The sequence below is a fragment of the Toxotes jaculatrix genome, chromosome 14, assembly GCF_017976425.1.
Source record: "Toxotes jaculatrix isolate fToxJac2 chromosome 14, fToxJac2.pri, whole genome shotgun sequence".
NCBI lineage: Eukaryota > Metazoa > Chordata > Actinopteri > Toxotidae > Toxotes > Toxotes jaculatrix.
In genome coordinates this window covers 11,320,329-11,392,417 of record NC_054407.1, presented here as the reverse complement: position 1 = coordinate 11,392,417, position 72,089 = coordinate 11,320,329, and the positions used below count along the sequence as shown (strand labels likewise).

At 38.4% G+C, this 72,089-nt stretch overlaps 3 protein-coding genes across 3 annotated transcripts; 1 reads left to right on the top strand and 2 right to left on the bottom strand.

The window, feature by feature from the left end:
- Window positions 1-24,638: 24,638 nt before the first annotated feature.
- LOC121193538 (protein unc-13 homolog A-like) lies at window positions 24,639-56,464 on the bottom strand. The gene is made up of 42 exons (XM_041055890.1): window positions 56,370-56,464; window positions 52,208-52,237; window positions 51,841-51,940; window positions 49,915-50,032; window positions 49,617-49,740; window positions 48,890-48,960; window positions 48,593-48,647; window positions 48,103-48,132; window positions 46,181-46,394; window positions 43,363-44,463; window positions 43,102-43,204; window positions 41,713-41,756; window positions 40,994-41,072; window positions 40,798-40,803; window positions 40,624-40,698; window positions 40,293-40,512; window positions 39,336-39,563; window positions 39,122-39,263; window positions 38,778-38,947; window positions 38,489-38,604; window positions 37,550-37,713; window positions 37,162-37,315; window positions 36,799-36,867; window positions 36,415-36,504; window positions 35,923-36,057; window positions 35,703-35,830; window positions 34,900-34,985; window positions 34,646-34,772; window positions 34,447-34,543; window positions 33,370-33,513; window positions 33,144-33,221; window positions 32,563-32,640; window positions 32,391-32,479; window positions 32,148-32,291; window positions 31,745-31,868; window positions 30,992-31,048; window positions 30,790-30,870; window positions 29,792-29,939; window positions 29,276-29,332; window positions 28,428-28,514; window positions 28,156-28,312; window positions 24,639-28,025 (listed from the first exon to the last, which is right to left on the bottom strand). Exons 1-42 carry the CDS (start codon window positions 56,389-56,391, stop codon window positions 27,737-27,739), a joined length of 5,631 nt encoding a protein of 1,876 aa, XP_040911824.1. The 5' UTR covers window positions 56,392-56,464; the 3' UTR covers window positions 24,639-27,736.
- A 1,313-nt stretch (window positions 56,465-57,777) lies between these two features.
- LOC121193604 (BTB/POZ domain-containing protein 2) lies at window positions 57,778-62,780 on the top strand. Its single transcript, XM_041055996.1, has 9 exons — window positions 57,778-58,340; window positions 58,450-58,569; window positions 58,770-58,926; window positions 59,252-59,357; window positions 59,472-59,669; window positions 59,804-59,996; window positions 61,171-61,258; window positions 61,365-61,511; window positions 61,688-62,780. The coding sequence occupies exons 1-9, from the start codon at window positions 57,784-57,786 to the stop codon at window positions 61,847-61,849; spliced, it is 1,728 nt and encodes a 575-aa protein (XP_040911930.1). The 5' UTR covers window positions 57,778-57,783; the 3' UTR covers window positions 61,850-62,780.
- A 947-nt stretch (window positions 62,781-63,727) lies between these two features.
- Window positions 63,728-71,488, bottom strand: LOC121192604 (elongation factor 2). Its single transcript, XM_041054345.1, has 14 exons — window positions 71,306-71,488; window positions 69,658-69,872; window positions 68,543-68,724; window positions 68,237-68,448; window positions 67,946-68,124; window positions 67,541-67,646; window positions 67,037-67,289; window positions 66,716-66,911; window positions 66,447-66,570; window positions 66,070-66,312; window positions 65,621-65,974; window positions 65,310-65,492; window positions 64,911-65,043; window positions 63,728-64,407 (listed from the first exon to the last, which is right to left on the bottom strand). The coding sequence occupies exons 1-14, from the start codon at window positions 71,306-71,308 to the stop codon at window positions 64,214-64,216; spliced, it is 2,577 nt and encodes an 858-aa protein (XP_040910279.1). The 5' UTR covers window positions 71,309-71,488; the 3' UTR covers window positions 63,728-64,213.
- Window positions 71,489-72,089: the final 601 nt, after the last annotated feature.

Sequence of the window (72,089 nt, the reverse complement as noted above, 5' to 3'; positions counted from 1 at the left end):
TATACTATGACGTTTTTTATGACATTTTGAGGTCAAAAAAAATTTTGACTTTTTTTGCCCGATTTTGACGCCATACTATACTATGACGTTTTTTATGACATTTTGAGGTCAAAAAATTTTTTGACTTTTTTTGTCCGATTTTGACGCCTTACTATACTATGACGTTTTTTATGACATTTTGAGGTCCAAAAAAATTTTGACTTTTTTTGTCCGATTTTGACGCCTTACTATACTATGACGTTTTTTATGACATTTTGAGGTCCAAAAAAATTTTGACTTTTTTTGTCCGATTTTGACGCCTTACTATACTATGACGTTTTTTATGACATTTTGAGGTCAAAAAAATTTTGACTTTTTTTGCCCGATTTTGACGCCATACTATACTATGACGTTTTTTATGACATTTTGAGGTCAAACATTTTTTTGACTTTTTTTGTCCGATTTTGACGCCTAACTATACTATGACGTTTTTATGACATTTTGAGGTCAAAAAAAATTTTGACTTTTTTTGTCCGATTTTGACGCCTTACTATACTATGACGTTTTTTATGACATTTTGAGGTCAAAAAAAATTTTGACTAATTTTGGCCGAAAAAAACGCCATACTATACTATGACGTTTTTTATGACATTTTGAGGTCCAAAAAAATTTTGACTTTTTTTGGCCGAAAAAAACGCCATACTATACTATGACGTTTTTATGACATTTTGAGGTCAAAATTTTTTTTTACTTTTTTTGTCCGATTTTGACGCCTTACTATACTATGACGTTTTTTATGACATTTTGAGGTCAAAAATTTTTTTGACTTTTTTTGGCCGAAAAAAACGCCATACTATACTATGATGTTTTTTATGACATTTTGAGGTCCAAAAAAATTTTGACTAATTTTGGCCGAAAAAAACGCCATACTATACTATGACGTTTTTTATGACATTTTGAGGTCCAAAAAAATTTTGACTTTTTTTGGCCGAAAAAAACGCCATACTATACTATGACGTTTTTTATGACATTTTGAGGTCCAAAAAAATTTTGACTTTTTTTGGCCGAAAAAAACGCCATACTATACTATGACGTTTTTTATGACATTTTGAGGTCAAAAAATTTTTTGACTTTTTTTGTCCGATTTTGACGCCTTACATACTATGATGTTTTTTATGACATTTTGAGGTCCAAAAAAATTTTGACTAATTTTGGCCAAAAAAAACGCCATACTATACTATGACGTTTTTTATGACATTTTGAGGTCCAAAAAAATTTTGACTTTTTTTGGCCGAAAAAAACGCCATACTATACTATGACGTTTTTTATGACATTTTGAGGTCAAAAAAAATTTTGACTTTTTTTGGCCGAAAAAAACGCCATACTATACTATGACGTTTTTTATGACATTTTGAGGTCCAAAAAAATTTTGACTAATTTTGGCCGAAAAAAACGCCATACTATACTATGACGTTTTTTATGACATTTTGAGGTCCAAAAAAATTTTGACTTTTTTTGGCCGAAAAAAACGCCATACTATACTATGACGTTTTTTATGACATTTTGAGGTCCAAAAAAATTTGGACTTTTTTTGGCCGAAAAAAACGCCATACTATACTATGACGTTTTTTATGACATTTTGAGGTCAAAATTTTTTTTGAGTTTTTTTGTCCGATTTTGACACCTTACTATACTATGACGTTTTTTATGACATTTTGACGCCTTACTATACTATGACGTTCTTTATGACATTTTGAGGTCAAAAAAGTTTTGACTTTTTTAGTCCTATTTTGATGCCTTACTATACCATGACATTTTTTATGACATTTTGACGTCTTACTATACTATGACGTTTTTTATGACATTTTGAGGTCAAAAAAATTTTTGACTTTTTTTGTCCGATTTTGACCCCTTACTATACTATGACGTTTTTTATGACATTTTGAGGTCCAAAAAAATTTTGACTTTTTTTGGCCGAAAAAAACGCCATACTATACTATGACGTTTTTTATGACATTTTGAGGTCAAAAAATTTTTTTGACTTTTTTTGTCCGATTTTGACGCCTTACTATACTATGACGTTTTTTATGACATTTTGAGGTCCAAAAAAATTTTGACTTTTTTTGTCGAAAAAAACGCCATACTATACTATGACGTTTTTTATGACATTTTGAGGTCAAAAATTTTTTTGACTTTTTTTGGTCGATTTTGACGCCTTACTATACTATGACGTTTTTTATGACATTTTGAGGTCAAAAAAAATTTTGACTAATTTTGGCCGAAAAAAACGCCATACTATACTATGACGTTTTTTATGACATTTTGAGGTCAAAAAAATGTTTGACTTTTTTTGTCCGATTTTGACGCCTTACTATACTATGACGTTTTTTATGACATTTTGAGGTCAAAAAAGTTTTGACTTTTTTAGTCCGATTTTGATGCCTTACTATACTATGACATTTTTTATGACATTTTGATGTCTTACTATACTATGACGTTTTTTATGACATTTTGAGGTCCAAAAAAATTTTGACTTTTTTTGGCCGAAAAAAACACCATATTATACTATGACGTTTTTTATGACATTTTGAGGTCAAAAAATTTTTTGACTTTTTTTGGCCGAAAAAAACGCCATACTATACTATGACGTTTTTATGACATTTTGAGGTCAAAAAAATTTTTGACTTCTTTTGTCCGATTTTGACGCCTTACTTTACTATGACGTTTTTTATGACATTTTGAGGTCAGAAAAAATTTTGACTTTTTTTGGCCGAAAAAAACGCCATACTATACTATGACGTTTTTTATGACATTTTGAGGTCCAAAATAATTTTGACTTTTTTTGTCCGATTTTGACGCCTTACTATACTATGACGTTTTTTATGACATTTTGAGGTCAAAAAAATTTTGACTAATTTTGTCCGAAAAAAACGCCATACTATACTATGACGTTTTTTATGACATTTTGAGGTCCAAAAAAATTTTGACTTTTTTTGGCCGAAAAAAACGCCATACTATACTATGACGTTTTTTATGACATTTTGAGGTCAAAAAAAATTTTGACTTTTTTTGCCCGATTTTGACGCCATACTATACTATGACGTTTTTTATGACATTTTGAGGTCAAAAAAATTTTTGACTTTTTTTGCCTGATTTTGACGCCATACTATACTATGACGTTTTTTATGACATTTTGAGGTCAAAAAAATTTTGACTTTTTTTGGCCGAAAAAAACGCCATACTATACTATGACGTTTTTTATGACATTTTGAGGTCAAAAAAATTTTGACTTTTTTTACCTAAAAAAACGCCATATTATACTATGACGTTTTTTATGACATTTTGAGGTCAAAAATTTTTTTGACTTTTTTTGGCCGAAAAAAACGCCATACTATTATGACGTTTTTTATGACATTTTGAGGTCAAAAATTTTTTTGACTTTTTTTGTCCGATTTTGACGCCTTACTATACTATGACATTTTTTATGACATTTTGATGTCTTACTATACTATGACGTTTTTTATGACATTTTGAGGTCAGAAAAAATTTTGACTTTTTTTGGCCGAAAAAAACGCCATACTATACTATGACGTTTTTTATGACATTTTGAGGTCCAAAAAAAATTTTGACTTTTTTTGTCCGATTTTGACGCCTTACTATACTATGACGTTTTTTATGACATTTTGAGGTCAAAAAAAATTTTGACTTTTTTTTGCCCGATTTTGACGCCTTACTATACTATGACGTTTTTTATGACATTTTGAGGTCAGAAAAATTTTTGACTTTTTTTGTCCGATTTTGACGCCATACTATACTATGACGTTTTTTATGACATTTTGAGGTCCAAAAAAATTTTGACTTTTTTTGGCCGAAAAAAACGCCATACTATACTATGACGTTTTTTATGACATTTTGAGGTCAAAAAAATTTTTGACTTTTTTTGCCCGATTTTGACGCCTTACTATACTATGACGTTTTTTATGACATTTTGAGGTCAGAAAAAATTTTGACTTTTTTTGGCCGAAAAAAACGCCATACTATACTATGACGTTTTTTATGACATTTTGAGGTCAAAAAAATTTTTGACTTTTTTTGGCCGAAAAAAACGCCATACTATACTATGACGTTTTTTATGACATTTTGAGGTCCAAAAAAATTTAGACGTTTTTTGGCCGAAAAAAACGCCATACTATACTATGACGTTTTTTATGACATTTTGAGGTCAAAAAAAATTTTGACTTTTTTTGTCCGATTTTGACGCCTTACTATACTATGACGTTTTTTATGACATTTTGAGGTCAGAAAAAATTTTGACTTTTTTTGGCCGAAAAACACGCCATACTATACTATGACGTTTTTTATGACATTTTGAGGTCAAAAAAATTTTTGACTTTTTTTGGCCGAAAAAAACGCCATACTATACTATGACGTTTTTTATGACATTTTGAGGTCCAAAAAAATTTTGACTTTTTTTGGCCGAAAAAAACGCCATACTATACTATGACGTTTTTTATGACATTTTGAGGTCAAAAAAATTTTTGACTTTTTTTGGCCGAAAAAAACGCCATACTATACTATGACGTTTTTTATGACATTTTGAGGTCAAAAAAAATTTTGACTTTTTTTGCCCGATTTTGACGCCATACTATACTATGACGTTTTTTATGACATTTTGAGGTCAAAAAATTTTTTGACTTTTTTTGTCCGATTTTGACGCCTTACTATACTATGACGTTTTTTATGACATTTTGAGGTCCAAAAAAATTTTGACTTTTTTTGTCCGATTTTGACGCCTTACTATACTATGACGTTTTTTATGACATTTTGAGGTCCAAAAAAATTTTGACTTTTTTTGTCCGATTTTGACGCCTTACTATACTATGACGTTTTTTATGACATTTTGAGGTCAAAAAAATTTTGACTTTTTTTGCCCGATTTTGACGCCATACTATACTATGACGTTTTTTATGACATTTTGAGGTCAAACATTTTTTTGACTTTTTTTGTCCGATTTTGACGCCTAACTATACTATGACGTTTTTATGACATTTTGAGGTCAAAAAAATTTTTGACTTTTTTTGTCCGATTTTGACGCCTTACTATACTATGACGTTTTTTATGACATTTTGAGGTCAAAAAAAATTTTGACTAATTTTGGCCGAAAAAAACGCCATACTATACTATGACGTTTTTTATGACATTTTGAGGTCCAAAAAAATTTTGACTTTTTTTGGCCGAAAAAAACGCCATACTATACTATGACGTTTTTATGACATTTTGAGGTCAAAATTTTTTTTTACTTTTTTTGTCCGATTTTGACGCCTTACTATACTATGACGTTTTTTATGACATTTTGAGGTCAAAAATTTTTTTGACTTTTTTTGGCCGAAAAAAACGCCATACTATACTATGATGTTTTTTATGACATTTTGAGGTCCAAAAAAATTTTGACTAATTTTGGCCGAAAAAAACGCCATACTATACTATGACGTTTTTTATGACATTTTGAGGTCCAAAAAAATTTTGACTTTTTTTGGCCGAAAAAAACGCCATACTATACTATGACGTTTTTTATGACATTTTGAGGTCCAAAAAAATTTTGACTTTTTTTGGCCGAAAAAAACGCCATACTATACTATGACGTTTTTTATGACATTTTGAGGTCAAAAAATTTTTTGACTTTTTTTGTCCGATTTTGACGCCTTACATACTATGATGTTTTTTATGACATTTTGAGGTCAAAAAAATTTTGACTAATTTTGTCCGAAAAAAACGCCATACTATACTATGACGTTTTTTATGACATTTTGAGGTCCAAAAAAATTTTTGACTTTTTTTGGCCGAAAAAAACGCCATACTATACTATGACGTTTTTTATGACATTTTGAGGTCAAAAAAATTTTTGACTTTTTTTGGCCGAAAAAAACGCCATACTATACTATGACGTTTTTTATGACATTTTGAGGTCAAAAAAAATTTTGACTTTTTTTGCCCGATTTTGACGCCATACTATACTATGACGTTTTTTATGACATTTTGAGGTCAAAAAAATTTTTGACTTTTTTTGCCTGATTTTGACGCCATACTATACTATGACGTTTTTTATGACATTTTGAGGTCAAAAAAATTTTGACTTTTTTTGGCCGAAAAAAACGCCATACTATACTATGACGTTTTTTATGACATTTTGAGGTCAAAAAAATTTTGACTTTTTTTACCTAAAAAAACGCCATATTATACTATGACGTTTTTTATGACATTTTGAGGTCAAAAATTTTTTTGACTTTTTTTGGCCGAAAAAAACGCCATACTATTATGACGTTTTTTATGACATTTTGAGGTCAAAAATTTTTTTGACTTTTTTTGTCCGATTTTGACGCCTTACTATACTATGACATTTTTTATGACATTTTGATGTCTTACTATACTATGACGTTTTTTATGACATTTTGAGGTCAGAAAAAATTTTGACTTTTTTTGGCCGAAAAAAACGCCATACTATACTATGACGTTTTTTATGACATTTTGAGGTCCAAAAAAATTTTGACTTTTTTTGGCCGAAAAAAACGCCATACTATACTATGACGTTTTTTATGACATTTTGAGGTCAAACAAAATTTTGACTTTTTTTGCCCGATTTTGACGCCTTACTATACTATGACGTTTTTTATGACATTTTGAGGTCAAAAAAATGTTGACGTTTTTTGGCCGAAAAAAACGCCATACTATACTATGACGTTTTTTTTGACATTTTGAGGTCCAAAAAAATTTTGACTTTTTTTGTCCGATTTTGACGCCTTACTATACTATGACGTTTTTTATGACATTTTGAGGTCAAAAAATTTTTTGACTTTTTTTGCCCGATTTTGACGCCATACTATACTATGACGTTTTTTTATGACATTTTGAGGTCCAAAAACATTTTGACTTTTTTTGGCCGATTTTGACGCCATACTATACTATGACGTTTTTTATGACATTTTGAGGTCAAAAAAATTTTGACTTTTTTTGGCCGAAAAAAAACGCCATACTATACTATGACGTTTTTTATGACATTTTGAGGTCAAAAAAAATTTTGACATTTTTTGCCCGATTTTGACGCCATTCTATACTATGACGTTTTTTATGACATTTTGAGGTCAAAAATTTTTTGACTTTTTTTGTCCGATTTTGACGCCATACTATACTATGACATTTTTTATGACATTTTGAGGTCCAAAAAAATTTTGACTTTTTTTGTCCGATTTTGACGCCTTACTATACTATGACGTTTTTTAATGACATTTTGAGGTCAAAATTTTTTTTGACTTTTTTTGTCCGATTTTGACGCCTTACTATACTATGACGTTTTTTATGACATTTTGAGGTCAGAAAAAATTTTGACTTTTTTTGGCCGAAAAAAACGCCATACTATACTATGACGTTTTTTATGACATTTTGAGGTCCAAAAAAATTTTGACTTTTTTTGGCCGAAAAAAACGCCATACTATACTATGACGTTTTTTATGACATTTTGAGGTCCAAAAAAATTTTGACTTTTTTTGTCCGATTTTGACGCCTTACTATACTATGACGTTTTTTATGACATTTTGAGGTCCAAAAAAATTTTGACTTTTTTTGGCCGAAAAAAACGCCATACTATACTATGACGTTTTTTATGACATTTTGAGGTAAAAAAAAATTTTGACTTTTTTTGCCCGATTTTGACGCCATACTATACTATGACGTTTTTTATGACATTTTGAGGTCAAAAAAATTTTTGACTTTTTTTGTCCGATTTTGACGCCTTACTATACTATGACGTTTTTTATGACATTTTGAGGTCAAAATTTTTTTTGACTTTTTTTGTCCGATTTTGACGCCATACTATACTATGACGTTTTTTATGACATTTTGAGGTCAGAAAAAATTTTGACTTTTTTTGTCCGATTTTGACGCCTTACTATACTATGACGTTTTTTATGACATTTTGAGGTCAAAAATTTTTTTGACTTTTTTTGGCCGAAAAAAACGCCATACTATACTATGACGTTTTTTATGACATTTTGAGGTCAAAAATTTTTTTGACTTTTTTTGTCCGATTTTGACGCCTTACTATACTATGACGTTTTTTATGACATTTTGAGGTCAAAAAAATTTTTGACTTTTTTTGTACGATTTTTAAGCCTTACTATACTATGACGTTTTTTATGACATTTTGAGGTCAAAAAAAATTTTGACTAATTTTGTCCGAAAAAAACGCCATACTATACTATGACGTTTTTTATGACATTTTGAGGTCAAAAAAATTTTGACTTTTTTTGGCCGAAAAAAACGCCATACTATACTATGACGTTTTTTATGACATTTTGAGGTCAAAAAAAATTTTGACATTTTTTGCCCGATTTTGACGCCATTCTATACTATGACGTTTTTTATGACATTTTGAGGTCAAAAATTTTTTGACTTTTTTTGTCCGATTTTGACGCCATACTATACTATGACATTTTTTATGACATTTTGAGGTCCAAAAAAATTTTGACTTTTTTTGGCCGATTTTGACGCCTTACTATACTATGACGTTTTTTAATGACATTTTGAGGTCAAAATTTTTTTTGACTTTTTTTGTCCGATTTTGACGCCTTACTATACTATGACGTTTTTTATGACATTTTGAGGTCAGAAAAAATTTTGACTTTTTTTGGCCGAAAAAAACGCCATACTATACTATGACGTTTTTTATGACATTTTGAGGTCCAAAAAAATTTTGACTTTTTTTGGCCGAAAAAAACGCCATACTATACTATGACGTTTTTTATGACATTTTGAGGTCAGAAAAAATTTTGACTTTTTTTGGCCGAAAAAAACGCCATACTATACTATGACGTTTTTTATGACATTTTGAGGTAAAAAAAAATTTTGACTTTTTTTGCCCGATTTTGACGCCATACTATACTATGACGTTTTTTATGACATTTTGAGGTCAAAAAAATTTTTGACTTTTTTTGTCCGATTTTGACGCCTTACTATACTATGACGTTTTTTATGACATTTTGAGGTCAAAATTTTTTTTGACTTTTTTTGTCCGATTTTGACGCCATACTATACTATGACGTTTTTTATGACATTTTGAGGTCAGAAAAAATTTTGACTTTTTTTGTCCGATTTTGACGCCTTACTATACTATGACGTTTTTTATGACATTTTGAGGTCAAAAATTTTTTTGACTTTTTTTGGCCGAAAAAAACGCCATACTATACTATGACGTTTTTTATGACATTTTGAGGTCAAAAATTTTTTTGACTTTTTTTGTCCGATTTTGACGCCTTACTATACTATGACGTTTTTTATGACATTTTGAGGTCAAAAAAATTTTTGACTTTTTTTGTACGATTTTTACGCCTTACTATACTATGACGTTTTTTATGACATTTTGAGGTCAAAAAAAATTTTGACTAATTTTGTCCGAAAAAAACGCCATACTATACTATGACGTTTTTTATGACATTTTGAGGTCAAAAAAATTTTGACTTTTTTTGGCCGAAAAAAACGCCATACTATACTATGACGTTTTTTATGACATTTTGAGGTCAAAAAAAATTTTGACTTTTTTTGTCCGATTTTGACGCCTTACTATACTATGACGTTTTTTATGACATTTTGAGGTCAGAAAAAATTTTGACTTTTTTTGGCCGAAAAAAACGCCATACTATACTATGACGTTTTTTATGACATTTTGAGGTAAAAAAAAATTTTGACTTTTTTTGCCCGATTTTGACGCCATACTATACTATGACGTTTTTTATGACATTTTGAGGTCAAAAAAATTTTTGACTTTTTTTGTCCGATTTTGACGCCTTACTATACTATGACGTTTTTTATGACATTTTGAGGTCAAAATTTTTTTTGACTTTTTTTGTCCGATTTTGACGCCATACTATACTATGACGTTTTTTATGACATTTTGAGGTCAGAAAAAATTTTGACTTTTTTTGTCCGATTTTGACGCCTTACTATACTATGACGTTTTTTATGACATTTTGAGGTCAAAAATTTTTTTGACTTTTTTTGGCCGAAAAAAACGCCATACTATACTATGACGTTTTTTATGACATTTTGAGGTCAAAAATTTTTTTGACTTTTTTTGTCCGATTTTGACGCCTTACTATACTATGACGTTTTTTATGACATTTTGAGGTCAAAAAAATTTTTGACTTTTTTTGTACGATTTTTACGCCTTACTATACTATGACGTTTTTTATGACATTTTGAGGTCAAAAAAAATTTTGACTAATTTTGTCCGAAAAAAACGCCATACTATACTATGACGTTTTTTATGACATTTTGAGGTCAAAAAAATTTTGACTTTTTTTGGCCGAAAAAAACGCCATACTATACTATGACGTTTTTTATGACATTTTGAGGTCAAAAAAAATTTTGACATTTTTTGCCCGATTTTGACGCCATTCTATACTATGACGTTTTTTATGACATTTTGAGGTCAAAAATTTTTTGACTTTTTTTGTCCGATTTTGACGCCATACTATACTATGACATTTTTTATGACATTTTGAGGTCCAAAAAAATTTTGACTTTTTTTGGCCGATTTTGACGCCTTACTATACTATGACGTTTTTTAATGACATTTTGAGGTCAAAATTTTTTTTGACTTTTTTTGTCCGATTTTGACGCCTTACTATACTATGACGTTTTTTATGACATTTTGAGGTCAGAAAAAATTTTGACTTTTTTTGGCCGAAAAAAACGCCATACTATACTATGACGTTTTTTATGACATTTTGAGGTCCAAAAAAATTTTGACTTTTTTTGGCCGAAAAAAACGCCATACTATACTATGACGTTTTTTATGACATTTTGAGGTCCAAAAAAATTTTGACTTTTTTTGTCCGATTTTGACGCCTTACTATACTATGACGTTTTTTATGACATTTTGAGGTCAGAAAAAATTTTGACTTTTTTTGGCCGAAAAAAACGCCATACTATACTATGACGTTTTTTATGACATTTTGAGGTCAAAAATTTTTTTGACTTTTTTTGGCCGAAAAAAACGCCATACTATACTATGACGTTTTTTATGACATTTTGAGGTCAGAAAAAATTTTGACTTTTTTTGGCCGAAAAAAACGCCATACTATACTATGACGTTTTTTATGACATTTTGAGGTCAAAAAAATGTTTGACTTTTTTTGTCCGATTTTGACCCCTTACTATACTATGACGTTTTTTATGACATTTTGAGGTCCAAAAAAATTTTTGACTTTTTTTGGCCGAAAAAAACGCCATACTATACTATGACGTTTTTTATGACATTTTGAGGTCAGAAAAAATTTTGACTTTTTTTGTCCGATTTTGACGCCTTACTATACTATGACGTTTTTTATGACATTTTGAGGTCCAAAAAAATTTTGACTTTTTTTGTCCGAAAAAAACGCCATACTATACTATGACGTTTTTTATGACATTTTGAGGTCCAAAAAAATTTTGACTTTTTTTGTCCGAAAAAAACGCCATACTATACTATGACGTTTTTTATGACATTTTGAGGTCCAAAAAAATTTTGACTTTTTTTGTCCGATTTTGACGCCTTACTATACTATGACGTTTTTTATGACATTTTGAGGTCAGAAAAAATTTTGACTTTTTTTGGCCGAAAAAAACGCCATACTATACTATGACGTTTTTTATGACATTTTGAGGTCAAAAAAATTTTGACTTTTTTTTGGCCGAAAAAAACGCCATACTATACTATGACGTTTTTTATGACATTTTGAGGTCAAAAATTTTTTTGACTTTTTTTGTCCGAAAAAAACGCCATACTATACTATGACGTTTTTTATGACATTTTGAGGTCAAAAAATTTTTTGACCTTTTTTGTGCGATATTGACGCCTTACTATACTATGACGTTTTTTATGACATTTTGAGGTCAAAAAAAGTTTTGACTTTTTTTTTCCGAAAAAAACACCATACTATACTATGACGTTTTTTATGACAATTTGAGGTCAAAAAAGTCTTGACTTTTTTAGTCCGATTTTGATGCCTTACTATACTATGACATTTTTTATGACATTTTGATGTCTTACTATACTATGACGTTTTTTATGACATTTTGAGGTCAAAAAAAATTTTGACTTTTTTTGGCCGAAAAAAAACGCCATACTATACTATGACGTTTTTTATGACATTTTGAGGTCCAAAAAAATTTTGACTTTTTTTGGCCGAAAAAAACGCCATACTATACTATGACGTTTTTTATGACATTTTGAGGTCCAAAAAAATTTTGACTTTTTTTGGCCGAAAAAAACGCCATACTATACTATGACGTTTTTTATGACATTTTGACGCCTTTCTATACTATGACTTTTTTTATGACATTTTGACGCCTTACTATACTATGACGTTTTTTATGACATTTTGAGGTCAAAAAAGTTTTGACTTTTTTAGTCCGATTTTGATGCCTTACTATACCATGACATTTTTTATGACATTTTGACGTCTTACTATACTATGACGTTTTTTATGACATTTTGAGGTCAAAAAAATTTTTGACTTTTTTTGTCCGATTTTGACCCCTTACTATACTATGACGTTTTTTATGACATTTTGAGGTCCAAAAAAATTTTGACTTTTTTTGGCCGAAAAAAACGCCATACTATACTATGACGTTTTTTATGACATTTTGAGGTCAAAAAAAATTTTGACTTTTTTTGTCCGATTTTGACGCCTTACTATACTATGACGTTTTTTATGACATTTTGAGGTCAGAAAAAATTTTGACTTTTTTTGGCCGAAAAACACGCCATACTATACTATGACGTTTTTTATGACATTTTGAGGTCAAAAAAATTTTTGACTTTTTTTGGCCGAAAAAAACGCCATACTATACTATGACGTTTTTTATGACATTTTGAGGTCCAAAAAAATTTTGACTTTTTTTGGCCGAAAAAAACGCCATACTATACTATGACGTTTTTTATGACATTTTGAGGTCAAAAAAATTTTTGACTTTTTTTGGCCGAAAAAAACGCCATACTATACTATGACGTTTTTTATGACATTTTGAGGTCAAAAAAAATTTTGACTTTTTTTGCCCGATTTTGACGCCATACTATACTATGACGTTTTTTATGACATTTTGAGGTCAAACATTTTTTTGACTTTTTTTGTCCGATTTTGACGCCTAACTATACTATGACGTTTTTATGACATTTTGAGGTCAAAAAAATTTTTGACTTTTTTTGTCCGATTTTGACGCCTTACTATACTATGACGTTTTTTATGACATTTTGAGGTCAAAAAAAATTTTGACTAATTTTGGCCGAAAAAAACGCCATACTATACTATGACGTTTTTTATGACATTTTGAGGTCCAAAAAAATTTTGACTTTTTTTGGCCGAAAAAAACGCCATACTATACTATGACGTTTTTATGACATTTTGAGGTCAAAATTTTTTTTTACTTTTTTTGTCCGATTTTGACGCCTTACTATACTATGACGTTTTTTATGACATTTTGAGGTCAAAAATTTTTTTGACTTTTTTTGGCCGAAAAAAACGCCATACTATACTATGATGTTTTTTATGACATTTTGAGGTCCAAAAAAATTTTGACTAATTTTGGCCGAAAAAAAACGCCATACTATACTATGACGTTTTTTATGACATTTTGAGGTCCAAAAAAATTTTGACTTTTTTTGGCCGAAAAAAACGCCATACTATACTATGACGTTTTTTATGACATTTTGAGGTCCAAAAAAATTTTGACTTTTTTTGGCCGAAAAAAACGCCATACTATACTATGACGTTTTTTATGACATTTTGAGGTCAAAAATTTTTTTGACTTTTTTTGTCCGATTTTGACGCCTTACATACTATGATGTTTTTTATGACATTTTGAGGTCCAAAAAAATTTTGACTAATTTTGGCCGAAAAAAACGCCATACTATACTATGACGTTTTTTATGACATTTTGAGGTCCAAAAAAATTTTGACTTTTTTTGGCCGAAAAAAACGCCATACTATACTATGACGTTTTTTATGACATTTTGAGGTCAAAAAAAATTTTGACTTTTTTTGGCCGAAAAAAAACGCCATACTATACTATGACGTTTTTTATGACATTTTGAGGTCCAAAAAAATTTTGACTAATTTTGGCCGAAAAAAACGCCATACTATACTATGACGTTTTTTATGACATTTTGAGGTCCAAAAAAATTTTGACTTTTTTTGGCCGAAAAAAACGCCATACTATACTATGACGTTTTTTATGACATTTTGAGGTCCAAAAAAATTTGGACTTTTTTTGGCCGAAAAAAAACGCCATACTATACTATGACGTTTTTTATGACATTTTGAGGTCAAAATTTTTTTTGAGTTTTTTTGTCCGATTTTGACACCTTACTATACTATGACGTTTTTTATGACATTTTGACGCCTTACTATACTATGACGTTCTTTATGACATTTTGAGGTCAAAAAAGTTTTGACTTTTTTAGTCCTATTTTGATGCCTTACTATACCATGACATTTTTTATGACATTTTGACGTCTTACTATACTATGACGTTTTTTATGACATTTTGAGGTCAAAAAAATTTTTGACTTTTTTTGTCCGATTTTGACCCCTTACTATACTATGACGTTTTTTATGACATTTTGAGGTCCAAAAAAATTTTGACTTTTTTTGGCCGAAAAAAACGCCATACTATACTATGACGTTTTTTATGACATTTTGAGGTCAAAAAATTTTTTTGACTTTTTTTGTCCGATTTTGACGCCTTACTATACTATGACGTTTTTTATGACATTTTGAGGTCCAAAAAAATTTTGACTTTTTTTGTCGAAAAAAACGCCATACTATACTATGACGTTTTTTATGACATTTTGAGGTCAAAAATTTTTTTGACTTTTTTTGGTCGATTTTGACGCCTTACTATACTATGACGTTTTTTATGACATTTTGAGGTCAAAAAAAATTTTGACTAATTTTGGCCGAAAAAAACGCCATACTATACTATGACGTTTTTTATGACATTTTGAGGTCAAAAAAATGTTTGACTTTTTTTGTCCGATTTTGACGCCTTACTATACTATGACGTTTTTTATGACATTTTGAGGTCAAAAAAGTTTTGACTTTTTTAGTCCGATTTTGATGCCTTACTATACTATGACATTTTTTATGACATTTTGATGTCTTACTATACTATGACGTTTTTTATGACATTTTGAGGTCAAAAAAAATTTTGACTTTTTTTGGCCGAAAAAAACGCCATACTATACTATGACGTTTTTTATGACATTTTGAGGTCCAAAAAAATTTTGACTTTTTTTGGCCGAAAAAAACACCATATTATACTATGACGTTTTTTATGACATTTTGAGGTCAAAAAATTTTTTGACTTTTTTTGGCCGAAAAAAACGCCATACTATACTATGACGTTTTTATGACATTTTGAGGTCAAAAAAATTTTTGACTTCTTTTGTCCGATTTTGACGCCTTACTTTACTATGACGTTTTTTATGACATTTTGAGGTCAGAAAAAATTTTGACTTTTTTTGGCCGAAAAAAATGCCATACTATACTATGACGTTTTTTATGACATTTTGAGGTCCAAAATAATTTTGACTTTTTTTGTCCGATTTTGACGCCTTACTATACTATGACGTTTTTTATGACATTTTGAGGTCAAAAAAATTTTGACTTTTTTTGTCCGAAAAAAACGCCATACTATACTATGACGTTTTTTATGACATTTTGAGGTCAAAAATTTTTTTGACTTTTTTTGGCCGAAAAAAACGCCATACTATACTATGACGTTTTTTATGACATTTTGAGGTCAAAAATTTTTTTGACTTTTTTTGTCCGATTTTGACGCCTTACTATACTATGACGTTTTTTATGACATTTTGAGGTCAAAAAAATTTTTGACTTTTTTTGTACGATTTTTACGCCTTACTATACTATGACGTTTTTTATGACATTTTGAGGTCAAAAAAAATTTTGACTAATTTTGTCCGAAAAAAACGCCATACTATACTATGACGTTTTTTATGACATTTTGAGGTCCAAAAAAATTTTGACTTTTTTTGGCCGAAAAAAACGCCATACTATACTATGACGTTTTTTATGACATTTTGAGGTCAAAAAAATGTTTGACTTTTTTTGGCCGAAAAAAACGCCATACTATACTATGACGTTTTTTATGACATTTTGAGGTCAAAAAAAATTTTGACTTTTTTTGCCCGATTTTGACGCCATACTATACTATGACGTTTTTTATGACATTTTGAGGTCAAAAAAATTTTTGACTTTTTTTGCCTGATTTTGACGCCATACTATACTATGACGTTTTTTATGACATTTTGAGGTCAAAAAAATTTTTGACTTTTTTTGGCCGAAAAAAACGCCATACTATACTATGACGTTTTTTATGACATTTTGAGGTCAAAAAAAATTTTGACTTTTTTTGCCCGATTTTGACGCCATACTATACTATGACGTTTTTTATGACATTTTGAGGTCAAAAAAATTTTTGACTTTTTTTGGCCGAAAAAAACGCCATACTATACTATGACGTTTTTTATGACATTTTGAGGTCAAACAAAATTTTGACTTTTTTTGCCCGATTTTGACGCCTTACTATACTATGACGTTTTTTATGACATTTTGAGGTCAAAAAAATGTTGACGTTTTTTGGCCGAAAAAAACGCCATACTATACTATGACGTTTTTTTTGACATTTTGAGGTCCAAAAAAATTTTGACTTTTTTTGTCCGATTTTGACGCCTTACTATACTATGACGTTTTTTATGACATTTTGAGGTCAAAAAATTTTTTGACTTTTTTTGCCCGATTTTGACGCCATACTATACTATGACGTTTTTTTATGACATTTTGAGGTCCAAAAACATTTTGACTTTTTTTGGCCGATTTTGACGCCATACTATACTATGACGTTTTTTATGACATTTTGAGGTCAAAAAAATTTTGACTTTTTTTGGCCGAAAAAAAACGCCATACTATACTATGACGTTTTTTATGACATTTTGAGGTCAAAAAAAATTTTGACATTTTTTGCCCGATTTTGACGCCATTCTATACTATGACGTTTTTTATGACATTTTGAGGTCAAAAATTTTTTGACTTTTTTTGTCCGATTTTGACGCCATACTATACTATGACATTTTTTATGACATTTTGAGGTCCAAAAAAATTTTGACTTTTTTTGTCCGATTTTGACGCCTTACTATACTATGACGTTTTTTAATGACATTTTGAGGTCAAAATTTTTTTTGACTTTTTTTGTCCGATTTTGACGCCTTACTATACTATGACGTTTTTTATGACATTTTGAGGTCAGAAAAAATTTTGACTTTTTTTGGCCGAAAAAAACGCCATACTATACTATGACGTTTTTTATGACATTTTGAGGTCCAAAAAAATTTTGACTTTTTTTGGCCGAAAAAAACGCCATACTATACTATGACGTTTTTTATGACATTTTGAGGTCCAAAAAAATTTTGACTTTTTTTGTCCGATTTTGACGCCTTACTATACTATGACGTTTTTTATGACATTTTGAGGTCCAAAAAAATTTTGACTTTTTTTGGCCGATTTTGACGCCTTACTATACTATGACGTTTTTTAATGACATTTTGAGGTCAAAATTTTTTTTGACTTTTTTTGTCCGATTTTGACGCCTTACTATACTATGACGTTTTTTATGACATTTTGAGGTCAGAAAAAATTTTGACTTTTTTTGGCCGAAAAAAACGCCATACTATACTATGACGTTTTTTATGACATTTTGAGGTCCAAAAAAATTTTGACTTTTTTTGGCCGAAAAAAAACGCCATACTATACTATGACGTTTTTTATGACATTTTGAGGTCCAAAAAAATTTTGACTTTTTTTGTCCGATTTTGACGCCTTACTATACTATGACGTTTTTTATGACATTTTGAGGTCAGAAAAAATTTTGACTTTTTTTGGCCGAAAAAAACGCCATACTATACTATGACGTTTTTTATGACATTTTGAGGTAAAAAAAAATTTTGACTTTTTTTGCCCGATTTTGACGCCATACTATACTATGACGTTTTTTATGACATTTTGAGGTCAAAAAAATTTTTGACTTTTTTTGTCCGATTTTGACGCCTTACTATACTATGACGTTTTTTATGACATTTTGAGGTCAAAATTTTTTTTGACTTTTTTTGTCCGATTTTGACGCCATACTATACTATGACGTTTTTTATGACATTTTGAGGTCAGAAAAAATTTTGACTTTTTTTGTCCGATTTTGACGCCTTACTATACTATGACGTTTTTTATGACATTTTGAGGTCAAAAATTTTTTTGACTTTTTTTGGCCGAAAAAAACGCCATACTATACTATGACGTTTTTTATGACATTTTGAGGTCAAAAATTTTTTTGACTTTTTTTGTCCGATTTTGACGCCTTACTATACTATGACGTTTTTTATGACATTTTGAGGTCAAAAAAATTTTTGACTTTTTTTGTACGATTTTTACGCCTTACTATACTATGACGTTTTTTATGACATTTTGAGGTCAAAAAAAATTTTGACTAATTTTGTCCGAAAAAAACGCCATACTATACTATGACGTTTTTTATGACATTTTGAGGTCAAAAAAATTTTGACTTTTTTTGGCCGAAAAAAACGCCATACTATACTATGACGTTTTTTATGACATTTTGAGGTCAAAAAAAATTTTGACATTTTTTGCCCGATTTTGACGCCATTCTATACTATGACGTTTTTTATGACATTTTGAGGTCAAAAATTTTTTGACTTTTTTTGTCCGATTTTGACGCCATACTATACTATGACATTTTTTATGACATTTTGAGGTCCAAAAAAATTTTGACTTTTTTTGGCCGATTTTGACGCCTTACTATACTATGACGTTTTTTAATGACATTTTGAGGTCAAAATTTTTTTTGACTTTTTTTGTCCGATTTTGACGCCTTACTATACTATGACGTTTTTTATGACATTTTGAGGTCCAAAAAAATTTTGACTTTTTTTGTCCGAAAAAAACGCCATACTATACTATGACGTTTTTTATGACATTTTGAGGTCCAAAAAAATTTTGACTTTTTTTGTCCGAAAAAAACGCCATACTATACTATGACGTTTTTTATGACATTTTGAGGTCCAAAAAAATTTTGACTTTTTTTGTCCGATTTTGACGCCTTACTATACTATGACGTTTTTTATGACATTTTGAGGTCAGAAAAAATTTTGACTTTTTTTGGCCGAAAAAAACGCCATACTATACTATGACGTTTTTTATGACATTTTGAGGTCAAAAAAAATTTTGACTTTTTTTTGGCCGAAAAAAACGCCATACTATACTATGACGTTTTTTATGACATTTTGAGGTCAAAAATTTTTTTGACTTTTTTTGTCCGAAAAAAACGCCATACTATACTATGACGTTTTTTATGACATTTTGAGGTCAAAAAATTTTTTGACCTTTTTTGTGCGATATTGACGCCTTACTATACTATGACGTTTTTTATGACATTTTGAGGTCAAAAAAAGTTTTGACTTTTTTTTTCCGAAAAAAACACCATACTATACTATGACGTTTTTTATGACAATTTGAGGTCAAAAAAGTCTTGACTTTTTTAGTCCGATTTTGATGCCTTACTATACTATGACATTTTTTATGACATTTTGATGTCTTACTATACTATGACGTTTTTTATGACATTTTGAGGTCAAAAAAAATTTTGACTTTTTTTGGCCGAAAAAAACGCCATACTATACTATGACGTTTTTTATGACATTTTGAGGTCCAAAAAAATTTTGACTTTTTTTGGCCGAAAAAAACGCCATACTATACTATGACGTTTTTTATGACATTTTGAGGTCCAAAAAAATTTTGACTTTTTTTGGCCGAAAAAAACGCCATACTATACTATGACGTTTTTTATGACATTTTGACGCCTTTCTATACTATGACTTTTTTTATGACATTTTGACGCCTTACTATACTATGACGTTTTTTATGACATTTTGAGGTCAAAAAAGTTTTGACTTTTTTAGTCCGATTTTGATGCCTTACTATACCATGACATTTTTTATGACATTTTGACGTCTTACTATACTATGACGTTTTTTATGACATTTTGAGGTCAAAAAAATTTTTGACTTTTTTTGTCCGATTTTGACCCCTTACTATACTATGACGTTTTTTATGACATTTTGAGGTCCAAAAAAATTTTGACTTTTTTTGGCCGAAAAAAACGCCATACTATACTATGACGTTTTTTATGACATTTTGAGGTCAAAAATTTTTTTGACTTTTTTCGGACTTTTTTTGTCCGAAAAATACGCCATACTATACTATGACGTTTTTTATGACATTTTGAGGTCAAAAAAATGTTTGACTTTTTTTGTCCGATTTTGACGCCTTACTATACTATGACGTTTTTTATGACATTTTGAGGTCAAAAAAATTTTTGACTTTTTTTGTCCGATTTTGACCCCTTACTATACTATGACGTTTTTTATGACATTTTGAGGTCCAAAAAAATTTTGACTTTTTTTGGCCGAAAAAAACGCCATACTATACTATGACGTTTTTTATGACATTTTGAGGTCAAAAATTTTTTTGACTTTTTTCGGACTTTTTTTGTCCGAAAAATACGCCATACTATACTATGACGTTTTTTATGACATTTTGAGGTCAAAAAAATGTTTGACTTTTTTTGTCCGATTTTGACGCCTTACTATACTATGACGTTTTTTATGACATTTTGAGGTCAAAAAAATTTTTGACTTTTTTTGTCCGATTTTGACCCCTTACTATACTATGACGTTTTTTATGACATTTTGAGGTCCAAAAAAATTTTGACTTTTTTTGGCCGAAAAAAACGCCATACTATACTATGACGTTTTTTATGACATTTTGAGGTCAAAAATTTTTTTGACTTTTTTCGGACTTTTTTTGTCCGAAAAAAACGCCATACTATACTATGACGTTTTTTATGACATTTTGAGGTCAAAAAAATGTTTGACTTTTTTTGTCCGATTTTGACGCCTTACTATACTATGACGTTTTTTATGACATTTTGAGGTCAAAAAAATTTTTGACTTTTTTTGTCCGATTTTGACGCCTTACTATACTATGACGTTTTTTATGACATTTTGAGGTCAAAAAAAATTTTGACTTTTTTTGGCCGAAAAAAAACGCCATACTATACTATGACATTTTTTATGACATTTTGAGGTCCAAAATAATTTTGACTTTTTTTGGCCGAAAAAAAACGCCATACTATACTATGACGTTTTTTATGACATTTTGAGGTCAAAAAAAATTTTGACTTTTTTTGGCCGAAAAAAAAACGCCATACTATACTATGACATTTTTTATGACATTTTGAGGTCCAAAATAATTTTGACTTTTTTTGGCCGAAAAAAAACGCCATATTATACTATGACGTTTTTTATGACATTTTGAGGTCAAAAAAATTTTTGACTTTTTTTGTCCGAAAAATACGCCATACTATACTATGACGTTTTTTATGACATTTTGAGGTCAAAAAAATGTTTGACTTTTTTTGTCCGATTTTGACGCCTTACTATACTATGACGTTTTTTATGACATTTTGAGGTCAAAAAAATTTTTGACTTTTTTTGCCCGATTTTGACGCCATACTATACTATGACGTTTTTTATGACATTTTGAGGTCAAAAATTTTTTTGACTTTTTTTGGCCGAAAAAAACGCCATACTATACTATGACGTTTTTATGACATTTTGAGGTCAAAAAAAATTTTGACTAATTTTGGCCGAAAAACACGCCATACTATACTATGACTTTTTTATGACATTTTGAGGTCAAAAAAATTTTGACTTTTTTTGGCCGAAAAAAACGCCATACTATACTATGACGTTTTTTATGACATTTTGAGGTCCAAAATAATTTTGACTTTTTTTGGCTGAAAAAAACGCCATACTATACTATGACGTTTTTTATGACATTTTGAGGTCAAAAAAATTTTTGACTTTTTTTGTCCGATTTTGACGCCTTACTATACTATGACGTTTTTTATGACATTTTGAGGTCAAAAAATTTTTTGACTTTTTTTGTCCGATTTTGACGCCTTACTATACTATGACGTTTTTTATGACATTTTGAGGTCCAAAAAAATTTTGACTTTTTTTGGCCGAAAAAAACGCCATACTATACTATGACGTTTTTTATGACATTTTGAGGTCCAAAAAAATTTTGACTTTTTTTTGGCCGAAAAAAACGCCATACTATACTATGACGTTTTTTATGACATTTTGAGGTCAAAAATTTTTTTGACTTTTTTTGTCCGAAAAAAACGCCATACTATACTATGACGTTTTTTATGACATTTTGAGGTCAAAAAAAGTTTTGACTTTTTTTTTCCGAAAAAAACACCATACTATACTATGACGTTTTTTATGACATTTTGAGGTCAAAAAAATGTTTGACTTTTTTTGTCCGATTTTGACGCCTTACTATACTATGACGTTTTTTATGACATTTTGAGGTCAAAAAAGTTTTGACTTTTTTAGTCCGATTTTGATGCCTTACTATACTATGACATTTTTTATGACATTTTGATGTCTTACTATACTATGACGTTTTTTATGACATTTTGAGGTCAAAAAAAATTTTGACTTTTTCTGGCCGAAAAAAACGCCATACTATACTATGACGTTTTTTATGACATTTTGAGGTCAAAAAAAATTTTGACTTTTTTTGGCTGAAAAAAAAGGCCATACTATACTATGGCGTTTTTTATGACATTTTGACGCCTTTCTATACTATGACTTTTTTTTATGACATTTTGACGCCTTACTATACTATGACGTTCTTTATGACATTTTGAGGTCAAAAAAGTTTTGACTTTTTTAGTCCGATTTTGATGCCTTACTATACCATGACATTTTTTATGACATTTTGACGTCTTACTATACTATGACGTTTTTTATGACATTTTGAGGTCAAAAAAAATTTTGACTTTTTTTGGCCGATTTTTACGCCTTACTATACTATGAATTTTTTTATGACATTGTTTAGTCAAAATTTTTTTTTACTTTTTTTGGCATATTTTCACGCCTTACTATACTATGATGTTTTTTATGACATTTTGAGGTCTTACTAAAATATGACTTTTTTTGGCATATTTTGAAGCCTTAATATACTATGACATTTTGAGGTCTTACTAAAATATGACTTTTTTTGGCATATTTTGAAACCTTAATATACTTTGACATTTTTTGACATTTTGACGTCTTACGAAAATATGACTTTTTTTGGCATATTTTGAAGCCTTACGGCCGCATGACACTTTTGGTGACATTTTTAGGTCTTTCTAAAATATGACTTCTTTTTCATATTTTGAAGCCTTTCGGCCATATCACATGTTTTATAACATTTTGAGGTCTTACTAAAATATGACTTTTTTGGCATATTTTGAAGCTATACGGCCATATGACACTTTTCATGATATTTTGAGATCTAAAATATTCTCTTTTTTTGGCTGATTTATAAGCCTTACAGCCGTTTGGCCTCTTTTATGACATTTTGAAGCCATACTAATGTATGACTTTTTTTGGCTCATTTTAAAATAACACCATTGAAATGTCTACACAAATTCTAAACAACACTAAAGTAATTTACAAATAACAAACTGTCCATTAAACTAAATTACATGTTTGCTCTGCACAGAATCAGGATGACCTTCACACTCTCAACTCATTTATATGATCATATGATGATACACTCATAGCGCCCCCTGCTGGGAGGGGGCCATGTCTTTTCTGTTTCTGTATACTGCTGTGGAGGACTCTTGTCCTACGGCTCGCAAGGGGTGCAAGGGCCCGCCCATCGCTGCTTGCAGCTTTAATTTTTTTTGTTTTTTCAGATACCTACTCCAGAGTAATGCTTAAATGATGAGTTCACAGAAAATTGAACAATTTTTAATCCACTAAAGACCCTTATAAAGCTTCTAAAATGCAACAATTTGCAGTTTTTCTCTGTTTTACATATGTATGAATTAAATACCTGTAGGTTATCGACCACTGATCAGAGAAAACAAGCTAGTTTAGGATGTCATTTTGGATTTTGGAGAGACTTTTTCCACTGTTGGGACATTTCATCAACTAAAATAACACATAAAGGGATTTGTCAATTGACAGCAAATTGGGTGGCAACAATTTTTCAAACAAAAATGCCAATTTTCTTAACGTTCATGTTAAAGAGAAAATGTTCTACGTTCATACTGATCTGTTGTGTTTTAGACTTTCTATCCTCTATCTTGAACATATAAAACAAATGTGTGACAGCTCCCCGCCCCCTCTCCACAGGGGGGTCAGAGGTCACATAGAGAACAGACTCAGAACAGCTCAGTGCAGTGGAAGCCGGTTGTTCCAGCAGAAAGTTTGCATCAATATAATACTCCGCTGTCAACATCTGACAGACTACATCATCTGCTGAAACACTCATCGGGTTCACACTTGCTCTTTTTGTTAATGGGTGGTTGATTAGTATTTTTCTTAACTGCAAAGATACAAATCAAACTGCAGTAATGTGGTTGTCGGGTACCACAGAGAGGATAATAAAACAGCCGTTTAGATTGTGACACAAATGTCCTTTTAATAGGAAGCAGATCACAATCAGGCTGCATTCCAGTTCCACTTCATCCTCATTAAAGAACAATCAATAATGATAAGAAACAAATTAGAAACATCCTCAGTAGAAAATAATTCTCTCATGCGAGTTCTGTGTTCACACTACATTCATATTGGTTACAGAAGACGTATTCACAAGCGTTTTTGAAAAAGACACAAAAAATAAACAAAAAAACATTGATGAGTTATCATTACATAGCATTAGAAATAAAAAAAAAAGTAAAATAAAAAGTCAAGTAACATCAAAGAGACACGTGCTGGCACACTAAAGTTTCCCGTCATGCAATTTTAAGTTGATTCTATTCACAGAGTGGGCATCATTGGTCTCCACAGAGTTGTGTCGGCGTGCATGCATGCATGTGTGTCATCTAAACATGTGCCCTTTTGTGCTTGAGCAGAGATGTGTGTGTGTCTGTGTGTGTGTAGGTGTGCGTGTGGTGGTCAATGTGTAGATACATGAAGCAGGCAACCGACAAGCCCCGAACTGGACGATCACGTGTTTTTGTTTGTTTGTTTGTTTGTTTTTTCTTATTGTTGTTGCTTTTTTCAGCTACAACCTGACGTGTCGAGTTTCGTCTTGAGCCCTGGGATTACTTAGACAACAATGTAACTGCACTGTGTGTTAAATGTCACAAAGATAGCTAACTTTAAAAGGCTAGTTCACCCAAAAACAATAAATAAATATCAGTAATCTAACATGATTGAACATACAATCTGTTGATTTAAGTGAACTTTCGGAGGCCTTAAATCAAAAGGCATGAGTTGGTGTTCCCAAGCTAGTCACGGTTTTGTGGATTAAACATCCCTTTGATCGTAGAAAGAAGGCTCTGCTGAGGATTAATAACATTCAGAAGATTTGTATTTGGTAGCATACAACAGTATTCTGTAAAGACAACATGTGACAGGCCAGCAGTGATGTCTGATGTAGCTCCACGTGGCGACAGGAAAAAAAAAGAAAGAAAAACCTCCTGCAGCTTTTACTGACTGTCGCACAACATCATTAAAGTTTCACAGAGACGCTACAGGACAAACCGGACTACGACTGTGAGTGTTTGCTCACCTCTTTTTGTTGCTGTTGTTGTTGTTTTGCATCAAAGCACATGACGAGACTAATAATTGAACACCATAAATGCTTGGCGGTGACTCTGATGGCTTCTTTCTTTGGAAAAAAACAAAAAAACAAAACAAAACAAACATGAGCTCTGGTTCGTGCAAATTTGGTCCTAAAAAAGGCAAATGGCAATTAAAACACCTTCTTTCTCTCTTATCCAAATCATGCGAGAAATAGTGTACAGTTCAAAAGGGAATGGGGATTTTATGAGTCCATAAATAAAATATCTTAGTGATTTACACATTAAAAAAAAAGAATCATAAGTTTCCCATTCCTTGGATCTGGATATTGCAGTTGGTGCTCCTGTAGTTGCACTGACAGCGCATACATTTTTGGGTATGTAGGTACAATATATTGCTCACAATCTCAGAGCCCACACACACACACACACCCTCACACACCTTCACACACATGCACGCACACATCGACAAAAGACACAGCAGTGTTTAACAGAGGCTTTGCTCTTCATAAAAACCACGAGGTTCAGAGAAGGTACAAACAAACCACTATTGCCTTTTAAGAGATAGGGGGTTTAGATACGTGTGCAGGCGATCAGGAGGAGGGTGCTTCATGTGGATTTTATTTCAAGTTCCTCCACGGTGTCGCTCATGAGAGACTTTTCTGAGTCCTGGCGTGTCTGCAGTGTGGTGGTGTGTCTGTGGCTGAGCAGGTGGAGGAGGTGGGGTGAGGGGTGGGGGTGACACTTTGTGGTCAATTTGCCAACAGTAGCGCGGACAGTACGTATTAGTGCGTAAACCGACATCCCAGTCCACTGATCCTGTAGCCCTTTTCGGAGTTTATGTGCACTCTTAAGGGTGGGGTGTAGATGTGTTCGGACGCTGGGGTATTGCTCCGTTTGTGGCGATGTGAAGCAAATAAAGTTAAAACAAAATGCACATTGTGGCCACAACCTTTGCCTCTGTCAACGCATCACAGATCAGGCTCAGCTTCGTTGGTCTGCTTCCTCCAGGATCGTGAAGGTTAAGTCAGGTCTGATTTGAAAAAAACCTTTTTAAACCAGGGTTATATGCACCATGCTCACACAGGTCATGTATCGGAGGCAGCCATCTTTTCTGTGGGAGGGGAGCGGTTGCCATGGTGAATCACAGTGTCCCTGGGGTCAACATGCAGGACGTTGGTACATTACAGGACAGAGAAACAGATATGTGGCCCCCCACCTCCCACCCCTGGACACTGATCTAAGGTCAGTGTTGTGTGTTTCTTTCTGTGTGGGGCTTTTGGGGGGGTGGCATGAAGGAAGCTGATTTTACATCTGTGCCTGAACTCCCAAGTTACGCAATACGTCACACCATGGGAAGACTACGCAGAGGGAATACCGGGTTGGGGAGGGGGGGGCGGGGTAGTTGAGGGGTGAGAACGGCAGGCAGGCAGGCAAGCAGACGGAGGGACGGACGGACGGACAGAGCATAGCTAGGCGAGGACTGCTCTCCTGAAGATACAGAGAAGCAAAAGTGCAAAGTGGTCGTTCTCCAACTATTCACACGGTTCTGTTGCTGTTCTGCGTTGCATTATATCACATCTAAATGTACAGCGTATAAAAAGGTGGGATGTGTTACTGGAAAGAGCGAGGGAGGGACTGACAATTGCTTGCTAACGTGAGGCTAACCTTAAACTGAGAGGTCTGAGTTGAGTTGTTGAGATATTCAAAATTAAATCTGATTTTTTAAATCATCATTATTATTATTTATAAACATATTCCTCCATGTTTGCATTGATACCATTGCAATGGAAATGTTGCATAATGTATGCAGATATATGTACAATAGAGCTTTTTTATGTGTGTGCTTGTGTATTGCACATCTGTGTGGGTGTGTGAGTACTATGTGTGCGTAATACTGCGTCTTTCGATTTTGTCTCTGGTGTTTTTGTGCACACGTGTGTGTCGCTCTCCTCCTCCTCTTCCTCTTCTTCCTCTTCCTCCCTCAGCTGCGGCCCTCCTCAGCAGAGCGCTGGTCCGACTTGAGCTTCACAAACTCTTTGGCCACGTCGTCATTGTTGCGCTGAGAGAGGATGCGCAGCACCGTCAGGCCCGTCTCGTCCATGTGGACGCGTCTGCCCAGCGGCAGCCAGCAGGTGACGCTGTTCTTGTTGGCCATGTCCTTCACCTGCAGCACGGCCATGCCCACGGTGCGGTCCTCTCTGGCAAAGCAGTAGTCCTTCACGCACACCTGCAGCTCGTAGCTCTCTGGACCCACCTCAGTGCCCAGGGAGCTGAAACAAGACAGCAGTCATTAGTGGGTCTGGATCACCTTCTGGCGCAAAGATGTCTGAACTACATTAAATGTGGCTGAAACACGAGCCAATACGAGAACCAAATCAAGCAGCTGAAGTGGATACTCACTACTGGAAGCTCTCATTGAACTTGGGTGACCAGCTGTTGTTCTTGGACTTGGTGGCAAACTTCCTCTTCTTGTCGCTGAGGTGAGGGCCAATGATGTAGACCTCCACAAAGGGCCTGAAGCCCTGCGCCTTCCATTTCAAGTCATTAGCAGCCACCACTGGAGGACAACGGGAGGTTATAAGTTAAGCAAAGAAGAAGGGTTAAGGACACAGATGAATCACTGACAGATTCTAGAAAACGGGACAGTAATGGAGTCTGCTCTGATGTTTTACCTTTGACACTGATCTTGTGTTCTCCGTTAGGCTGGGGTAAGATATCCACGTTCATGACTACCTCGCCAACTGCATCCACTCCAGATGCTGTGAAGAAACACTCAGTAAGTGGCTGATTTGTCCACGTGTGTGTTTGTGTGTGTGTCTAAGCCCATATGTCTTTGGATGGCCAAAACTGGTGTTTTTGCGGTCTGCAATGTAGCACAGCTGAGATATACGACTTTAGGAACTGGGATGCATCAGCAGATTGTGAACTAAATTTAAACATGCAGAAACCACACACACACACATTCTCTGTGATAATCAGATGAGCAGGACTTGGCTGGGTAAAGCAGCTCTTGCGCCAGCTCTAATGCTGAGCAAATGGCAAACTGTAATGCAGTAATAGCTGGTAATTCGTTCTTGACACTCTATTGACGCCGAAGGAAAAAAGAAAAAAAGCGAGGGGGGGAACACTGAAAGAATCCAAAGTGCAACACAAGTTTCTGGAGAAAAGCTCTGTTCCATCAGCTGACACAGTCTGTCAGCCTCACCTTGATCTCCAGTCATTGCAGTTTTTTTTTTTTATATGAAAGCTTGTTTTGGACATTATTTTTCTGTGTGCGCTCTCCGTATATATCACAATCAAAAAGTTCTATGCACAAATCATATTTTTTCTTCATCGACTGATCAAAAAGAAGCTCAAAGTATAAAAGAGGAGGATGAAGAAGAAGCAGAGTCGAGGTTGTGCCGAAGGCTAACAGTGCTCACAGTGTCCGGTTGTCTTTGGTGTGTGACAGTTTGAACACACTGATGTCTGAACTGCTGTGGGCGATGTGCAGATTTTACACAACACCGCTGACACGTACCTTTCTCCGGCGGTGTGTCTTCGTTTGCCGTGTACCTGATCCCTTTCCCTCCGTGGACTGAGAGGAGACGGATGAAAGCAGCATTAAAAGATGAAATCACAAATACAACTTTTTCTAATTAAAGACTGAGGTCATGGTTACTGGTTAAAATAGATGGAAAGAACTGTGCTTGAAAGTATTTTTCATGTATTGCTGATCTTGCTGTATTGTTAACTGTATATAATTAAATATACAGTATATAAAGTCAAACTGTATTTTTGCATCTACTTTTAGTGCAACTGTAACTCACTGAAGCATTGAATGAAACATTTTCTCCCAAAACAAATCTGTAAGAAGTTATTCTATTTAATCCCATAATCCCATTTAATTCCATAAGACGTAATAACGCTAAGAATTAGCAGTGAAACTCTTTGAATGCATAGCTGTGTGAACCTGCTGTGTGACTTTGTGTAAGTGTGTTTGTGTGTGTGTGTGTGTGTGTGTGTGTGTGTGTGTCATTGCTGTTTAAAGTTGTACCCTGAGCGTTCTGCGAGAGGACAAACTTCCTGATGAGTTTGTCTGTGGCCTGCGTGTACAGAGACAAGGCGTAGCGCAGAGACTGTAGGTCTGGACTCTTTTCCAAGAATGTTTTCTTCAGGCCCACACCACCGGCATGGAAGTATTGCTGCATAACAGATACAACAATACACAGGTAAAGTAGACAGATGGGCAGAGAGACAGGCAGAGAAAAGACAAGAGAGATCCAAGCGGAAAATGTACAAGCCTGACAAAACTGCTTTGTATCGTGCAACAACATTGTCAGCTCTGCAGTTATGAAACAAATGATGGTTTGAAGCTGGCTTAGTAACTCAGACACCTCTAAATCTGCCCTAATGAACACAAAACAGGTAACAGCATGATGATGTTTTGTTCAAGGTTGTGTTGGAAAAGTGAGAAGAATATTTTGTTATTTCATACTTCTTTATACTTATACTTACTACTTACAATACTTATTAATACAAATGTGTCACCTTGAAGTAAAATAAAAATGCTCATAAAGGACTATAGTTAAAGCTGTAGATGCTTTGTAAAAGAAATACAGTTCAAACCACATTATAGAGTTATGATCATTTCCCTGATTTCCACAGTGTTTGCCCAAATTTCAGTGTCTTTTTCACCTACAGGTAATTAGAGTTAATCAGATTTTTTTGTTTATTATTATTATTGATCTTTGAATTTGAGTTTTCTGTGACTTTTGTGCCTTTTTAAAATTAAATTTCCTGTTTCAAATCATAGAACAACATCTTCACCTTGGTGGAGGTTAGTGGACTGTGATGACACCAGAAACACTCATGAAATAAAGTCCAGGATTTTATTGTTCATTTATTTGTTCACTATTTTTTTCATTGGAAAGCTCAAACTTTTTTGTTCCTTTAGTGTATCTTTGTGTTAAGTAGCCACAAACCAAATTAAAATAATATAAAAGTAAGAATCAAGAGAATTAATTTCTGTTTGTGTAACAGACCATACAATACCTTTATAGTATCCAGTGCCAGCTCTATTACTGCACACTGTTTAGGAGTCAGAGCTTTGGCCTCCTCTCGCCCCATGTGCTCCTACAGGACAGATCAAACAAAGGAATCAGTTACACCACCACAGTTATTGCTGAAACAAAATCTATATGTGAGGTACTTTTCATATTCTAGGTGTTCAGTTGCTGTCTTCTGTTTTCATCACCTTGAGCTTGGAAAGCTGGCCCAGCTCTTTAGCAGCATTGAAGATCATCTGGGTGCCCTGTCAGGGAGCAATGGACAGACAAGTGAGTACAGTATGTAAAGAGTGGTCTAGGTAAAGACATCAGCAGGTGATTTGTAAAGTGAGAGGTGAGTTGAGGAGGTTAAGTGAGGACAGGCGGCTGTAAATAGGAGAAGAGGAGTTTTGAAGAGTGAACAGGAAAAGAATAAAACTACAAATTTCATACTACGTTTTGAACCGTCATCGTTGTAGATTTGTGTGAAAACTTTGTGGAAAATATATTTTAAATAGACACAGAATAAGATGGCTTAAGTGGTTTGATGTACTATCAGTTATTATTGAAGGGACTCATGGGTAGGTTACATTGCCTCCGGTGCACCGTGCAGTTGTTTAAATAAAGTTTTGATGCAACTGATATCCAAATGAATTGTAAAAAAAAAAAAAAAAAATAAGTGAAAAGGGGCTACAGAGGGTGGTGTTAAGGCTCCTAATATAAAATAGAGGGTTTCTTCATGCTCACAGAGGCTGCACACACACGCACACACACGCGCGCACGCACACACACACATACTTACAATAACCTAAGAAAGGGAGGACAGTAGAGAGAACGGGGTAATGGCAGGATAGATGAGTTAATGTACAGTCACAATGGAACACAGCAATGAAAAGCATTGAAATTCAGAAGGAGAGAAGGGAAAAACATAGGAGTCAGTGCCACTTTTTTTTATTACATACCGTCTGGTCAGTAAGTGTTGGAAGAACAATTGTTTTTTCCATTGTGTTCATCACTAGTTTCCACAGCTCCTTCAGCACTCTCTTCAGGACTGTCTTCTCACAGATCTTAGCAAACAGCGACAGGCTGAAACATAGAAACACACAATCTCTCAGCTGTAGATAAAAAGGCAACACTAAAACATATAGTTTTGTCTGAATGTTTTTGATACCAACACCAGAATGATACTTATTTTGCCATAAGAAAACAGTATAAAATCAGCACATTTTTCCTTATTTTCTGATTTAGATCAAGAAAATATCTGTTAAAAGAAAGAGTAACCAAGACTAAGAATCTGTCCAAACATTCGATGCCAACTGTTGAGACACATTTCTGTCGACTCTTGAACAGTGCTGATGCTCTTACTTGCTGTCCAGGAAGTCCATAATGGGTTGCAAGACATTGTCTGCCTCCTGAACCACGCTGCCATTGGCTGGTACGGTCTGACCTTTTACTTGAGCTAGGATGTCCCCCATCTGTCTCACGTTGTCCTCGATCTGGGGCTGGAAACTGCCAACACCATGCACAAAAAACATGACAAACGTCAGCTGGAGAAGCTGATTGCAGCATCTTGTAGATCCAGGCAGGAATAAAAATCGACACACTCACCTGACTGCAAAGATGCGGCTCAGGTCATCCATGACGCTGTTGAGTTTGTTTTGCAGCTCCTTCAGGAAGTCACTAGCCTCCACATTGAGCTGGAAGAGAACAACTGGGATTAATACAAGGGTCATATCATGTTAGAACAACCACACCAGTAACAGAGTGTGTGGAAACTTACGTCTTTGCCTCCCATGGCCTCAAACATTTTCTCCAACTGAACTCTGAGCTGCTGGATGTTATTGATGATGATACATGGCTGAGAGGAGAAAGAGGAAAATCATTACTCAAACACACACACACACACACACAGGTTTTTATTGTAATCAATCAAGGTTAACTCTTTTTTATTGCTTCTTTGGCGAAAACACTCTTGGTGATGCAAGGCGGGAGAAACAGGAGTTTTCAGTAATTACTGCTCCTCCGGGGGCTCCTGGTCTCTCGAGGAGCGCAGCCCACTTTTCCACAAGCCTACACCACATTCAGCTAATTACACAGCTCTAATTCACTTTGAAACACTGCAACCTGGGCATGAATGTTATACTGAAGAGCAGGTTTATTGTGCAGAAATTAATCAACCTGACCACTTACACCAAACTGAGTACCATCTTTAAACAAAGCCTTGATGGGGCTCAAATGAAACTATTAAATCAGTCGCTGCTCTTTTTCTGCTGACACAGATTTCCACCTTATACTTTGCCGTGCCAAACTTTCCTGTCTACTACATAGTGTCTTCCACTCTGAAATGTCTCAAATACGTACTACTTTCTCCTTCTTGACATGATTCGGAAAGTCCTTTGCAATGATGTCAGCATAAGACAACAGGACATTGCCAATGGTCTGAAAGAGAAAAATAAAACGAATGTTATGAGAGCATAAATACAGTGAGAACATACACTACAATATACAATTATATATATATATATATAAATATATAGAGAAGAAGTGACAGGGCAGGTAAGTGTGAACATTAGGAGGTAGAAGTCACCTTGGCGAATCTCTTCATGTAGTTCCCAACGATCTGAGGGTCAGGACACTCCAGTTTGCGGATGATTTCAAAGCTTTGATTGAGCTGAGAGAACACGTCCACCACTGAGCAGGAGAACAAAGCGTGCTCTGACGTGACCTGGAACTGTAGAACGGGAAGAAAGAACGGGTGAGGGGTATGAGAAGCCGTTGTGCTTGTGATTGCAATCAAACGATCTGTGAAGTGATTCCTTTGAAAGCCTTTGGATGAGAGTGATGGAGGCGATCAGAGTGTTATGATGAGGAGCAGGGCCCTCATTAACAGGCCGGCCATTAGCCCAGAAGTGAATAGTGTTATGGTGTACGACCGGGTCTGGGGACCACTGTTTCGCTGACACAGGAAAGCAGAAGCTGCCTCGGGCGACGGTAATTGGACCCAGAGGATCTCTGACATATGAACAGGGAGAATCTTCAGCTGCTTTGTATCGACCTTATTGCTGTGTGGGTATGTAGGCGTGAGCGAAACTGAGAGCGTGAGTCGCTGCGTGGTATGTGTGTGAGTGAGTGTACATCGACTTGCGCTGTAGCATCTGCTTCTTTCTGCAGTGAAGTTTTTTTTTCCATTTGCCTTTGGTATTGAGTCATTATTGATTGCCTCGAGGCCTTCAACCTGCTCTTCTCTGCCTGGAATGTGCTGAGTCAGGAGAGATGATGTGAAATGCCTGAATTTGCATGAGAAATGCATGAATACTTTTTTTTTGAGGGGGAAAAGCTGCAGGTAGGAGGTCAAATTTAAGCTTTCATATTGTATTTTATTGCTGTCTCGGCAGTATCAGATTAATTCTAGTCAAACTTTAGTTTCACATGACCGCCTGTTTCTTTCTTCTTTTTTTTCCAAGGCTCTTTGCTCCACATTTTTTTTGGCACGCTTTGTTGAAGAAAGCTGAGACTATTAAAGAAATTGTTTGACATTTTGGGAGCTATACATATACTTTTTCCTGCTGAAGCAGACCAGCAGCTGACTGTGGTTTCTTTTGTGACAGCACCTGCTAGCAGGCTAGAGTTTTATATGCAGAAAGATGCAGATAAAAGTAGTTACCCCATCTTTTTTGTCCCTCTCCAGGGCTCCGTGGAGAAAATCTCTGGACACTTCTTCATTTTCATCTAACCACATGATGACAAATGGCTCAAACCAGCTGCAGAAGAAAAAAAAAACATGAGAAAGGGCAACATGAGTCTTTGTGCCAGGATGGCAAATGTAGCAGGAAAAGTATGAATGCTATACAGAAAATACTCACGCTGGATATTCAGGTACGTGCTTCTGGAAAGTGGGCAGCTCCTTGCAGTACTCATTATAGAGCCACTTCACCTTGAAGTGCAAGTTCATATAATCTGCGCTTTTACACAGGCGATGCTTCTCATGCTCTGAATATCAAAGAGAAAGAATGAGGAAAGTCCCACTTCACTGCTATTTCTCAATAAAGAATTTGCACATAAAAAAACCATCTCTTGAAAACAACACACATACACAAACACACAGAAAAAAACTTACCCTCCATGGCATATTTCATATCTTGTGCAAACATATTCCACATGACCTCGGCACTGATCTTGCCCACATTCAGTTCTTGGGGAAACCTATAAGAGGCAGTACTCGGGCTTAAATCCTGCTCCATTAATAGTACTCCATTATTTAACAAGATAACCCATCATTTTATGTAATGCCATCAGTGTTTGCTCTGTATATTTTTAGCCACCACAGAAAGAAAAATGCATCTGAGAAAATATGAAATTAGCGAAATGTTATTATCCTCATTATCTCCCAAAGCAAAGCCAATGACTTCAGTTAATTTAATACGTATGAATATGAATTTAACAGTTTTCAAAAGTGTCTCAGGATCCATTATCCAAACTACCCCCACCCACCAATGCTGCTGTTTTACAGTAATAACTGTCTGCGTACACTTAGGCTAAGGGTTTACTGTCAGAGCACACTGCAAGTACAAACATACACAGAAATATAAAACAGGAAGATAATGTTGTCAATACTGTACAGTTTTTTACCATCTGGTGTTCTTAGATATTGTAAGGTCATCTTTATTTTCCATTTCAGAACTGACAGGACACACCTTGTGACTTCAAAACAAACAAAAGGCTGTTTGTTTGACTGTTTGGCCTGTTTCTGTTTCTCTTAACTCTCTGACACTCCCCTCCTCATTCTTTAGTGCTTTATATTCTGTTCTTTAAATAAATCACACACACAGCTGTTGCCTTATAAAGCCCTTGAAAGTCTCCAGCACTGCCCCTACATGATACATTTGAGCAAGTAGAGTGACGATATAAGCAGAGACTCACTGATTAAGGCAAGGAGTGTAGGAGTTTTTGTCCTCCTCTATAATGGAGACGATGAGGGTGATGAGTTTGGACCAGAAATCCAGGTTCTTGATGCTGGGACCCTGCTCATCTGGAGGGACTGCCTTTGACTGCAGACAGAAAGAGGTTACAGATTCATATCTTTATCCATCGAGAATTTCTGCAGCACTGCAGTACTTTTGCTTCACACATGCAGACTTACAGGGTCTGTTTGATATTCCCTGTTGTAGAGGTCGTGGCAGTTGTTGAAAATATACTCGTAGGTGGAGTTGAGACAGGCTTTCACACAGTCCTTCACCACCTGGCTTGCCCTGGGGGGACTCTGCAGCTCCTGGACCTGAACACAAATGTTGCATAACATGTGGTTGAATCGAAAACACCACAAAGTGTCTTGTCAGACACACAGGGTCTCAGCAGGGGGTTATCTCAGTGGGAATCTAACCATAAACTCACTGAGCTGCACAAACACCCTGACAAATTAACACCCTGACACACACAAACACACACACAGTTTCATGATAATACCTTCAGTTTGCATAGGGTAATGTTAAACTGATTCTCAGTTTGTGCCTCAGGCTTCTTTCCAGAAAGTGCTGGAAAACTGTACTGTGTTTATTTTGGAGTTAAGTGGCTGATGTGAAAAGAAAAGAAAAGAAAAGAAAAGAAAATATCTATTTCTTGTATTCATTCTTACTTTCATCCTGAAGAATGTGATGCTTGTCAAGAGATCAACAGTAGACTTGAGATCTTGAAGTCTTTCAGGACTGCTGGCAGGGAAGTTATTCTGGAAGCACATTCACAAACCCACACAGAGATGATTAGAAACTGCTCAAGAAGTTTGCCCAAGTTTAAAACTTTACTCTTTTTTTCAGGTAGTAAGACAAAGAAAATAAAATATAGGCAGTGACATTTTCACCTCAGTCCCATGCTGTGTGTACACACGTACACACAGAAATAGCATAAAAAGATGTGGCCAACAAGAGATAGCTTTCTAACAGCAATCAAGAGTCTATAGTGATAAGTCTAGTAGAAACAAAATTCTTTCGAATTTATTCTAATTGACAGAAGCAGTCAGTACCCGGTACATGGACAGGTCGATCCTCAGGGAGTTGTGCAGCTGATCCAGCAGTTTGACAAACCTCTCCTTCTAAACAGGAAAAGATACAAAAACAGAACAAACACTCAGAAACACAGCTGACAGACTATTTGTCACCATCTGACTATACAAATCTAAGGCTGGGTCTCTCATCTGATTGGACATTTGGAGAAGGAGGCAGGGCCACGTGAAAGTGAGGGACCAGGAGCTAGTCAATTCTAAAAGGTTTTTAAGAGTGATATCTTCTGAGTGTCTTCTATCATAGCATTTTTCATTTTCAGTCATGTCTATGGAGACAGGACAAAATATGACTCAAGTATTTATAAAATATTATCTGGGACTCACGCCAAAGTTTGATGCAGCAAATCTGTCAGAGGCAGAAACATTGTTGGAGGACTGGGTGGTGTGGGCGTAGTAAGCGTTGATGTTGGCCAGCAAGGTGCTCATCACGGCTGGCACTCCTGGGCACATGTACTTAGATGACAAGCAGGCAAAGTGGCTGTGGGGTGGAAGAGGCAAAAATATATATATATATATATTTTGTACATTAACTTGCTCCTGATACCCCTGTATTGATGAATAAATAAACTCATTATCTAAGTCATTATCTAACTGTACATGTCACAAAGCTGAAGCCACTTTGGCAGCAACAGGAATAAAACCTGTGTCTCTGAATGTCTAATTACTGTAACTTTCACAGTTAAACATTCAGAGTGATGTGAGAGGGACTCACGTCATGGCCTGGTAGATGGACTCTACTCCATATCTCATGGCGAACTCGTCCACTATTTCCTGAGCCGTCTCCTCAAAATACACCTTCCAGGCGTCATCTCCTTTGGCATCAGGGATCTTTACTACACCTCCATTCTGCTCCTCGGTGGTGTACTGGAACAGATGCTGAACACAGAGAAAGGGCAGCTAAGCATGTTTTTGTGTCTCAATGGTAGTACTAGTGGTAGTTGTTTTAGTATTAGGTTGAAGCAGTTGAATGAATTTACAAAGTATGTTATAAAGAATTTAAACTGTATAGAGTGAAATAAAGATACATTTTAAATGTATCTAATCAGAAAGATTTTTTTTAGTGATGCAGAACAATGTTGACAACAATGGGAAACTAAAAATATGCTTAAATCCAGCTCGATTCTAACTTTAAAATTTTTGAATACAGCTGACTGTCAAAAGCTGTTTCCTTTTGCTTTGCTCATTTCAGTGCTCTGACTCATAGTCCTGCAGCGTAACGGAATTATAAATAAAACTGTGAAATAATCTATAGGACTTCCTGATAATCTTATATTTGACAATCTCCCCATGCATGTCCCATATCCAGGATGTCCACACCTCACCTCCCTGTACTGATGAAAATGGCTCGATAATTCCAGACAAGTGCTAAAGATGTCAACTGCTAAACCAATGCAATAAATCTAATGTTAGCAATTTTATATTCTATAAAAAATACAAATGTCTCACAGGAAAAAAGGCAGAAACAGAGAATTTACAAGGTGATTGACTGTGTTAATGTGAAACTGTGTAATGTGAAACCCTGAATGAAATTGACCAGAACTCATTAACTTGGAATAGAAAGTTGCTCTTGCATATTTAATGTTTTATTTTGAGTCCAAATAATCACGCCAACATTTGGAAGATTTCTACCTGATGTCCACATCAGACTGACCTCGTGTAGACAGGTGTACTGGACATGGTAGGGAGCTACCGTCTCCTCTCCCTTGATCTCCACACTTATGTGCATCCGGATGGCTCCCGACACAGCAGACTTATCTGTTCTCTTGTCTGTCAGATAAAAGAAAGATATCATACTCCTTGGTTGGCTGAAATATGTTTTATCTACAAGAGACAAGGACTTCAATTATGTGTTTCTTGCTCTGTTATCTCTGTGTGACTCACTTCTCCACTCATCCGTCTCTAATTCACCATCGCCTCCTCTGTTATCTCGTAAAACTCACCCAGGTTGTACCAAACGTCCATCTCCCCGCTCAGAGTGCGAACTTCGATGATTGTTTGACCCAGGAAGTCATCGCTCTCACGTTTGAACCTCTGTTTCACGCGAGACTTGATGTCGTCGTCCTCGTCCCACACACGGACCTTGATGCGATCAGACGAATTGTGGCATTCACTGGATGAGGCAGAGACAGAAAATGTTGGCAAATAGTAGATGAATGGTGATAAATGGTGATGGTGGGCTATATAAGTACTGCAAAAACATAAAAAAAAATGGGGTTAGATATAACCCTAAGTGACGTGAAATTACACATCAGCGTTTGAATCTGTTTCTTTCCACTATACTCACAAGTGGAAATTTTCTTCCCACACAGGGTTGAGGTTGCCATAGATGGTCTTGGTCCTCTTCTTGGTCTTTCCAACTTGAACGGTGACATAAGGGTCACTGGAACCTGTTTTGTCTTTAGCCTGCAGGCCCTGAGCACATACAACTGAGGAAGAGAAAAGAGTCATTTCAACAAAGATCTTTACAATCTGTTAAACATATGTCACACAGAACTCACCAGTGATGCTGATCTTCGCTGACCATTTTGAGGTCCCGTCAAGCACGCTCTGCTTGATCTGTTTCATGTGCGTGGCGTGTGTTGATTTGTCGAGGCCAAACACTTCCTGTATCAGCTCAAAGATCTCCGGTTTGTTCCTCTCTCTGATCTTCATGCGGTCCTTCAGGACCATGATGATGTTCTGGGTTCGGTCCTCAGCCCCGTGCTTTGAGCTCTTCTCTGCAGCTCCTGATGAGACAGATGAATGAAGAGAGGAACACAGGAAGAATAAGATGATAGTCTAAAATATATTCAAGGCAATATGGCCCATAGACCCAGCAGCTTATCTCCTGTTTCCTTGCAATCCATCTCTTCAAAGCTGAGTGCCAAGTTAAGATCCATTCAAATCAATTTTGAAACTCTTTGACATTTCTTGGCCGGGATTCAAACCCCAAACCTCCTAATATTATGGCGGAAACTGTATCCACTTAACCACTGATCTGGTCAGGAAAAATTAGATGTTAGTCAGAGTGCAAAAGACCAACAGATGTTTTGGCGCCAAGATCTTACAAGACTATTTGGAGACAGGGAGATCGATGAATTATGCATTGCATAGATTGACTCCAAAATAAAACCAGTATGGAAATGGATAAGTCACTGCTTGACAAAGCAGTATGGATGCAAAGGCTATGGGTGGAAGAGAGAGAAGCGAGAGGCAGGGGTATGACAGCACATTACTCAGGAGATAAATTGGAAAGGAAGAGGGTGGAGAATGTGAGAGTGGATAGAGGACAAGAATAATGGGATGTCAATTGGGTGGAAGGATACAGAGGAGGAGCTAAATAGGTTTGGATTTGTGTGGAAGGCCTGGTGTGGGTGTGTGTATGCCTAAGCAAAAAAAAAAAAAAAAAAAAAGGTGGGGGCATGTATTTTAAAGTGTGTTTATGTGCATGCGTGCAAACATTTGTGTGTTCTTACTCTGCAGACAGTCTGCGTTGAGCAGATCCTGGCACTTTTCATGGCATTTGACGCCGCACTCAGAGCAGCGCATGCCTTGGCGGGCGATACCCCACAGCAGCCCCTCACATTCATAGCAGTAGGTGGGGGTGGTGGCTGTCCACACCTCAAAGTTGTGCGGAGTAGTGGAGGAAATGGGGTAGATCAGAGCCTGCAGGGTCTTTTTGTACACATGGCTCTTCTGCAAAGAACAAGGAGACAAGAAATATAAGTTTGATAGCAGCAGTGATTAGATTTTGGAAAAAACTTTGTTCTGTGAGTTGTGAAAAAGAACAGCGAGGAGGAAACCCACCAGCTCTTCATTGCCAAGAGTGGTGGAAGCCATGGCTGATGTGATTCCGGCTTTACGAGAGTTCTGCACTAGAGACTGGGAAAGAGAAGGTAAAGAGAAAGGTGATTATCTCTGAATGTGAGCTACAGTGTGGAGGTCAGATTTATATTTGATCTGAGAGAAACAAGTACTCACCATGGCCTGAAGAGGCCAGGCAGTGATGAAACAGAGGAGGAGAGGAAAGGGAAATGTAAAAGAAACAGATGTGAGCATATGTTAAGGAGCATATGGTAGGAATTTCAAACAATGAGCTGAACAAGTCTTTAGAACAAAAATAGTTTTAGGGCAACCTAGAAGATTATGTGTGTGGGTGTGTGTGTGTGTGTCTCACCAGATCTCTGACAAGAGGAATGGCTTTCCTCTTGCGAAGGTCAGGCATGCTGTCAATACTGTATAGCGCACCTCCCATTCTGAACAGGAAAAGTTATACATTATACATTATACATTCATATATATATGTTCATCAGTATTTCCAGTTGGTCAAATGATTCTATCATCAAAATTCCTAGCTATGAAATCATGTCTTGTTACTCTGAGGTTGATGTATTTCCCTCAATCATTGTTTCTAATGCTACTCCAGTCAAGGACTTCTCAAGGACTACACTGGAGAGTTTAATTACGCTGACTGCCTCATCTCAAACAGTGGGAATGACACTCCACACACCTGGGTATAATTGCTGGGTTTCTATTTGGCTAACTTAGCACTTCTTCAGTATGCAGCCCAAGTTCCACTCTGAGGTCTGCCTCATCTACAAATGACCTACCAGCTAAGTCAGGGCAACCTACCGCCGTTCAATACTCACTGGCCGAATGCCATGAGCTGAATGAGCCTGTGGATCAGAATTAATAGAAAGGAGGATTCCCGGACTAAAGAAGAGCACTTTCGATTTAAAGAAACAATGGCAGGTTTCCACGATGATCTGAGGATAATTTTAATTGACTTTAATTTCTGGAGTTATGGCATTAACTCGACTTATACACTGTGTGATATGAGGTGTGTTTCATGTAAGAGAAAGTTCATTACTGGAGGAACTGACATCAGACACTCACCCTCCTTTACCAAACCACAGTGAGCTGGAGGTCTCTCCTCGAGCCTGAGAAAAAGAAAGAATGTCAGAAAAACAAACAAGCAATCTCAAGTTTGTCTCTGCAACCTTTTACAGCCTTCATATACTGTATGAATGAAGCTGCATCACTGGACTGAAAGTTATCTGATTATGAAACGACTTTATCAGACTCTTCATATCTAAAATCCAGCCCCATTTATGTGTTATTGCATCAGTGGTCGAAAGAGCTGTTGCTCAAAAATCTGCCTCACACGATTTATATAACTGAGAAATAAAGCTGGAGAAATTTGCTCCATGTGATCCATGAGCAGGCATAATTCAGAACTCAAAAGAAACCTGTTATTTAATAAATGTTTTTGAACATTATTTATGTTTAGTCATTTCATTAAAGAATATATTATTACACTATGAAAAAAACACTTTAGCTTAAATTTGAAATCAAATGTATCTTTGGGGAATCAGAACCAGTGTGGCTTATCATTAGACTGGATAAAAACTCTTGGAAGATACAACAGAAAAGATAAAATTGTTGTGAAGATGAATGAGCAGAGAGGCGGTGCCTGTTTATAGACAGTGCAGAGTTAAACAAGACATCTGTTGCATGCATTTCCTTCTTTCTCTCAAGCAGCCAGTCAGGTTGTACCTACCTGTCAACATGCTCCAATGATGGCCGAGCAAAGTGCATGTGAGTGTCGCTATGGCAATGACATGAAACTGGAAAGAAAACAAAGTGGGTCGGCACAAACAAACAGAAAAAAAATACAAAATAAAAAGACAAACGAAGGGAAGCCAAGTGCACAAAAACGCAACGCGACATACATCAACATAAACATCGAAGCAAGTGATTAATCATCTGCACAAAAGAATTCAAAGGTATGAAAAGAAACATAATATATGAATAAAATATGCAAGTGAAAACTGAACAAGCAAAACTTAATGTGTTCAACTAAATCAAACATTTCTGTCAAGCAGTGGTGTGGTGCTGCACCCAAAACTAAAATAAAACATTTGATGTCTGTCAGGTCTGTCAGATATCAATTATAGAATATGAAACACATTAAGTCTGCTTTCTGGTGTCTGGCAAAAAAAAAACAACAAACTCACACTATCAAAATAGATCTTGAGAACTTACTGTATGTACCCTGTCTTTCCACATAAATAATGCACCACACATACATATTTCAAAGACTTGGTAGACACTTTTAGAGGCTCTTCTACTCAGGTACATCTTTTAGATTACAGAGTGGAGCTGAATCAGGCCTACAGCTCTGGGAGCAGACTGGATCAGACTATTGTGGAGGACAGGACTGGAATTAGGAGTGAGGGTGGGGTTCAAACCAGAGTCGATACTGGGATAAATTGGTGATATTACCTCCCGAAGCTGCTCTAAGACCTTGTTGTAAAGCCTTAGCCAGTTCTCTTTGGCTCTGACTGCTGGATCTACTGGCTCTTTGGGCTCCTCTATAACTGGAGGACTAAAAGAGAGAAAAAAAAAACACTTTTAGATTTTTAGCAAAAATATCTTCAGCTGACACATTGCTAGGACTTGCGATAAATAGACTACTTCATTCCAGTCTATTCTTGTTGTTGAATCAGTTCATTGATCTCATTCCCTTTCAACCTTCACTCCTACCTCTCAGGCGGCATCTCTTTTAACTCCTCTGGCGTCGGCGGTCTGCTCTCTTCAGACTTCTCCTCCTTTTCCTCCATAGGGAGCTTCTCCTCTGGCTGGGCAGGAGGCGTTCTGGCCTCCCTTTCCAACATCATTTCCTCTTCTAGCCATGGTTCCTCCTCCTGGTGAAGATGGTCCTCAGGGGCAGCTGACTGTGTGGTGGCAGGATCACTGAATTGAGATTGGGGCTGTGCGGAGGATGGGATTTGTTGGGAGGAAGGGCCCGTGGCAGTGGAGGGGGGCTGAGAGGCTGAGGTGGCAGCTATGGTGGCTGGGTGGGATGGAGGGACAGAGCTGGATGCAACAGACTGTTGCTGTTGAGATGCAGCTGAGGCTGGAGGGTGAGACTGGGCAGGCTGGGCGGTGGGAACCGAAGACAGGAAAGTAGAGGCCAGGCCTGTGACTGCAGCTGTTAGAGGTTTGGCCATTGAGAAGAAGGAAGTGGCAGATGGGGCTGGCTGAGGCTGAGGCTGTGTTTGGGGTTGGGGCTGTTTAGGTGGTTGGCTTGTGGGTTGACCAGAGGGAGGCTGTGCTGCTGGGGCCGTACCAGGAGGATGAGCCTGGTTGGATGTTTGGTTGGAGGGTTGGGTAGAGGGCTGCTGTTGGTGTAGGGAGGGCTGTTTTTCTAGAGGAGGTCTGGAACTGGGTACATCAAGAGTTGGAGGGGCAGTTGACGTAGGTGTTGGAGTGAATGGAGGCTCCATGTCCTCACTGAGGGTCCCGTCCACATTGTATAAATCCTCATCATCATACATCATCTCATCATCCTCATAGAGGCCATCCTCTTCTCCCTCATACAGTCCTCCATCATCCTCTTCGTACAGAGCCACGTCCTCTCCTCCGTCTTTGCTGTAGCCACCTTCATCGCTGTATGCCCCCTGCGTCTCGTCAGGGTCCCAGTCTGGGGAGCCTTTGCTGTAGCTAACCGAGGAATGGCAGGAGTGGTAGGAGTCGTTCTCGTCGTATGGGTCCCTCTCTCCGTACTCACCGCCATAGTCCTCCTCACTCAGCTGACTGCTGCACCGACTCAGCTCTGCAGACGATGCATAACTCCCTGTGGGACTAGAGGGAGAACAGAACAGAAGAGAGCAGAATGGATTAATTTAAGTACTAAAGATGGATACAGTTCTATGATGAACATAGAGACACCACATCCAAGTTATTATTGCCACATTACATGTATACTAAATACCATGCACATGTGTGTAAAATAAATAGTTTACAGTACCTTTATGAACCATAATCTCAAAAATGCTCACACGGCACTTGATTGGAGCACTTAATGGCCTGTGCACTTTGTGATCTATTAGACAGCCCTACTAAAAACCTTTTCTACATGTCTTGGGATGGCCAGGAATAATGCTGATGGCTAATCAATGAAAAGCACTGAGGATACAAGAGTAGCAGACAAGCAGCGACAAACAGAGCAGAACAGAAAGGTGAGAGGCCTCCAGAAAGCTGACAAAAGAAAAAAAAAACGGGACAAGCATCCAGAAATGCAACACAGAGGGAAAAAGTATTTATACTCTGATGAATGGGGCTATTAAAAACAGAATAGAGGCACAGAGGGGAAAGAGGATGGATGAAAGGAGAGGGAGATAGTGAAGACAGGAAGGGAGCAGTGAGCACAGTGACAAAACAGAAGCGGAGAGGGCAGGGAAGGAGGAAGGGAGTGGTGAGAAAGCTGAGAGGAGGAGATGAAGAAGAATGGGCAGGAGCGTGGGGAAGTTACCCTGTCCAATACACTCACACAACCAGCTAATCTTATATGCAGTATTGACCATTAGATTGCCAGCTGAATAATTCATAAAGCAAGATGTAGAGGGAAGCATAGTTTCATTCCCAGTCTGTGAGAAATATGTCAGTAAAGGCTGAGAATTGTTACAATATTGTAAACAACTCTGTAAAATGAATAGTGTTTGGTATGACCGACCCAGTGAGGGGCATACACACACGCTGCATCGCAGGATTTCACTGACTGTATTCATTCACACGGACATTTTGACAGTGTCACAGCAGGAAAAGCACAGGTGTAAATAGTAAAACTAACAATGGTTGAACTCCATTAAACTGTTTCAGTTCCAGGGTCCTGGTGTTTTGCTTGCTGGCTTACTGTCCTGGCTAACTGGGAAGCAAACATTGCTAATGTTATGATTAACATCTGTGCTTTTCCTACTATGGCAAGTCAAAATGTCCTCTGTGAAAAAGGCCTTTAGCTCAGACAAACTTAATCCACTAGAACTAACACACAAAGTCCAGTTTTAACTTTACCTCTAACCTGAAATTAGATCTTTTTCAATTTAACACTGATCAAAATGTCCTTAAAGAACCCAAGCACCTAATATCTAACATCAGCCACCATGGGCTCCCTCTGAGTGTTTTTAAATTAGCTTTGGTGCCTTTTGCTGCTTATCAATTTAAAAATTTAATTAGTAAAGATTGTGAAGATTGTGTTATTTCTGCTTTCATAAGTTACACAGTCTCACTTTAAAGCATTTATCAGGCAAAGAACAATAGGTGTTGCTGTTTTTCTGTTTCAAATCATTGTGAACTGAGAGAGAGAACTACTGGCTGAACAAAGTAACCCATCTGAAGTCACCTTGGGCTCTGGGAAATTGCAATGACTGTTTTTTTTTTTTTTTTTTTTTTTTTACAATTTTCTGACATTTCATATCCCAAATGATTTATCGATTAATCAAAAAAGATTTTTTTAACAGATTAATCGCTAATGGACATAATTATTACTTCCAGCCCTAATTACACTGAAGCAGGCACACACCTGACAGTCCTCTGATGGTGGTAGTCAAGGTCGTGGCCGTTGCCCGAGCGCGGGTAAGAGAAGCTTCTGGAGTTGCGGTGCTGGTGGCTGATGGGATATTGATGGACGGAGGCGTTGGGCTGAGATGTGCTGTAGTAGGGAGGGGGGATGCTGTTACTGGTTTCACTGCGATAGTCACTGTCCCTGTCATCCACGGCACTGTCTGGATCTTCATCTACACAGAGACACATACAGACATGACATGAGAAAAACTGTATGTTGAGTCCATAGAGTATAGAAGGAGGGGACAGGAGGAAGTTCTAGATTTTTATAAAATAAAAGCAAGAAACAGAGAAAAGAACATCATGAAAGTGATGATCCCAATAGACATTGCCATGTGGCACAGAGATAAGAGGCTCTAATCAGCACTGACCCAATCTTTTTGTACTATGGTAATTACAGATAATATAGATGAGCTGGCAGCATGCCACCACTGAAACCCTATCAGACCCATATAGGTCATTCAGAGTGCATCCATACACGCAGCACATGATGTTCATCATCAGGGGCTCCACAGTGATGGGAATCCTTTGCATTCCCATCATCATAACTGAACATAAATCCATTCTGCTCACTAAGGAGATGCTTTATCTTTCTGTGGTGTCCATAGATCAGAGATTAACATCCCAGAGGGAAGTGATGAGAGACTTTAACAGTGCTGAATCAGTCAAAAGCGAAACCAGCATCTATTAATCATTCATCATTATCCATCATCGTGTCTCAAACTCTGAGCAAGGGGGCTGCTGCACCACTTACACCTTCATCTCCATCTGTCTGGGCGTGTAAACACTAATTAAAGGCACTGAACTTTGTTTCTCACTTCAACCATGTCCCCACATGTCTCACTCACTCACTGCCTCCCTCTCCCCCTCTGTCTCACTTGCTTCACTGGCTCGCCATCTATCATTACCCCCCTGCTCTTTCCTTTTTCCTCTGAGTGAAAGGAGATGAGATGAATCGCTGCAGTTGTGTGGGTGAGACACTTATATAAGACCATCTGCTAATCACAGCAAGAGAGAAAGAGATGAACAGGGAGGGAGATAGATAGAGAGAGAGAGAGAGAGAGAGAGAGAGAAAGACACATAGGAGGCTTTTGTTGGCATATATGCATAGATCGAATGTATGTACCCTATATAGTCATGTACTACAAGTTTCTGTACGCTGTGTGGGCAATGCAGTCCATAAGTATTTGGATACTGACACATTCTTCATTTTTGAGGCTCTGTACTGCAGAGTACCGGATTAAAAACGAAAGAATGACTGATGTTAAAGGGTCGGTTCTCAGGATAATCCTCAGACCTTGCTGTTTTTCACTGCAGCTACTTTCTACCAAAGAAACAGTCGCTGAACGCTAATGCCAATGAGGTCTGCTCATTATCTTGAGCAACAAGGACACTGTTTCTGGAAAGAGATGTTGCTGTTTAATTTTCTAAATGTCCTTTTTAATGCAGTGAGCACTGCAAATTTAATTTAATTTACCTTCATTTTTTGCAGGTAGTGGCAGAAACCACAGGGAAGGATAAACCATGGCAAATAAAACCAATCAGCATTGCTAGATACCGCTAGGGGGAAGTAAAAAAATATGTATATTTCTTTTTGATAATTCGGTTGAATTGGCCATTTAAATCGCTGACAGTCAGCTTTAAGAGCGTGTGAAGGTGAACAGTCTAGGACTCAGAGCTTATTTTATACATATTCCCTCCAATTTATGAACAGTGCAGCAGGACAATGACGGGAGTACAAGTCCTACACTGTTCATCCTCTAACTGAAGCTGAAAGTCAGAACTTTACCCTCTTTTTATTTCAAAGCAATTAAGAACGTATGACTCTCTAAATACTTGTGGACTCACTGTATGTACAGTATGTACTGGATGTACACTTACTTTGTTGGTCTCCCCATAGGCTCCAATTACCTGCAGTTGAAACAAGGGGGTGTCAGTATTGATTATGATTTGCACTGGTGTCCAAACATAAACATGCATTCATGCTATAAATGCTTCAAAGTTCCCAGATGGAACTGGAGCTGGTGAATAGAAAGAGAGCACAGAGAGGGAGTGCTGAGCCTCCAAGTCTTTCCACCTGCCCCAGACAGCTGGCTCAGCAGGCTCAGCAGACTGGGCCAGTAGTCGAAACACAGCAGCATCCTGGAGGAGCTCGCCTCCGGACATCTGATACCGCTATCGATCCCTTACAGTGCAGTGATCCAGGCACTTTTCCCCCCTTACACACAACAGCCCATGTGTGGTTACACACATAATGCACACGCTGAGCGAAAGTAATCTAATTACATCTCAGCAGCCAAACACACAACTCAGCACAGTTCAACACAAACAAATGACAACTGGTTTATGCAAACACAGATTGGTCACTTACAGCACTGGGTGCCTGGTACACGGAGAGGGCGTTCCTGTTCCTCCTGGTATGAATACTGGAGAAATTAAAAAATGTACATTAATGAAAGAGGTTAGCTGGGGACACAGAAAGACAGATTTGAAATTCTACACCACTCAGGAGGTTATTCCATTGGGTGTGGAAGGAAGCACATTTATAGTGAGATTTCATCTTGTAATGTGTAACAGTCTGTTCTTATGCCACTAATTAATCATGTTGGCATGTTCCTAAAATGTGAGGATATGCTTGGATATTAAATCCAACAGGGTGATAGCTTACATCTTGGTCCCTCATGGCGTTGAGCTGCTCCAGTTTTTTGGCCCAGTACCGCGCCTCATCCTCTGGGATATCTGAAAACAACAAGCCACACAAACTCTGGTAATAAAAACAGGTCTGTTGCAGCCCCACCTCTATCACTTGTACTTAAAACTCTTCAAATATTTATTCCTGAAACTTTCTGCTTCAACATAGCATTGTCCTATGCAATAAATCACCCCCATATGACAACAAAGTGAGGTAAAATAACCCATCTGCAAATTTTATTGGACCCAGAACACAGTGACATTGGAAATTGGCCCTTTCGCTTACAGCCCTGAAGCCAAACTCCTATAAATAGGCCAGGTTCACAAATTGAGGAGTCAGGTGTACAATATCGACTAGAGGAAGGGGAAACAGTATGAAAATGACACCTAATCAATGCTAAGAGGAACACAGCTTGATCACTGAGAAGGAAAGGACACAAACAATCCCCTCCCTGACACACACACACACACACACACACACCGACAGCCTTGGATACACTGAAAAGTAGGTCAGGTTAATTAATCAGCCAGAGATTATTGGTGTTCATATATCACTGTTCACTGTGAAAATATACAGACAGACATAATTCATTCAAGTCATTTTCCTCTTTCCTCAAGGGATGATGATTTCCTATAGTTTGATACTGTCATTCTCTCCCGCCTATTGACAATTTCTGATTCTGATGTGAATATTGATTTCTCACCTAGAGGCAGTTCAAAGCGTGTGTCGAGCAGCACCAGGTGGAGAGTGGGATCTTTGGTGCCGCAGATCTCATTATCAGACATGATGACCTGAGAGTCCAGTGTGAGCCACTCCCCTGGACCTTCCTGCATACAGAGAGACGTGAAGATCACACGCAAATGACATTCTGTACAGACAGATGGAAATGATGAAAACAGGTTCGACCAGTAAAATGGCTGCAAGTCCCTCAAGTGTGACTGAGTACAGAGTGTTCATCTGTAGCATTTCTCTAGTGGTGGTAGTGGTGGTTAGTGGCAAACCTCATTTGACTGTCGGATGCTACGCAGGGGAATCCACACAGTGCCGACCATGGTGTCCCAGATTAACCCTTTGTTCCACACCTCTACTGTCAGACCTAGATCCAGGCGGTTAATTTCACTACAAAGAGAAAGAGAGAAGAAGAGAAAAGTTCAAAATCAATGGAAAAAACAACTGACTCGGTAGAAAGTAACTAAGTGTATTTTCTCAACTACTAAACATTTTGAGACACTTGTACTTTATTGGACTTTTTCCATCTTCTGCTACTTTATACTTCTTTTCCATTACATTTAAGGGGGGACTAGTGTACCTTTTACTCCAATTCATTTATTTTACAGATTCTTGCATCTTTAGATTTTACATAAAAGAACACAAGCTTATAAAATACAGAGCATCGTTAAATATTAAGCCAGTGCTTCAAGTGTCTCCTTGGGCACCTTGTTGCATTTCAGATGTTTATGAGTTGCTAGCAGTGAAATAGGTAAAATACGTAAAATTATCTATATAATGTAATGTATGATAACACAATATTCACAATAACACAATACTTTTATTTTAATGCCTTAAGTATAAATTGCTGATACTAGTGCACTGAACTTTTATTTTTGACTGAAGGACTTCAACTTGTAATGGAGTATTTTAACATTATTGCACTGGTGCTTTTACTTAGGTAAAGGGTCTCAGTACGACTTCCACCACTGTTTAAAGAGAAATGCTAAACACACACAGGCACTCATACACACACATGCATGGTAATTACTTGTGGGCTTCACTGTGACGAATATAAGACAAGTCTCCGTGGGAGCAATCCTGAGAGGATCTAACATAAAGCATTTACAAGACAGCAGGAATCAGGACAGAAAGACAGAGAGAGGGATAGAGAGAGAGGGAGGGATGAATAAGGGGAGGGAAGAGAGGAGTGTGATGAAGGCAGCGGAGGAGGTGATTGTATCGTATGCCTGAAGTGAGAAAGTGGGGACTTTAATTAAGAAATCGGGGGACTGGATTTCCCGTCTCAGTGGTGACTCCTTTTAAGAAAAGTGGCTGTTTGATTCATGGCGGTGACTGAGGGGGCACAGTCATTCAAAGGCAGTTTGAGTGAGCGGATGAGGCTCTCTCTGCAGCCCAAACATTACATAACACAGCTTCACTGATGCAACCCCAGTACAATGCTCAACGCCTCCGAATATCATATAAATGCACAGAACTCCTCAGTCGGCCTGCTTGCTGCATCCCACATGCAAAATGATTTTCACCATTTAGTGCTGCTACACTGTTAATACGGATGTCATATTGACAGTGTATTTGGTATTTGTCTCTGCATGCCAAATACTTGGTGTTGCATAATGATTTAATGATGCCAATATTTACTGAAACACAAGCTCAAACAAAGTAATTTAAAAGTGGGAAATGCTGCTAATGATGCCTAGAGACAAGAAAGAAAAGGAGAGGGAAGGGAGAATATGGAAGGGGAAGGGGGGGGGGGGTGTTTTGAAATGAAGAGAGGAGGAGGAGGAGGGGCTGAGCAGATGAAGATCAAGAAGCTGTGTTTAGAGGAAGCGGCAGAGGAGAGGAAAAAAGGGGCTGGGAGGAAGCCAAGGTTGAGAACAAGGATGAGAGGGGCAGAAGTGCCGAGGGAGAGCAGATGAAAAAGGGGATGAGGCAGTTGTTGGAGGAGGAGGTGCAGATGCGGAGAGGAAGAGCTATGTGAAACAATATAGGGATAAAGGGCACTTGGGATGGAGGAGTGGAAAAGAGGGGAGGGAGGAAGGTTGACGAGATAAAAAAAAAAACACACACACAAATACATGAAGCAGCTGAAGTGGAGAATAACATGAGATGATGAAAAGCGAATGCAGAGGAAAGAGCGAGGGAGAGGATACAGAAAGAGAAGAGAGAGTTTTGCAAGAAGATAATGAAGGACTCACAACATGAAGTCTTGCTCCCAGCTGGGCAAGTTGCCCCTGACAGCGATGGTTGTGCTCTTCACATTTTGTACCTTTAGAGTCACATAAGTGTTGAACTTCTCTGTTAAGGAAAGAGGGATGAAGAAGTGGATAAGTTAAGATGAAACATCTCTGCACTAGAAAACAATAATGTGCTCCCAGTCCGCCCTGCAGATATAGACATAGACGTTGTATTTTAGGCATTATCTAACTCCCCATTCCTTCATTTCCATTCATGGCTGCAGCATGTAATATGTCCTCGGTCTGCTTAAAGATTTATGTCACGCTACAGCGAGTCTCTCCCCCTGTGTGATCTACTTCTTTCTATTTCCAGGATCCCAGGTCTTACCTTGGGGTCCATCCAGCTTGGCTTTCTTCACTGTGGAAACACAGAGAGGGATAAAGTCACACACAGGAACGCCATCTGTTTTCATTTCTGAACGCTCCTGCGTGCTCTGTTTTGGCTTCTACACAGAGAACAGCCAACAAGAGGGTACTCAAGATAAATTAAAACACAGTCTGTGCATTTTAAATATAGTGCACAATACTTGTGGAAATGAATGTAGAAACACTACTGGTATGTGGAATGGTAATTTTAGCACTTTTGAGACATATTTTCCTGCCACTGCACTGACAGCATGGATCCAGTACATATTCACATGCTATGAAATGCTTGAGCGTTGAATCAGGAAACTAAAAGTGCAAATATGCAGATTTGGACTGAGCGCTCTGCCTCTTTTAGCCATAAGGTCCAGACATGTTGGCACTAAATGTGGTGGCAACACATGAAAACATGGTGCTGGAAAAACATGGGCAGCTTTCCTGCCGTGCTTCATCAGTGTGAGACACAAAAACAGAAACAGAAAGTACAGCATAACTTACATGCAAATAAAATGCTACAGCACAGATATATAAGAAATAACCACTGTATTATATTATTAATAGGACATTTTTATTAGCAGGAATTCTAATTGCAGTGGTTGTAGATGGGGTGTTAAAGCAGGTTTAAACCATTTAATTATTTAGAATTTTATGATGAAATACAGCACCCTATAAGGGCCCAGTTATATCTGTTAAATTCGGGAATGTCTTTATTGTACTTTTCCCACCTTCATCAAACACAATGAGGATTTTTCAGTGTAGAGTTAAAGCCCAGGCTCTCTCTGCAGCATCTTTTTACCAGCTTTGACGTAACTCACATATAAATTTTTAATGCTCTACTTCTCTCCACCACACACAAACGAGCTCCAGAAAATCCCCACACCACACTGCAGGTGTGTACATATCATGCAACACATGTTTGTATCAATAAAATGCAAATGCAAGCTCAGCATGTTATGTAACCAAACGTTCACCTTTATCACCTCCTGAGAAGTGCGACGTCGATACCAATTCACGACTTAGCTCACAATATTCTCCACAGAAAGTCCACATCAGAACCAGTCGCCATAGTAACCAACACAAAATAAAATGCAAAAGTGCCCTGAGTCAGCAAGGCACTTTTTTGTTTCTGACTCTCACTCCTTTTACTTCATATTTCTTTCATGCAACACGCGCACTCAGGATGAATCTGCAGCTTAAGTGCCACTCTGTTACATCAGTAGGCATAGAAGCACAAACATACACACACACACACACACACACAACTGCAGTGACTCACTCACATCCACCTGCAGCAATGATAAAAATATAAGAATCTCTCCTTCCATTCATACCTCAGCCAACACACACATGTAAACGCATACGTGTGTGTTGGCGTGTTTACAAAAGGTCGAGTTTTAGTTTTGAAAACAGAAATAGCTGAAAGCAGAACATAAACTAAAATAATTTAATATTACTAGCAAGAAGACAAGAATGAAACCAAGCCCGGTTATCATTGTTTAGGCAGAACAGATCAGAGCCTGCTTCTTACTTTAGTTTTAGTGTCAACACTAAAACAGCCCTGTAACATTTCAGTACATGAGAAGGATCAATAAAAAAGGAATTGGATTTTCTACAGTGGAAAACTGAAGCTTAGTAATCGCACACAATCATAAATCTCTCAGACTGGGCGAGTTATGATGAGAAATGTCCACAAGCCCCCACAAACAATATCGTGTCCCAATTGCATGTATCTAAGCAGACAAGACAGGCCCAACACACACATACTGTACATGTGAGTGCCTATAACTTATAAACATTAAGCCAGTGAAGGGCTGTAACACTGGATCAATTGGCTGAAATGTAGGTTATGGGTGACTAGCCTAGATTCAGTAAACAAGGTCAGAGCTATAACTATCTATCACCCTCTGGTTAAATGACTTAAAGGACATAACAAATCACAGAGGGGTCAATTTCTTATTCTTTAATCAGAGGATGCACAGTGTAATTTGCAAGACGAAATTTTGTGCTATGCCTTTTTAAATCTTTTTGGCAGAAACTTCATTCAGGAAGTACCTCTGACACAGCAGACTCTGACTTATGGGAACTAAGCTGATTGCCAAGAAAAGAAAGACTCAACAGGGAATCAAGCAAACCCTTCAACTTGAGATGTCAGGGAATGTAAAGTAGGGAGTGGGTGAGCTGAGTTCAGCCATCCAATGACAAAACCAGGGCTGACATGACTCAGAGGGACACTGCCTTATTCTGAAGGATCATAAATACACAAAGATCTGCAGCAGTCCTTGCAACTGCTGACAGAGGCATTGCACTCCTTGATTTAGTGTCCAAATCAAGGCAGAGAGAAAACAGGACTTGATATTAAGTGGGATATCTGCAGGAAAAGAGGCCAAGTTTTTCAGAGTTAATCTGTATCTGTGTCTGAATTCTGCTTTGTCGGCAGATGCTCCAAAGAAATGCTGCCTATTCAAGAGGCACGAAGTACTGTGGAGGCCAGAAATAGCTCCAGTCAGGTAAGCATGAATGATGTAACAGGAACAGAAAGAGGGCTCTCTGCCAAGTCTCGTAGTCTACGGCACTGATAGACGCAGCCAGTGTTTATGAATGAATAACACTCAGGGTCTTAATGACACCTGGGACTGACTCAGAGCAGGGACAGTCAGTGGGTGGACCTGGCGGGACAGGATGAGGTGGGGTAGCATCTGTAATGGGTCTGACGTATGAAAGGTGACTTTGAAAACCCCTTCAACTTTCCTTTCGTCCTCACACTGCCACAATTCCAGCTACGACAATCTCAAACATACCTCCACATATTATAAGGTTTCTTTGTCCAACAAGATCAAAAACTGACTATCTTTAGGTTCTGGACAGCTGATTGGACAAAACAAACAGTTTGAAGATGTCCCCTTGGGCTTTAGACAGTTGTGACCAGAATTGGGGCTGCAAGTAATGATTATTTTCATTATCGATTTATTGATTAATCCAACTACTGGCATGTTTCACTATTTCCTGACATTTTCAATTGAGAAAATAATCAATCATGAAAATCATTGCTAGTCGCAGCTTTAATCAAATTTTGGACGGACAGTTTTGGGTTTAGTTGTGAGATCAAACATACTTATATGGGTCCTCATCTGCTTAAAATTAAATAAAGACAAATCCTTTTTATTCTATTTTGATTTGGCTGAACAAATCCCTATCAATCCAACAAAAAACTTTTACTCAGGGAGCACAAAATGTATTTTAGAGGGGTCCTGTCTCTCTTAGCTTGGGCCGGATTCCCCTGATCACTGGCTGTGGAGATGGAAGTGGTGTTATGTTATGAACAATCACAGCAGATGCTTATTCATCGCACTGAGAGGCAACAGTGTCAGCATCAGGTGCTTTCGGGGAGTCTGGTGGGAGGAGGTGACGCATCGCTTCAGGGAAAACGCTGAGGAATGACGCGCACCCCCCAGCCGGCTGCGAGTATTCCCTCACGACTACAGCAAAGCGGCAGAGCGGCGGCGGTAAGCGGTGCGGCAGCGGCAGCGGCAGCGGCAGGGGCTTTTCCTCGCCCTCCTCCTCCTCCTCCTCCTCCTCTGACTACCCACGCATGAATGAACAGAGTGGATCACACACACACACAGCAGCCGCAACAGTACTCGCTAGGGTAGGAAACAGCGGTTTTCCTCCTCCATGTAGACATTAATAGACACTCAAACAGCCTGTGAATATTTGCTGGCAGCACTAACAGTCACGACTGGGCTAGCCCGTAGCAATGTTGTCTCTCTCTCTCTCTCTTTTTTTTTTTTTTACTGTCAGATAAAGCATCCATACAACGCATCTTTACTTAAGGTCAAACAGTAAATTAAACAAACATGCTTGCATTCAGCAGCAGTGCCGTTAAAAGTGTCCCACTGGCACCCATCCCCTACTAATAATAACATGCTGTGTCTCCGTAGAGTCGATCAAAGCTGGTGTGTGATTTAATGACTATTCAGCACAAACCCTCCTCTGCTGCTCGGGCTACACTGACTTTTCTACGGAGCTGACATCCCGCAGGCATCTGCCTCTGTCAGACAACTGGTGCAGTTAAACCGTGAGCAAGTGATACTTCACTAACATCAAACACAGAGGTTTTTATGTCTTACCTCCCACACATAGCAGGGACATCTCTAACAGCGGCGTGAGCGTCCCCGGCTGTCCTCTGCTGAGTGCTCCGTGATTTGTTTGGTCAGTCCGTTTGTCTCCTGGTTACTAAAAAAAAAAAAAAACCCACACACAACTCACACCGCCGAACCGTTACCCTAACTGGTAACGGAAACACATTGGCATCGTGTCAGCGGCGCTCGTCTGTTTGCGGAGCTGTTGCTCTTTCGGCAGGACAAGACACACAGGAGTGAAATCCTCGCCCCCCTCTTTCCTCCTCCTCTGCATTGCCTCAGCTCTCCTCCAGCTCTGCTCCTCCTGCGCGCACAGCCATCTTGTTTCAGCGGCAGCACCCTCCGCGCGAGGACAGCTCCCCCGTGCCGCGCCGCCCTGACGTCACGGTTGATGAGTAGCAGGCATGGGTTGGGAAGGAGGGAGGAGGGAGGGGAAGAAGGGCGCTGATTTAATGTCAGTGTGATGCAGTCAGTGAACAATATGACGACGAGGAATTTCATCCATTGTTTTCAGCGTTACAAAGCATTTTAGATAAGCAGACAATGAACCATCCCAAAGCCCCCGACCTCCAGGGCCCCAAAAGCCCCAGGTCTAATCTAGTCCATTGCAGTGGTGGAAAGTAACTACGCACATTTACTCAAATTCTGAAGCTCTGAAGTACAGTTTCAAGGTAGTTGTACTTCACTCGACTTTATACTTCTACTCCACTACAACTCTGAGTGAAATAATGTGCTTTTGTTTTTAAAAAAACAGGCTACGTTTCTTTTTCCTTTAAATTTCACATACAAAATATGATTCACTTCTAAACTTTGATGGATTATTATAGAATAAAAGGTCACACAGATGTGGTTAGTTATGTGTCAGCTGCAACTTGTCTTGCAAAACTAACAAGAGAACCCCTGATATTAGGGAGAGCCACCTACTAACTTGTCTGGACAAAATACAGACTGACAAAACAACTACATGAATGATTCATGTTTTAGGCCCTTAGAGGCTCCATAATTCAACAATCTGAATAGGGGCATCCGCCATGAGTAGAGAATCTAATAAGTATCTTTATATTATTCCAACAATAGTTGTGAGTCAGTATGTGGGCAATATGAGAATTTCTTGGTGAACACAATAGCCTAATCTTTGCAGGTTTTAAACTGTCCTCCATGGACAGATTTAAAACAGGAACTATAAAAGCTATCGATTAACCAGTACGTCAACAAGCTGGCATTTTAGTTACAATCAGTAAAAAACAAACGTCAAGAAGCGGGTTCACTTTAGATCAAATACTGATGTGAGAGGAAAATGGGCCTCCTGATGGACGTGGGGAGCAACGTGTACCACTAACAAACGCCAGGGGGCAGTAAAACAAAACTATGACTGTCTAGACTACTACATATACACAAAACGATGAAGTGTGTTGTTTACGCCTACGCTAAGTTCAAGATGGCTGCTGGAGACAACAGCGGCAGGCCTCCTTGCCTTAGTTTCTCTGGTCCGGGTCCTTTGGGAAACAGCCAGCCCAGTAACAGCGTTTTCTCCATGCCAGCATCCAACGGCGGAGCGGTCGGTGGAGCTGGGGGAGCGCCGGGTCCAGCGAGGCGTCCCAACCCGCAGCTGGGGCCTGGCGGCGGAGACAGCAACGGTGTTTCGACCGGGGCTCCGCCGACTGCGCAGAACTCCCTGCAGCAGCCCGCTGCGGCAGGTGCTGCGGCAGCCGGAGCCATGGCCACCCCGGCGTCCAACATGGCAACCACCGCAGCGTCAAACGCCTCGCAGGCGGCTGCACCGACCGCCACTCCGGCAGCTGCGTCCGTGCTGGTGTACCGAGAGCCAGTGTACAACTGGCAGGCAACGAAGAGCACCGTCAAGGAGAGATTTGCTTTCCTGTTCAACAACGAGGTGCTCAGTGACGTTCATTTTTTAGTGGGCAAAGGAATGGGGGTTCAGAGGATACCTGCACACAGGTAAGAGGATTAACCGCAGAATGCACACTTACAACATTAGCTAGTTAGGTCTGAATCTGCAGAGCGGAAAGGCTTACTGTTGTTGTTCGCTGACTGCTGACCACGGCAGGTTTGTGCTGGCTGTGGGGAGCGCAGTGTTTGATGCCATGTTCAACGGCGGGATGGCGACGACCTCAACGGAAATCGAGCTTCCCGATGTGGAACCAGCTGCTTTTCTGGCCCTGCTAAAGTGAGAAGGGAGAGAGTGTCATTCAACCTAATGATCTGTATTATTATTATTACTATTAGAAATAGCAATAATTGGCAGCTAAATTGGACAACGCAACGTCAATCCATCATACGATTGTGATTAAGTTAAGACACTAAGTCACTAAATTGCATGACACAATAAAATTGGGCAGTCTTGTATAATCTGTGGATCTCTTGCAGGTTTCTCTATTCAGATGAAGTCCAGATCGGGCCTGAGACGGTGATGACAACTCTCTATACAGCTAAGAAGTATGCAGTGCCAGCCCTGGAGGCTCACTGTGTGGAGTTCCTCAAGAAGAACCTGAGAGCAGACAACGCCTTCATGCTGCTTACACAGGTCAGCTTCACTGAATAATGTCCACAAGTTCTTGTCTTCTCATCTTATCAGGACAGAGTTTATCAACACCATTGCTCAGACATTAACATATGGATGCAGTTCACATTCACATATCAACCAACATGTTACAGATATGCACGGCACAGGAGTTCCACATTGTGCCGTTCACTCAAATGCCACTAGATTACTAAGGAGTTTGTGATCTGTATCGCAGTTGGAAAATCGTCAGTTTTTTAAGTGGAGCTGTCAGTTTTGTGAATATGTAACTAGGCCATCTACACATGTACAAATACATTTCTTGAACTGTGGCGTATTCTTTTTTCAGGCACGGTTGTTTGATGAGCCTCAGCTTGCGAGCCTTTGTCTTGAAAATATTGATAAGAACACTGGAGATGCTCTTGCTGCTGAAGGCTTTACAGACATAGACTTGGGTAATGTCTCCCCGCTCACTCTGAATGTTGCCATTCCTTTGAAAGCTATTAGTTTCAACGTATTGTATTTCAGACTAACTGCCTAGCTGACCACTTTATCTCTCCCTCCTTTAGATACATTGGTGGCAGTACTGGAGAGGGATACTCTCGGTGTGAGGGAGGTGCGTTTGTTTGGAGCTGCGGTGCGTTGGGCTGAGGCTGAGGCTCACAGGCAGCAGTTGCAGCCCACACCCGAGAACAAACGTAAAGTCCTGGGCAAAGCTCTCACACTCATCCGCTTCCCTCTCATGACCATCGAGGAGTTTGCTGCAGGTGAACGACAGCACAGTAAACCAACACTGTTTCTTTACTTTCGTGTTTGCCCTGCTCTCGCTCTTTGTTGATTCTTCAGACTACAGACTTCAGACTCTGATCTTTGTCTTTTGGTTGCGTCATTATCCCTTCAGGTCCAGCCCAGTCCAGTATTCTTACTGACAGAGAGGTGGTAAGTCTCTTCCTCCACTTCACAGTAAACCCAAAGCCCCGTGTAGATTTCATCGACCGGCCTCGCTGTTGCCTTCGCGGGAAGGAGTGCAGCATCACACGCTTTGGACAGGTGGAGAGCCGCTGGGGCTACAGCGGAACAAGCGACCGCATACGGTGAGTGAAGAGCAGATCAATTTAAAAGTTTTATTACACTCTTAGTCTTTTTACAAAAATAGACTTTAAATTTAATAAGATGTCATGGCATATTAATTATATTTAATCAATTATTTACAGACAAAAATTTCAGTCTGCAAAGATAATTTCACTATAGTCAGTGAAAATGAGTCTACTTTCACTGTCTAACCCAAGAAAGAGAAAACAAATGATTAGAGAGACTGATGTCAATGTATTCAGTCAAGAACTGACAATTAAAAACATAATATGTCCAAACCTTACCTTTTAGTATATTGTCCTGGATAAAATGCTGCCAGAAATTTTCTTTCCACAACCCAGTGGGTAGTAAAACTTGCGGAGACCTCAGCTGTGTCCAAGATTCACTCCTAACTCATTCACTACTCGCTTAACAGGAGACAGTCAATAGTTTTCTCTACAATGAGCAGTAAATTGACATTACAGACGCTTATTAATCATCGTTTTGTGTCACCATCACTGACAGATGCAGAGTCGCAGGACAGGAATTTTCTCATGTATAAACTATGGTGCATTGCATTGTGGGATTGTTAGCATGCAGTAGTGTACAATCCTTGGACATTACTTTTTTTTTTTGTTCCAGTGTTTTTCAGAGCACCATGTGGAATGTAAATTTCCACACTCAGAATGTGGACATTAAAATAAAATGGGGGACAGTAAATATTTTGCACTATATAGTTAATTGGTGGTTTGGAACACATACCTGGAAAAAACTCCTAGAATATTTACTAATCATAGTCTTGTCAAATAGTCTTGCCATAAAGGCACAGGTGGATGAGAACTGTAGTCTTCAATAGACCTTTCCTTTCACAGCAGATATTTTTGTCTTGTCAAAGCTGGAACAGCACAGGTGTAAGTACGAACATTAATGATGTTCTCTGCTCCATTTTAGGTGCCCCAGTTTGCAGGCTGGCTCACTACCATGGCTTATTAAGACATAAAAAAAGTCATCACACTCATGCTTTTCCTGCTATGACAAGTCAAAATGTCTTAAGTGAAAATGGCTTGTTTTCAGAAGGCTACTTGGAGGAACAAAACGAAACTGACACACCATACAGTGTATACAGTTGTGCTCAGCTCGGCAGAGTTACCTATCAAGATCTTTCTTAATACGATCCTGGCCCCTGTTTTCTCGCAGGTTCTCTGTAAACAGAAGGATATTTGTGGTTGGGTTCGGCCTCTACGGCTCTATACACGGACCCACAGACTACCAAGTCAACATACAGGTACAGACCCTGACCCTTCAGAAATGTTGTGTCTGGTTTCACTGTATGCAAGCATGCTGTATAACAAGTTTTATTTAATGCATCTGACTGCCCTTTCCTCACGCAGATAATTCACACAGACAGTAACACGGTGCTGGGCCAGAACGATACAGGCTTCAGCTGTGATGGGTCAGCCAACACCTTCAGAGTCATGTTCAAAGAGCCAGTGGAGATTCTACCCAACGTCAACTACACTGCCTGTGCTACACTTAAGGTCTGGGAAGTAAATAATAGAAACATGATACAAAACATTAAACCTGTTGTACTACACTGTTTAGCATTACATTGGAGTATAAGTGAAATTGTATTCTCCTCCTTCGTGGCAACGTTACATAATCTAATTTGCTACCATCCAGTATGTATTCAGCCTCCTCTTTGTCTGCCTCACAGGGCCCAGACTCTCATTATGGGACTAAGGGAATGCGAAAGGTAACGCATGAGTCATCAACCACCGGCACAAAGACGTGTTTCACCTTCTGCTACGCAGCAGGCAACAATAACGGCACTTCCGTAGAGGATGGACAGATTCCCGAGGTCATCTTCTACACATAGTCAACCTCTGACATCGCAACGATCTTCCATCAAATGTGACAACGTGACACCAGCGCAGAGCCGCACCTCACCAGCTGTACTGGGGACTAATCTGTCAGGCATCATGCTGTTCCCTCCATATAGTGCACTACTGTTGGCCACATGGGAAGACAAATAGCTGTGAGGCGATGTAGGTCACTACATGGGGCGTAGGTTGTCATGTGAGATGCTGTCTCTCTCTTTCTTAGCGGCTTCCTTTATCCCTTTGTGTCGTAGTAATGCCTCTGAAACAAACACGACTGTAAACAACTCCACGAGGGAAGGGAAGAGGGAGGGAGGAGCGTCTCAGACCATTCACAGTATCCATGTCACTGCTGTGAATTGATGGCATAAGGCTTGACACTGAATTCTAATTAAGCTGTACGATTCTTCCTTCCTGTACTTCACAGCATTAGTGCAAAGGAGAGTCGTAACTGTATGAATGTACAGTATATCTGATTTGCCAAGAAAAGATCCTCATCAACGTGCAGTACAGACCAGCATTTCGCTCATTTCCACGTCAGCTGTAACTTCCATAGACTCACAGACCTCATAGGCTTTATGAACTCTTGGCAAATATGAACCAAACTTCATATTAATCTTAACAATATGATTATGGTAAGCAATTTTCAGTTTTCTACATACAGTACAATCTGTGATATCTTGTGTCCTTGCTTGGTAGTTGCCTATACCCAAGATACCTTGCACTTCTCGGCCTTGCATATGTTAATTTGGTTGTTCAATGGATGCACACTGATTCTTCAGATCTTTCTTTTTAGCTTTGTTTTAAAAAGTGTGGGCGGGAGAGCTTTCCCTCTTCATGCGGAAGTTAAAGGGTTGTATATTAAAGTGGCATTTATTAACATTATATATGTAACTTGAAATAACTATTGATTAAAGAGTGAGGAAAAAGTATTGTGGTGCAAATATGTTTTTTTTAAACACACAATCTAAAGCAAAAAAACATTTTTAGAAACATGCTTTTTCTTTTTAGTGAGGATCAGCAGCCAGTTAGCTTAGCTCAGCATAAAGACTGGAAATGGGGAAAGACCCTGGCAACAAAATCTGGCTGTCAGTACCTCTAAAGCTCACTAATTTAGGCGGTTATGTTTGGAACTTCTTTTTTGGGGGGGGGGGGGGGGCAAGAGGCGGGGTTCACCCTGGACTGGTCGCCAGTCAATTGCAGGGCTGACACACAAAGACAGACAACAACTCACGCACACACTCACACCTACGGGCAATTTAGAGTGCCCAATTAACCTAATGTGCATGTTTTTGGGATTGTGAGAGGAAGCCAGAGTACCCGGAGAAAACCCATGCAGACACAGAGAGAACATGCAAACTGCACCCAGAAGAGCCCTTATCACTGCACCACCGTGCCGCCCCAGCTTTTGAACAGTTTATAGAAATGAACTATATCCTGTTAACTGGGTAGCTTTAGAAGTGCTGGTTGGTGAATTTTAGTACCACTGGACAGAGCCGTCCCTCCACTGGATGATGCGAAGTACAACATCAACCTCACTCCTCCATCTTGTGGCCTCAGGTCTTGTGTAGGGAAGTTGTGTTTCATCAAATTTCTTTCATTTTTTTTTTTTTGTCTGACACCCAATAATTATCTTCATTATCAGTAAACCTGACAGAGATTACCAATTGATTGTTTAGTGTATAAAATGCCAGAAAATTAATTGGTAATTGCTTGAAATTTTGAGTTTTTCTCAACTGGGAAACAAATATTCAAAAATTAGAAGCTGGTACTAATTTCTAAAAAATATCTTAAATGTTTTTTTCTTTAAAGAAATCAAACTATTCCTTTAACTTCTACCAACTAACAAGAACAATAACAGTATTTCAGGAGTCCCATTTTCATCATGAGTTGAATGTTTTTATTCATTACATCCACTGAACAAAGGTCTAATCCAGGGAGTTTGACTTCTGTAATACTTTATTGTTATTTCCATGATTTTATCTGGCCATGATCCATTTCAATATGCATTATTGCAGCAGTATCACAGTGCACTGTACAGACCCATCCTGGTAGATGAGTGGGGTGAAGTGGGGCTGATGTGGAGGAATAGAAGAAACAAGGAATTGATAATACAACTGCTTTGATCCAATTGTTCCCCAGAACCCTTGCCCTAGGCACTTGGTGTACTGTAGCTGTGAAATGAAAAAAAGCATCACTGCTTCCACTAGCCTACAACGAAAGCTTAAGCTTTGTTTCTGCTCCGGACTGAAAGTCAAAACAATTTGTGCGATGTATCATTAAGCCTGTGCAAAGATTTTAAAGTGCCCACGGGGTAGGGTTAAGAGATTGATTTGGTATTTTTTTTAAACCAGGGTCAGTGTTTACAGTTTGTCCAAGTAGTTGTCGAGGGCAGGAATGCCCTCTTTCAGACCTTTGCGTTTCCTAATTTCAGCAACAACTTGGAAGGGTCTGCTGGCGGGGTCGTTGGGGTCTCCCTGGAGTATCTGCCAGTGGTCAAAGACACATTGAGGAAAGGCCTGGCCTCCAGTGTTACTACGCAGGTCAGCTGTAAACCCTGGAGGAAATAAATACAGATAATAAATACAGATAAACAGTACTGTTTCAAATCGTAAAACACCTTTGTCTGCCTGATGCACATTCAGTCAGAACTGTTTAACATCTTTATAACATCTTTAAAATTTAATTTTTTGGAAACATCTATTAGCTGAAAAGAGACAAAAAAAACGAATGAATCTGAGTATTTTTGAACATGTTTCAGTGTCATCCGGAAAATTTTATCTGGGACATTCTTCACATCATTTTCAACATGTATAATAATAATAGTAGTTATTAAAAATACTTATATAGGTCTTCACGTACAGACCCTTCAAACATCAGATTTAATCTAAATAACAAACAGTCTCTCCCTCTCCCAAGTGATCCTCCAAAATTACAAACCAAGACTAAAAATACAGAAGCTGAAAATCTATTAGATTCATTCATGCAATATTTATCACGATACTACAGGAGTAAGAACTACATCCAGCCAAAGATACACAGACCGAAGCACACGCTCACCAAAGGACTCGTTGACAGGCAGGTAGGCTTTCACCACAAACATGGGAGTTCCCATCACTTGGGACTCCTCAAACACGTGACCTCGTTTTCTGTTCAACACACCATAGATACCGCCAACTACCTGCTCTGGACACTGCATAGATAAGAGGCACAGCAGTCAGATATGCAGTGTAAACTGCCATGAGGACGTTAAAAAACATCAACATAAACATCAACAGCGAGGCAGTTCTCTGAAGCTGAAATTTTAATGGAAATTATAATTTTGAAACAGTATAATATGTAGTCTACAGTATGTAGAGATGTAGTTTAATAACTGAAACTCAAGGATTAGACCTGCAAAACAGAACTAATTGGTTTTTCACAATCTTTGTTTTGCAGGTAATCTGCCTCCATACATACCTGTATCTCCACCAGGTAGACAGGCTCCATGAGGCGTGGCTGAGCGGTGAGCTGGCAGGCGTACAGGACCCTACGAGCTGTGGGAATAATCTGTCCCCCGCCACGGTGGATGGCGTCTGCGTGCAGTGTCACGTCATGAATGTCGAAGCGAATAGCGCGCATGTTCTCCTCACACAGAGCACCCTGCAGGATGAAGACAGCGACTGCTACTTTAAACTCCAGTTACACGGTGTACACTATGACAAACACACCTCATTACACAAAGCTACTAATTTAAAATGTAACTGGAGTCTAAATTAATAGCTGCCCACCTCTTTAGTTGCCCACTGGAAACCAGCAACCACGCTGTCCTTGATCTCATTGAGGTACTGAACACCCTTTGTCATGTCTATCAGCAGGTTGGGCCCGGTTCCATCTGGACCGAAGCACCAGATCTTCCTGGCTTCTGTCACCTCCCACTCATACTTGTCTGCGAGGTAACGAGCACGGGCCTTGAGCTCCTGTCGAGCAGTGACCTCCCCCTTCTCGATATCTTCGGCCAGGCCGTCGGGGAAAGGACGGGACTTCATGAAGAGACGATTGTGCTTGTTAGGGGACTTGGACAGACACATCTGGTCTGATTCCTCTGCCACTGTCTCTCTGTAAGACACGACTGGGTCTGATTTCTGGAAAGAGATGAAGGGAGAGGGAGTCAGACTTGTTCTGCACACAGCCAGCGTCTTTTATAAAAATCTCCGTTCCTCTGTTCTGGCTGCCTCACCTTCAGTGGAATGCAGGCGTGGTCCTCCTCCAGGTCTTTCAGGCAGATCTCCAGGTGCAGCTCTCCCGCTCCTGCGATGATGTGCTCCCCGGACTCCTCGATGATACACTGCACCATGGGGTCAGACTTGGCCAGGCGCTTCAGACCCTCCACCAGCTTGGGCAGGTCTGCAGGGTTCTTGGCCTCAACAGCAACTCTGACCACGGGGCTCACACTGAACTTCATCACCCTCATGTTGTGAGCCTGCAGACAGAGTCACCAAGTTGACAGACTTGTTTTGTTTGTGCTGTAAAAGGATGAATTGTGCACTGTGTGGTACACCAATATTTAGACCACAATATAGAGGAGGAAAGGAAAAAAAAAAAGTAATACGCTACTTGTTCAAAGGTTGTGATGGTCCCTGTCTTAACAAGGAACTGGTCTACTCCTACAAGACCCACGATGTTGCCACATGGGACATCTTCAATAGGTTCCACGTACCGGCCCATCATCAGAATGGTCCTGGACGGAAGAGGAGAGGGAAGTGTTGATAAAAAAAAAAAGTGGCTAAAAATACCTGAAAACACAAGGGGGTGAAGAGAAGCCCCTTTCTATGTCCTTTAACCATCTCAGACCTCTGTGTAGTTTCTAAACAGAACATACTCACCTCTGGATGGGTTTGATGTACAGGTCTTCCTTCTTGCCGGGGGTGAAGTTTGGCCCCATGATGCGCACCTTCAGGCCGGTGGACACACATCCAGAGAACACACGGCCAAAGGCGTAGAAACGACCCTTGTCGCTGGTTGGGACCATCTTGGAAATGTACATCATCAGAGGAGCCTTGGGATCACAGTTCTTAATACCTGAGCAGAGAGAATATGGCAAGTTCAAAATCTAATAAAGTCAAACTAAAGTAATCATCAAAGAGCTCCTCATTGATGATGTCTTCTCCATATAGTGCGTGGTGCTGTTAAAATGTTCTACTGACCCATGGCGGCCTCGTCGTCTCCTGGCCCTTCATAGAGCAGCTCACAGCGGTATTTCTGCGCAGTGACGGGGGAGGGCAGGTGGATGGTGATCATCTGGAGCAGGGCCTCTCCAGCAGGCAGCCAGCGACGCATCACAGCCTTCAGCAGGGGCTTCCCCTCCTTCTCCTTGTCCTCTGAGTCAAGTTTGACATCCAGCTTCTCAATCAGCTTGGCTGTCTCGTCCTTTTTGAAATTCATGATGGCATCAAACACCTAAGAGGACAGAGAGAGAGAGGACAAAAAATGATGTCCTTTTTCATCCATAACTTTTTTTTTAAAGGCCTTGAGAATGCAATTTTTATTTTTATATTTTTTCACATTATTATGATGACGTAAGTTGTAGTTTGCAGTGAAATGAATCAATACTGATGAAAACCACCAAGGTCAGAAATGAAGGGGCTTAAAATCAGTTTTTAACAACACAGAGACATATAAAAAGTTCCTCATAGTATATTTTCAATCACCTTAAAGATAGGGTCCAAAACAAGCTGGCAAAAGGTGCGAGGGAGTTTCTGACCATCTGGACCGGTGGCAGTCTTACTGAATTTGCCGGCACTTGGATCAAAATATCTGGAAGAGGCATATGATATCTAATAAAATCATGACATTCAAATATCAGGTTGACATGGTGATAATGATCCTGTTTTCTGAATTGTAAAAGGTGCGGTTGCTAAATATTATGATCTTTTCCTTACAGGTGCAAGAACATTTCAAAGAGAAATTAAACACCAGCTGAAAATCTTGTTTTTTGTGTGCCCTGGTGGTTTTACTTTTGGCTGTAGTGATGTACACGTGTACTCCTGGGCATGGTCTGTACCACAGAGGGCACTGAAACATTGCTTTGCAGCCTGGTACTAACTCATGTTTACCTGTCTCCCCACAGTTTCTTCATCATGTCCTCCACTTTCTTACACCTCTCTGCTGGTCCCAGCTGAGCATCTCCTTTAGCGGTGAACTTAGCCACATACATCTCAGCAAACTGCTTTAAGGTGAACGCCCAGCCGTGGAGGCCGGAGCCGAACCCCACTGTACCAATAACAGGGTCAATCTGAGAGACAAAAGTCCAGAATTCGTTATAAATGCAAATACAATTTTATACGACAGAAACATTTTAGTCATTTTAAATGCATAACTGTCTGTTTGCAATGCATATGTCATACCATGATGTTCCCCATGGGTCCCCCCTCATCCTCTCCATAGGTGGAGATGATGACATTGACGTTCTCCACAATACGCTGAAAGGTCTGGAAGAGCTCATCTGGCTCCAGCTGAAGCTCAAGCAGAGCCCGGTCCATCTTGTTCATCATCAGAACTGGCTTGATGCGCTCAGCGATGGCCTGCCGCAGTACGGTCTCAGTCTGCACACACACACCTGGCAGAGGAAACAAACGTGAGCCTGAGAGAAAAGCGAGACTGTGTGTGTTGGCGGGATGGGGAGGCAAAAGTGTGAGACATTATGTAATTACCTGAGACACAGTCAACCACCACCAGGGCTCCATCAGTTACCCTGAGGGCAGCGGTGACCTCAGAGGAGAAGTCAACGTGACCTGGAGAATCAATCAGGTTGATGAGGAAGCCGTTTCCATCTTTACTCTGCTTGATAAACGCCAAGTCGTTCTCTCCAAGCTCGTAGTACATGGAGATGGCCCTGAGTAACAGAGAGGGAAGAGTAAAAAGTCTGGGGACATGTTCACTGTTGATCTCATCACTACCACTTCATCTTAAAGATAAATGAAAAGGAAGGTATAAAAAAGGTGAAAGAAATGAGGCCGACACACTGAGAGGGGGCCTTTCCAGTTCAAATGCTCCATACTGGTCTGGCCTATTTAAATAAAGAACCATAAATAAAAGATGGGACTTCAACATGGATAGATTAAGAATTTCCTGTGACAAACATATGTTCTGCCTGGCTTAATGTTGAGATTTTTCTATTCACTGGATAAGAAATAGAATTGTACTAACGATCTGAAAACAAAACAAATGTTGTGATCATGAATCACTCAATCATGCACACTGGAATGTTACAAATTAGCAGACAAGCAAAACAGCACGGCCAGCAGCCGTTTAGAAAGTAGAAACGATGGTTATGAAAGGCTCAAATATAATACTCTCAGACCAGAAACCGTGGAAGCAAATAAGTATTACAACTGACAGGACCAAAACAACAGGTTGATTAAAGCTCCTGAGCACATATTTTCTCAGTCAGATTCTTACAATTAGAACACTTTGGCTATTAAACATGAGAGATTTCTTTCTGTGCTCTTCTCCCTCCTTTGACGTAGGTGGCGAGTTGGCAATATCTGAATATCAAAATCTAATGTTATGTATGGGGGAGTTACCTCATGTTGTCAATCAATCTGATCAAACCACACCCACAGTCCTGATGAAGGAGGTCAGGTAAAATTTTGTGGGTTGAACTCTTCCTAAATGATTCGTATGTTTTTTCCTCCCAAATTTAACTTTAATAGTTGCATATTTAGTCATGAATATTTACTGTAAAGGAGAAATGCTTGAGATTTCCAACCAGGTTTTTAAGACCTTTAATAGGCTGCACAAAAACCTACTCCTCTGAACCACATACGTTGATTTGATGGTGATGCAGCGCTCCTGCTCGTCTTTGCGTGTGTCTGTGAAACGGGTCTCTCCGGCTCGGGACGAAGCAATGATCCCCGCCTTGGACACCAGGGAGTCAGTCAGCGTGGATTTCCCATGATCCACGTGGGCAATCACAGACATGTTCCTGATGTTGGACTTCTTGTCCATGATGGCCCGGATCTGATCCACAGTGAAGTTCACCTAATATAGGAAGGCGGGTGGGTGGGGGGTGTGGGGGAATCAGGGGTAAGGGGGGTGGATTACATTCATCCATTTACAACCAGCAGGGGTTCATTTTATTCATCATATGCGTCTATTTATTCATATCCACTAGCAGATCTGTGCAGCCGTTCCAAGTAGAGTTATAAAAAGAAAGACATGTTTGAAACTGAATCCATCAGGCAGGCCAGGAGGAGTGTGGGCACCGCATAAAGACTTTACCTTCTGGTTCCTAACCAAGCAACAAGATCAGGAATTACTGAGTCACCACTCACATGCTGCAGCTGCACTGGGTCGAGCCGCACCATTTCACAATCACATGGGAACAGAATGTTTTCATTTTAGACCTTAAACTACTCTTAAAATGTCAGTGCACTACAGTGCTAAATCTGCCCTTACATCAGTGTTTGAGGGGTTCAACCATTTAGTTTATTATTTAATGTGTAATATATGAGAGGGGGGGGCAGTTCCCTGAGATCAGTAATATAAAAGGGAGGCCTAATATTTATTAATAAAAGGAATGTGTGCATAAATTAAGGGACGCTAAAGGCATCTTTTAACACCATGAAGCCCTAACATGTTTATCTCATAATGTGGTAAATATATATTTAAAAAAAAAATCACCATAGGCCTGTGTGGGCTTTAGCTGACCCACTATGAAATTGATTCATTGTTATTTAACATCATTCTAGCAGGCTAAATGCAACCACCTTACATAATAATGCCAAATATTAGCTGTCCGGACATTCACTGGCACAACCAAACCCTTTAATATCACGGTAATAGCTCATTTTAAACCATCTGAAGTCATCCACCATTGTGAGCCCTGTAATGAAATGCACTGCAGCTCTCTGTCGGTGACGTCTTGTTGTAGGCCTATATGTAATTATATATTTTTTGTCGCCTCTTAGATGAAATAGAGCGACGCCATCTCCTGCGATCTAACGCAAATGTGCGACGTATTGTAATAACGGTATTAACCACACGCGTATTTGGACATGTCAGGACCATGTGCTTTCCGTGTCACAGCCCTATTAACGCATGATATTTCTGCAGCCGAGCCACGGCGCCTCGATATTAAAGGCTTTGCTGTGAACGTCAGAGCGGGCCGTGCAGTAAAGGCCACAGCCCTGATTATCAGCTGGCTGCTGCGTATGTTTCAACAGATAAGCCTCCATCTCATCGCGTAACACCTGAACATAACACCAGGTATCGGCATCCATTTCACACACACACACACACACACACACACACACCTGACAGGCTCCCTTGCAGCTTGCTGCACCGAAACCGTTATAGCTGTACATGAAGGTTATTCGGTGGAGCGGCTGTGACAGTTTTTTTTAAAGATATTTTTTAAAGCGCCTGTTTCAAAATACGCATTTATGAGCACATGTAAGCCCGTTTCGACTCACCATTTTGTCTGCAAGTTCGTCGGTCTTCGTTTGCGACGGTTTTATTGCTGTAAACACTGCCTCTGAGGACAGGCAGTCCCGGTGGTGACAGGAGAGACGCTGCTGCTGCTGTGGCTGCGGCTGCCGTGTGGTGGTGCAGGACAGAGGCTGCAGCAGCAGGGGGCGCCGCTGCGCCGCTGTCTGGTCTCAGATCAGATTTCTGTGGATGTGTGCACACTGCTCTACTTTTGGGTGTGTTGTTTGTGTGCCTGTGTGAAAAAGAAATGGTTACCTTTATTATGAGTTTTTTTTTCTGTTCTTTGTATACAGTACTATTTTTTAAATACTTTAGGTATTTTGGGTCATCCTTGGGTGTGTTTACTTATCCAGTTGGTTGCAACCACACACTCCATTCTGATTTCTTTGTTAAAGAAATTTGTTGAAATTTTCAAGTCAAATCAGTTTATCTATATAACCCAAAATCCCTAATTTACTACAGGGACTTTACATTCTGTAAAACATACAGCATGCTAAAAAGAGAATATAGAAACTTTTAACTGTTTAAGAGGAAATGCACGCAGATGAAATGCAAGAAGAGATGAATAAAAGGCTGCTGGTCTTGGTTTTAGATCTTGAAGGCGGTTTCACTGTTTTCAAGATCCAGAACTGATGACTGAGAACCTTCACAGACATATACAGATGAAAGAAGGTGTCAGTCTTTTTTTTTTTTTTTTTTTTTTTACATTTATTCACCTTCTTTCTTGATTGAGAAACCTAACCTAACGCATACGTTTATCTTGCCTGC

What these genes read in the sequence shown, in the direction of transcription:
- LOC121193538 (XM_041055890.1), bottom strand. Translation starts at nt 56,391, where the DNA reads ATGTCCCTGCTATGTGTGGGAG. An exon ending in AGGCCATGGGAGGCAAAGAC is followed by an intron (nt 32,480 to 32,562) that starts GTAAGTTTCCAC and finishes GTTCTCTTCCAG; the next exon opens with CTCAATGTGGAGGCTAGTGA. An exon ending in ATGGACTTCCTGGACAGCAA is followed by an intron (nt 31,869 to 32,147) that starts GTAAGAGCATCA and finishes TCTATGTTTCAG; the next exon opens with CCTGTCGCTGTTTGCTAAGA.
- LOC121193604 (XM_041055996.1), top strand. Translation starts at nt 57,784, where the DNA reads ATGAAGTGTGTTGTTTACGCCTACGCTAAGTTCAAGATGGCTGCTGGA. An exon ending in CTTTACAGACATAGACTTGG is followed by an intron (nt 59,358 to 59,471) that starts GTAATGTCTCCC and finishes TCCCTCCTTTAG; the next exon opens with ATACATTGGTGGCAGTACTG. An exon ending in ACTACCAAGTCAACATACAG is followed by an intron (nt 61,259 to 61,364) that starts GTACAGACCCTG and finishes TTCCTCACGCAG; the next exon opens with ATAATTCACACAGACAGTAA.
- LOC121192604 (XM_041054345.1), bottom strand. An exon ending in GACCCATGGGGAACATCATG is followed by an intron (nt 68,125 to 68,236) that starts GTATGACATATG and finishes TTTGTCTCTCAG; the next exon opens with ATTGACCCTGTTATTGGTAC. An exon ending in GCCTGTCAACGAGTCCTTTG is followed by an intron (nt 64,408 to 64,910) that starts GTGAGCGTGTGC and finishes TATTTCCTCCAG; the next exon opens with GGTTTACAGCTGACCTGCGT.